General features: G+C 39.7%; 2 protein-coding genes across 5 annotated transcripts; one reads left to right on the forward strand and one right to left on the reverse strand.

Moving 5' to 3' along the window:
- Positions 1-20886: 20886 nt before the first annotated feature.
- On the forward strand, positions 20887-43892 carry insyn2ab (inhibitory synaptic factor 2Ab). Of its 3 annotated transcripts, XR_005691534.1 has the most exons (6): positions 20916-21017; positions 21222-21384; positions 28007-29153; positions 32119-32190; positions 41970-42419; positions 42577-43892. XR_005691534.1 is itself a non-coding variant. In XM_040001729.1 (4 exons), the coding sequence occupies exons 2-4, from the start codon at positions 28012-28014 to the stop codon at positions 42151-42153; spliced, it is 1398 nt and encodes a 465-aa protein (XP_039857663.1). In that variant the 5' UTR covers positions 20887-21384; positions 28007-28011; the 3' UTR covers positions 42154-43892. The 3 variants fall into 3 exon arrangements, 1 of the variants encoding a protein (XP_039857663.1); XR_005691533.1 differs by having other exon boundaries at positions 20887-21384; XM_040001729.1 differs by having other exon boundaries at positions 20887-21384; positions 41970-43892.
- Positions 43893-46381: 2489 nt separating this feature from the next.
- On the reverse strand, positions 46382-54490 carry LOC120715035 (indoleamine 2,3-dioxygenase 2-like). 2 transcript variants are annotated; one of them, XM_040001768.1, is made up of 10 exons: positions 54236-54468; positions 53396-53491; positions 53127-53246; positions 50025-50143; positions 49897-49911; positions 49711-49810; positions 49456-49573; positions 49290-49341; positions 48917-49065; positions 46382-48747 (listed from the first exon to the last, which is right to left on the reverse strand). In XM_040001768.1, exons 1-10 carry the CDS (start codon positions 54323-54325, stop codon positions 48392-48394), a joined length of 1215 nt encoding a protein of 404 aa, XP_039857702.1. In that variant the 5' UTR covers positions 54326-54468; the 3' UTR covers positions 46382-48391. The 2 variants fall into 2 exon arrangements, with proteins under 2 accessions (XP_039857702.1, XP_039857703.1); XM_040001769.1 differs by lacking the exon at positions 53396-53491 and having other exon boundaries at positions 54236-54490.
- Between the last annotated feature and the right edge of the window lie 17599 nt (positions 54491-72089).

Raw genomic sequence — 72089 nt, forward strand, 5'->3', positions numbered from 1 at the left:
AATAGGTTTAAATGTTAAACAAATTTCTTCCAGTCAGAGAATGTTGCATATAATTAAATTTTTGCTTGATGCATAAAGTTAAAAGATTAAAACTAATAAAACAAGTTTTAAAAAGAGACTTTTCCATTTGATTACATTTTGTATGATGGATTATGCAGAAAAAGTAGAATTGGGCTGAAAGATCTATTGCTTTATTACCTATTCAGGTTGTAAATCGTGTTTTTAAAAAGTAACTAAGTAATTAATTACTTTTGAAAATAAGTAATCAGTACTTTCTTTAGATGTTCTTCCAGGCCTTTAATGCTACCATCTTCAGTTGTTATTTGTTTGTAAGTCTGTGTTTGTTCAGGTTTGTCTTCAGTAACTGAAAAGCATGCTCTATTGCAGGGGTGTCCAACTCCAGGCCTCAAGGGCCGGTGTCCTGCAGGTTTGAGATATCACCCTGGGTCAACACATCTGAATCAAATGATTAGTTCATTACCAGGCTTGTGGAGAACTTCAAGACATGTTGAAGAGGTAATTTAACTATTTAAACCAGCTGTGTTGGATCAAGGACACATCTAAAACCTGCAGGACACTGGCCCTTGAGGCCTGGAGTTGGACACTTTTGCATTATTGGGTTAAGATCAGGTGACTTACTTGACCATTAAAGAGATACTCCTGGTCTGCAGAATGCTTTGGTGCATTATCCATTCAATTTTGTGAGGAGTTTCTTCCACCAAAGGAAATAATTCTGCGATCATTCACTTAAGTTGTCTTCTGTTGTCTTACAGGCCATTTAGTGTTGCCGAGCTGGGGAATCATAAAACCCCCCAAAACAAAACAACTAAAACAAAACAAAACAAAAGGTGATGAACAATAGATCAGAAATATTTTGAATTGTGAGCCATACAAAGCTAATTTAATAAAGTACAAGTGTTTAATAGGTCCTCTTCAGCGTTCACTATTTAGTTAGACTATATCAGGGGTGTCGAACTCCAGGCCTCGAGGGCCATGTCCTCCAGGTTTTAGATAATACCCTGGGTCAACACACCTGAATCAAATGATTAGTTCATTACCAGGCTTGTGGAGAACTTCAAGACATGTTGAGGAGGTAATTTAACTATTTAAATCAGCTGTGTTGGATCAAGGACACATCTAAAACCTGCAGGACACTGGCCCTTGAGGCCTGGAGTTGGACACTTTTGCATTATTGGGTTAAGATCAGGTGACTTACTTGACCATTAAAGAGATACTCCTGGTCTGCAGAATGCTTTGGTGCATTATCCATTCAATTTTGTGAGGAGTTTCTTCCACCAAAGGAAATAATTCTGCGATCATTCACTTAAGTTGTCTTCTGTTGTCTTACAGGCCATTTAGTGTTGCCGAGCTGGGGAATCATAAAACCCCCCAAAACAAAACAACTAAAACAAAACAAAACAAAAGGTGATGAACAATAGATCAGAAATATTTTGAATTGTGAGCCATACAAAGCTAATTTAATAAAGTACAAGTGTTTAATAGGTCCTCTTCAGCGTTCACTATTTAGTTAGACTATATCAGGGGTGTCGAACTCCAGGCCTCGAGGGCCATGTCCTGCAGGTTTTAGATAATACCCTGGGTCAACACACCTGAATCAAATGATTAGTTCATTACCAGGCTTGTGGAGAACTTCAAGACATGTTGAGGAGGTAATTTAACTATTTAAATCAGCTGTGTTGGATCAAGGACACATCTAAAACCTGCAGGACACTGGCATTCGAGGCCTGGAGTTCGACACCTGTGGACTATATAAATTAATATTTCTAAGATTACAAAATGCAGTATTTAGTTTTAGTTCATGGTGAGCCCCACAAACTACAGCACCAAAACACAGCAAAACATTAGTGCAACATCCAATACTTTCTTCACAATTGGCTCAAATGGGCTTGAAATGAAGTCATTTGGATCCCTAGCCTTTCAAACACACACCTGTCTGCAGGAGATGATTTGAAGGGATTTTTAAGTCCGCCTCCTATTTGGCATATAATGATAACAAGTACCTTCAATCTTGCTGCAACTGTACAAAAAAAAAAACGCTAGGAAAGCGGAACTGTAATGAGAAGACTGACGGATAGTGTAATCCAGGCCGGTTGTCCTAACAAAAAAGGTTAATAGCTTAAGTGTTTGAAGCTCTTAAGGGGAGAAAAACTGACCTGCCACAGACTGTCTGGGGCAGCCCACAGCCTAACTCAATTTCCTTGCAGGTGATCAGAATAGGATTGGATCAAGTTAACCTGATGCAGGTCAAGAGAAGGTCATGACATTAGAGCCAGCCTATATGGCAAACCAGAATTGTTTGGGTCTTCTTTTGAAATGCAATTACTGTTTTGAATCAAAATTACTGATCCCTGATATTCCAGCTCTTTGTTCACCATGAGTGAGTCTGCAGAAAGTGTCCAATAAAATGAAGGACTTTAGTGGTCAGAATGACTCTTCATATAGTGAGAGAGTGTGGTGATTAAGAAGAGAAATGATAAGGGGCTAATGTCCTGCTAGACATTAGCCCTCTTTAGAATTAGCACATATATATTGCAGCACACTGTAGAAGAGATATTTTGTTCTTAATGATTATTGGAGTCCCCCATTGTCTGCAGTTTTTAATGATATTTTATCTTTCTTGACAAATTCTGTCACAACTGAGGACATGATGACATTTCTAATTTACTGAAAGATATAAAACCTTTGATTGCTGAATAGTTCACTGCATATATCTAATACCAGACTGTGAGCCTGCGTGCCTTAAAGGTATGACACTGCACCACAGTATTTAACTTTTTTTCCCCAATGAATTCACAAGGACAGTCAAAAAGAAATAAAAGCAACTACATCTGCAAACCAAGTGAGCATTTGCAATCTGACTCTGGAAATTGCTGGAAATGTTTTTGCATGCTACCACTGTTGAAGAAAAACATAACACCCATCCCCAGTAAGCAATATTGCTCCCCTCAGTTTTGCAGCTAATTGGATTATGCAAGAAGAGGCTGCATGTGATGGAAAGGTGGGGAGACTTCCATGATTTACAAGCCTGACAGGGACAATTAAGAGGGCACGCTCACTGGGCTATTACTCAACATGCACAAAATGAAAACACTGCCTTTCATTTACATCAATGAAGCCATGAGGAGAGCAAGTGGAAGTGTAGCTGGAAAGAAATACTCTTTGTTTCAAACTAGGGAGCCCATTAAAAGCAAGAGAGCCTCTGCATTTATGTTTTGCATGATAAATTCAAGCATTTTTGTCACAGACATAGCACTTTTCCCTTGTGTAGTATCCTAATAATTGTCTCTTGACACGGAGTGAATGCTGCAACATGCTACAAGTATAGATGGCTGCATTTCTGTTGCTCTTTATTATCTGAATGTGTGTAACTGTCATGTGATAGAGTGGACTACAAGTGATAGAATGATACTTAACATGACAAAATACAGGATTGTATTGTTGTCTTTACACAGCACAGATCCTGAGATTGGGCATGGGTAAAGGCTTTCAATGTCAATACAAAATAAAGAGAATGATAATGTCAGTTTTACAGCAACAGACGAAAATAACACGAGGTGATCAGTATCCACACCGATTTGTTTAAGAGGAGCCTGTATCCACATCCATTATCATCTTTCCTATATAACTTATCCTGGCACTTCCATGTAAGAAATTGCAGGTAGATAAAAGTATACAAACAGGACAACACAGCAAGAGGCAATTAGAGCAGCTGCAGCATCTCTAGGATGGCCTGATGGGTCACGTGTGAGTGCAGCAACGAGGGACTTCAAGAATCTCCCATCCCCACATCTGCTGAATAAATGAAGAGATCTCTCCAAAAAGCACAATATTCGTTGACAACTGATCAGGGTGGTGAAGAGGCATGCATATATATGTCTTTGCTCGTGGAATAGATAGAAAGGTGGATAGTGTGCAGCTCACTATGACAGGCTGTGTTAACAGCATGCACACAGACTGAGGCATAAACATTAGGGTGATCAGAGCAAAATTAAAATTTTTATACACTATCTGGAGAAAATGGATGTCTCACCCATACTGTTTTTCTTTAATCCCACTCCCACAGCCCCTGCAGGATTTGGGGCTATTACCACCCGCTCTTGCAAAAACACCATCCGTTCCCCTTGATCCTGTCTAGATTTTCACCACTGCTATTTTTGATAGTTTTGTATAAAAGCAATCCAACAAGAAATACCGTTTATATGTAGCCTTTATGAATTTCTTTAATCTGAGACAATCATGGTTCAGTTACTCAAATGTTTAGCAAGCCAGTTTTATAATATATAAGGAAAATGGATGTATTGCTTTGACAACCAGGCAAGTTGCATTTAAATGCATGTCTGTCCAGACTCATATAGTGAAGACCCTGCAGGGATTTAATAGGTGGGCATCAAAGATTAATGACACAGTCATGTGAAGTGCATTTACCATTTCCCCTTTTCTTTTCCTAGGTATTGTGGCAGAATAATGGAAAAGTATTGATGATATTCAAGAAAAGTTAACCCTCACTCAGTCAATTTATTGGTGGAATTTTCTTATGCTTGGCCTACTTATTTATATTTATTTCTTTTAAGTCAAGTCAGCTTTGTTTGTTTAGACATCAAGTGCCGGCCAAAGTGCTAAACAGAAGGCCAATGTAGTCACAATAAAAGAAAGAATTTTAATAAATGAGATCATACACATACATACATATGCACATATATACGTTATCTAATAAGATAAAAAAAAAATCAAAAGAAGTAAGACAGAATTGCCCCCAAAAAGTGGCCCAAAAGTAAATAAATAAACATTTATTTATTTATTTTGTGTAATTGCTTTCAGGTTCATGTAAACGTGGTAGCGGGTCATGAAACATTCTGTGTAGTCTTGTTGCCGTGCATGTGTGTTGTTATCATTCTGCTCAAGTTACAAATTGTTTCCCATGTAATACTTAGAAAATCAATAATATGTTATTTTCACATTTTTGTACAGTCAGCCATGCTAACGCCTCCTTTTATGAATAGCACTTTTGGTTTGTGGGCTGGGATTGGGGTTAATTGAGTTGCATGTACACTGTACTATAGAAGGATGAAAAGCACCTGGAGAGGTGGAATTATGCTTGGAGCGAACAGGGATGAAAGTAGGTAGAGAATATATGTGCCGGAAAATACAGGACAACTGAATTTTGCCAACAGGCGAAGCCATCTACAGCAAATGGGGGTGTGAGAAAGAGAGAAAAGACATGGTGGCACGGATGGAGACTAACTGATGAATTAAAACAGAAGGGCTCCAGCAAGAGTGAAAAGGGAGGTTTATAAGACGATAGTGAGATCAGCTATGTATACAAGTACTGCTGATGAAAAGGCATGAGCCACAGCTACAGGCAGGGCAGTGAAAGATGCTCAGATTTGTGTTGGGAATGACAAAGATGGACAGAAACAGGAATCAGTATTGCACACCTTGGACTGCTAAGGGAAGAAGTAAGAGAGGTGAGCTTGATTTGGGTTCTGGGCATACTTTTAAAAGGATGTTGAAGGCCAGGCTACCAGTAAATAGAAGAATGGGAATGTCAAAGAGGAGGGAAGACATTTAAATTTTTTGATTCACAGAGGAAGATGCAGAGGACAAGATAGAAATAGAAGTGGATAATCCTCTGTGGTCACCCCCTAAAGATGTTTAACAGCTCTGAACATCCATGCTACTGTGACCTGACATGACCAGCAAACCTAACAAATACAGGATCACACAGCCTGTGATAGACTCTCTTACTTTACAGCACTTGCAAGCTTTTCCTCTACCCCTGCGTCTGATTGGACCAACATACTCTTGTTGATCTTTAAATAGATTTGAAGCTTGATTCCTTCCCCAGCCTTATTTCCTCAGAAATAAGTGAAACACGTACAACCTCCAAACACCCCATTACACGGCAGTAGCTGAGGTCATGTAACCACCTGAAAAGGTCAGAGTTTCTGCATCTACTTAATTTCACAACCACAAGAGATGCCTCACTGCCCAAACCCTGACCTTTTCCCAAATCTAACCAATTTTATTTTCAGTGCCTGAAGCGCCAAACAACAACTGAGAACGAAAGTATTAAAATGAGCTGAATACTGAAGTCAGCCATATTAAAAACTATGATCCAACACAGTGCATGTCCTAGAGTCCTAGAGTTTGATCCACTTTGTCGCTACATCCTCTTCTGTTGTTGCTGCACATTAAGCAGGGAATTTGCGTACCCATCACAACAAAGTTCCATGACAATGTCAATGAAAAATTCACTTTTTATTGGCATTATTTACCTGGTGCGAACATCTAATTTTAACACATTACTTTCCACTTTTCACCTCTTCACACAGCATTATATTGTGATGGTTTGTTAAAAGTGTCATTTCATGTATTTCTTTGAGATCAGTTGAGCTTTCCAATGCTGGACTGTTTCCAACCATTTCTGCAACATTTTCTTTAACCAGGAATCTGACATTTATACCTCCATCATGCAGTGATGGGTCTTCAGTTGTCAGGAGCCACAGTTTGAACCCCTCTCTCTTTGTCTGTCTTTTATTATTTGTTACACAGCTATTTCTGTTCCTTGTGCTGAGGAAAACAGACTCTCTGAACGTGTGCACCATTATCCCTGGATTTAAATTATATCTCTCCCTACCTCTAATGACCAGCTTTTTACATTGCCTTTGAGTTCTGCCATTATCTGCATTATTTCCAAATCCATGCAAGCATTGTTAATGGGAGCAGTTAGTAGGAATCACTGGCATTTGCTGTGCTGTACCTGCCACAAATATAAGCCACAAGCTGAGCCTAGCCATTATCTGTTTGGTAGCTTTCTCTCCTCAGAGGCCTTTCACATACTCTTACATTTTAACAGTATGCAATCAAATTATCTCCATGCTGCCCAGTTTTTTTCACTGGGGCATATTAATAATCACTTATTTTGATTTGAATTTCCAGCATTTATTTTCTCAAAGCAAGATTTTCCCATCTAAATAAACAGATTTGATCAATCAGACCACTACATTTGGCAACAAGTGTGCTCATAGTTCAAAATGTGCATTAGTACTGAATATAGTCTTAGAATCAAGCTGGCGTGTCTTTGTTTGATTCTCAGTGTTTGTGCTACTTCCTGTTTTATTTTGGTAGTCCTTGTCACATGTGCATTTTGTTCAGTTTTGCTTCCCCTGACTTTTCTATGTCTAATTTGTTCCTGTTGTGTTCCCATGTGGTTCCACTTCTCTAATCTCCCCTCAGTGTATACAGTGGGGCAAAAAAGTATTTAGTCAGCCACCGATTGTGCAAGTTCCCCCACTTAAAATGATGACAGAGGTCAGTAATTTGCACCAGAGGTACACTTCAACTGTGAGAGACAGAATGTGAAAAAAAAAATCCATGAATTCACATGGTAGGATTTGTAAAGAATTTATTCGTAAATCAGGGTGGAAAATAAGTATTTGGTCAATAACAAAAATACAACTCAATACTTTGTAACATAACCTTTGTTGGCAATAACAGAGGTCAAACGTTTACTATAGGTCTTTACCAGGTTTGCACACACAGTAGCTGGTATTTTGGCCCATTCCTCCATGCAGATCTTCTCGAGAGCAGTGATGTTTTGGGGCTGTCGCCGAGCAACACGGACTTTCAACTCCCGCCACAGATTTTCTATGGGGTTGAGGTCTGGAGACTGGCTAGGCCACTCCAGGACTTTCAAATGCTTCTTACGGAGCCACTCCTTTGTTGCCCGGGCGGTGTGTTTTGGATCATTGTCATGTTGGAAGACCCAGCCTCGTTTCATCTTCAAAGTTCTCACTGATGGAAGGAGGTTTTGGCTCAAAATCTCACGATACATGGCCCCATTCATTCTGTCCTTAACACGGATCAGTCGTCCTGTCCCCTTGGCAGAAAAACAGCCCCATAGCATGATGTTTCCACCCCCATGCTTCACAGTAGGTATGGTGTTCTTGGGATGCAACTCAGTATTCTTCTTCCTCCAAACACGACGAGTTGAGTTTATACCAAAAAGTTCTACTTTGGTTTCATCTGACCACATGACATTCTCCCAATCCTCTGCTGTATCATCCATGTGCTCTCTGGCAAACTTCAGACGGGCCTGGACATGCACTGGCTCCAGCAGCGGAACACGTCTGGCACTGCGGGATTTGATTCCCTGCCGTTGTAGTGTGTTACTGATGGTGACCTTTGTTACTTTGGTCCCAGCTCTCTGCAGGTCATTCACCAGGTCCCCCCGTGTGGTTCTGGGATCTTTGCTCACCGTTCTCATGATCATTTTGACCCCACGGGATGAGATCTTGCGTGGAGCCCCAGATTGAGGGAGATTATCAGTGGTCTTGTATGTCTTCCATTTTCTGATGATTGCTCCCACAGTTGATTTTTTCACACCAAGCTGCTTGCCTATTGTAGATTCACTCGTCCCAGTCTGGTGCAGGTCTACAATACTTTTCCTGGTGTCCGTCGAAAGCTCTTTGGTCTTGGCCATGGCGGAGTTTGGAGTCTGACTGTTTGAGGCTGTGGACAGGTGTCTTTTATACAGATGATGAGTTCAAACAGGTGCCATTCATACAGGTAACGAGTGGGGGACAGAAAAGCTTCTTACAGAAGACGTTACAGGTCTGTGAGAGCCAGAGATTTTCCTTGTTTGAGGTGACCAAATACTTATTTTCCACCCTAATTTACGAATAAATTCTTTACAAATCCTACCATGTGAATTCATGGATTTTTTTTTCACATTCTGTCTCTCACAGTTGAAGTGTACCTCTGGTGCAAATTACTGACCTCTGTCATCATTTTAAGTGGGGGAACTTGCACAATCGGTGGCTGACTAAATACTTTTTTGCCCCACTGTATACTGTCTCTGTTTTCCTCTGCCCTTTGCCAAAATGTTTGTTTATCTATGCTTGTGTTTTCTTCAGGTTTCATGGGCTCTGTTACTAGCTTTTCTCAGTTTAGGTTCTCTATTATGTTTTCTTTTTTAATTTTTCAATTATTTGACAATCAGCCTTATTAAATGGCTCACCTTCAGTTAAATCCTTGCTGCCTCCCAGCTTCACTGAGTCTGCACACCTTGTAGATTATGACACATCATTGCATGATGCCTGATTTTGACTTCATTTTTTTCGCAGTGCGTTTTTTGAGGAATTTTCTGCAAAAACAGTTTGGAATGTCATGCTGCTTTTATGGAACAAGGTACCTACTCATAGTGTTCATACATACGTAGTGCAGTATCAAAGACTAAAAAGCCTTTATACTTAAATATCTGTGTGGCCTCACTGTCACTGACTAAAAGTGAGACAAAAAGAATGTAGTTCTCAATCATCAGTGCTCAGTGATCATCAGGTAAAGATGTTTTGAACATAAACAGTGTAAAAGATGAGTGTAGCTACTGTGACATCATACATTGTTTTCTGAAGTCCTGTTTTGAAACTTTGAGATGAGTGTTTCCTCCATTGCAATCTTGATTGCTAAAAAATCCCCACTGTCACAAGGAGGAACGGGTATGACTGTGAAACCACATGCTTTTTGGCTAATGACTTGTGATTGACAACATGTTAGCCAATATGCATGTGGTTCAAAATGACTCACAGAGCCTAAATACAGAATAGAAAATCATCTGTCTGATAAAAACGATACTGAGGTGCATTATTGACAATATCATGAACTTTTCTGTTGGTAAGTGCAGCTGTTTTTGCAGCTGCCTGTATTAATGGTAAAAACGCATATATAGTTTGACAGAATTATTTGTCATCTTTAAATGAAAAGTAACTACTTATAAGGCATACTATGTATGTTGTTACGACCCTCTCACACTCATGAAAGCCATGGCCTGTTTTTTGGTTGGCCTGAGAGGATCGTCAGCTAATGTCTTGCAGGCTATCAAAGCTGGTCCAGGTGATCTGCTCAGTCTCTCTTCCACTCCATCTGAAATCAACCTATTGGTAAACTCTGTGTCTTGGTTAGGTTACATTTAAATTACTTTATATTTGAGTAAACATGTTTTGTGAACACCTTTCTTATCACCTGCTCTGAGCCAGTTTTGTGACAATGCAGCTGGTCTCTAACCATATACATAAAACATGATTAGGCTTAATGACAATGGTTACCGCGGGCAGGGTATTTAAGATGGATGGGTTCCACAAACTGGCGCCCGCTCCTGTGTTGTTGTTTTTTTAATGGATTAATTCTAAGTAACCAAGTTCTAATCGACAGATTAAAAGCAATACAAGACACCATTCAATCATCAAACTAGCAATCAACCAACAAGTTTTTAAAAAGCCAAATATTAAAATAAAAAAAACAGTAGTTCCTCCAATTTATAAAAAAATAAGGGTTTCTCATTAGTACACATCAGCTTAAAGTACTGCTATCATCACTGCAGTGAACATTGACAAAGTTTTTTTTCATCATATGCTTTGTGTAAATACATGTTTCCTAAGTCCACATGTTGCACAAGCTCACCTGTTTGACTCCAAAGTGACATTTTGATGTGTTACCAGGTACAACCCACAATCTTCCTGCTCTCCGATTATAGAACTTTGTGATAAAATCCTTTCATTGCTGAAATAGAACTCTTTACAGCTGACTTTCAAGAAGTTTGAAGCTTGTGTCACCCATGTTGTCTGTTATGTTACATTGTGAAGCTTAGCTGAAATACCTTTTAGCAGCACTTTAGTGCTTTTTCAAATTGATTTCTCAGCATTCACAAAAATCCTAAACACCTGAAAAGTGTTTACTGTTCTCCTGTTTGATGTGCAGCGAGTGTCTAATGTTTTATATGTAACTCATAATTGCAAATACAGCATTGTATACATGTGGGGGCAGAGGAAAGACGTAAAGGCTGGGGAATACGTTGCTGTTATGGTTATATAATTGGAAACCTCCTGCTGCTTGTGCAAAAAAGCCAATTTACTTGTGACCCGTGTCACACAGCCACAATTACCTCCATCCAATTAGAGACAGATCTTTAGCTCAGCCTACAGCAAGTACTTTCAATTTTCTTTGCCAGGAATACTCCATTTTGGTTTCAGATCTCTTTTCATAAGGATTGTGCCTTCCATAAAAATCATGGTTCCTGCCCCTAAAAATTAAATTGTTGAGGATTTTGCTGTGTCACAGCAGCAGGAAGGAAAATGTGGACGTGTGTGTGTGTGTGTGTGTACTGACTGTCTGGAAATGACTGACGATGAATGATATTTTTTCCCTGATTTGTTCTTTTTTTTGATCTGTTTTTTTTTTTTTTTTATTGCTTCTTCTTTTTTTTTTTGCTTTTTTTTGCTTTGTAATTGCCAGATAGTGCAAGCAGAATTTCTCAATGTGTAATATTGTTTAAAGCGAAGGCTATTGAGCCACCAGTCAATGGGCATTTCGATACAACATCGAAACATTCAATATATGTCCAGTCTGCAGAGAGATCAGAAGTGGGTTTTGAAGAGCACAGTGTGTAAACCCAGTGATGAGTAAGCACTTCCACTATTGCTCCTGACACATCTGACAGCTTCTCTCCACTAATACCGAGCTGCAGCTTCATCTCAAGGGTGTATGAATTGAGACAGATTATTTGGGGAGTGATTCAGAACTGTCATTATTAAGTCCTCAATGCAATATGGTGCGATTCTATGGGGCCGCTTTGAACAAGACAAACCACTCATTCTAACGCCTCTCGTCCAAGCGGCATTTCCAGAAGGGATGTAAAGACCATGACCACAGAAACCAAAGAATGCAGAAAGATAAGGTTTGAAAAAAATGATGAAATTGCAAGAGAGTTAGAAAAATCATAGGGAAAGTAGTTTCAACCCAGGAAGAGCTGATATATTCATGAATCACTGTGATTAGAATTTCTATTCTGCTACTGCAGCCATTACAGCAATTTCTCTTTTCCACATAATTTGTGTTTGTAGATATTTGTATTCATCGTGGCTCCATGGACTCTACACTTCACATAACAAAAGCCACCTGGTTTGAACCGGGAGGAGACACAAACCCAGCCTAGACTGGCTAGCATATTCCTTTTGCCAGTCTCAAAAAAGGATAAATGCATCAGCATAAAATCTGCACCAAATCTGCATCTTCTGCATCTTGGAAATAGGACAGCAGCCAAAATCCTAATGTGTATTCAGTGACTGCAAATAATATTATTAGCAGTTACTAGTATTTAATATCTTATTGCATATAATAATATATACACAGTTTGTGTGTTATGTGTTTGATTAGAGTTAGGGTTAGCCAAGTAGTGTATATTGTTAGAGTTGAGAAAAATTAATAAATAAACCATTGTAAAGTCCTCGGAAGTGATGGGAACATCACTGCAGTGTGCTGTGCTCGATGCTCATTAGCTGACTATAAGTAATCACACAGCATATCAGATTTCTAGTAGAAACAGATGGCCACGCGGTGATCTGAATATTATTATCGTTGTGTTACTGTGGATGTATCAGAAGAGTTTTTTTTCATTTTATACACAAAATTAGAGAAAAAACTGTTTCAAGCAACACAGATGTTTAGCTTATTATCCATTACACTACCTTCAGTCTGATTGGTGCCAGATTCCTTCTGCAGCATGACAACAAGCCGAAATATACATACAATATTAAGTCGTAAAGAACTGTCCTAGGCTACAAGAAGAAAAGGAACAGATGGTATTGTTCCCTTGATCTTACATCATTGCATCAGTCTGGGATTACATTAAGATACAGAAGCAACTGTGACAGGAGAAATAGTAAGAAGAGAAGAAACAGTACATTCTTAGCAAGTTCTCATAGATGCGTGTAATACTTAGCAGAACTTCTGCCACATTTTAATTTAATATAGGATCTATTTCTGCAGTTTCTGTGTAATAAGCAGAAACAGAGCTGGAAATTGCAAAACTGCCTGTTTCTATTTAATAACATAACCTATTAAAGCAAACTTAAAAATTGTGTGATTATTACCTGGAAACACTTGTGGTAGTTTCTGTGTAATAAGCAGGAAACAGAGCTGCAAAATGCAAAGCTACCTGCTTCCATTTAATAAAGTCCTGAGCAAGTTTTCAAGGATCCAGACTTTCATGTAACTTTTAAAGGATCTTGAGTGAACTGTAGTTCTCTGGGATTTCTGAGCATCTTTCAAAGATTTTCCCTGGACATTGATGGCTTTTCACTGATTTTCAGTATCTGACCATTTTTTGTTGTTGTTTTTTTTCTTGGCCTATCTCAGTGTCTGTGAAGAAAATAGAGACGTGGAGGACAAAAGTGCCAGGCGTAAAAACAAAAAAGTGCATATTTACAACAGATGAACAATATCTGAAAGTCATTAAGTAGCAAAATAACAACAACAACAACAACATCCAGCAAGACATGACACAGGACCTCAAAGCTGCATGAGGTCCCTTCAGCTGATCCATCTACTGTTTGCTGAAGTCTCATTAGAAATGTTAGATATGGTTGCAGTGGAAGGCTGGCTATCAAGTAAGGCTGGCAGAAACTCACTGGCAATAGGTGTCATGGAGTGATGAATCCAAATTTAAAAGCTTAGGTTGAAATCATGGTCAGGATGTACTGAGGAGGTCAGGAGTGTTGGGACATTTGTAAAACATTGTCATGGTTCGGGGCTGCATTTCAGTCAGTGGTACTGGAGGTCTAATTAAAACGGATGGAATAATGAACGCAGACAAGTACAGTCTGATTTTGACCCATCACACAATACCATTGTGAAACTATTTGCTTGGCTATCATTTTTAAGCATGACAATGACCCCAAACATGTTGCCAATGGAGTGAAATATGTGGAAAAGATTACAGAATGGAGTCTGTCTTGGGGTGAGAGGCAGTGTCCACCCTGGACAAGTCACCAGTCTGTCACAGGGCTAACACATAGACAGACAACAATTCGCACTCACATCTATGAGCAATTTAGTGTTTCCAATTAACCTATCCCCCCCTAACTGCATGTCTTTGGATTGGGGAGGAAGCTGGATTCCACAGCGAGAGCCCACGCAAACACGGGGAGAACATGCAAACACTCAGAAAGATGGTGGAATTGAACTCAGGACCTTTATGCTGTGAGGCAACAGTGCTAACCACCGTGTCACCGTGTTGCCAGTATATATGTGATATGTATTTTGTTAATGTAAAATGCCCAAAAGCCAGAACGGTATTTCTAATTTGAATACTTTGCCACTGAAGTCTGACCAATATTCCATCAACATAGTCTTTATGCTTGGTGCACTAAATGACCAGTAGTGTTAGTTACCACTGAGATAGGATATGAGCTCAAACGGAAAAACTGATGAGTAACAGTGATTTAATTTGAATGGGCACAGATGACATCTTCATGCATGAGGGAACTTCAAAGCCATATTTGGTGAGTCACAAATGATGGCAGGAATGATGAAGTGTGGTTTCCTGGAGATCTTATATTAGCAAGATAAATCAAAGCTGTAGCTTCATGTGTGATTAATATTTTTTTCATCTACCCTATTAAATATTGTTCGAAGCACCACACAGAGCATATCTTTTTAGACTAATTCCACATAATATGTTCTGTTCATCTGTGCTATTCTGAGAAGCTTTTTTTTTTTTTTGATGAGATAAAACCACTGCAAAACGAATGCATATCTGAAAATATCTGATTAGTCGCAACAATATGGGCTACCATGGAAACAAAAAAATCTTCCAGTCTAAAGTAGCGCAGAGTGGAAAGACATGAACCCAAGCACATCCAGCATCACTGGAGCTCAGAGATCATTTCTCACTTTGAAGTGCGCTGTCGACCAGTGCCTGCAGTTGCTGTTGACACAGACTGGAAGCAAACAAAATCTGGGCCATTATGTATTTAATGATGGAAGAGGACATACCCAAGAGACCACAACTGTTACTCTCTAGGCTCTGTGGACAGCAGGCTGTTAGAACTACTGCACAGACTAAAAATAATAATTTGACAATTTCAAGATCTTAACGTGCAGATACTGAAGTGGCTGATATAAATAAAAGTGTACCTAGAAATGAGCGTGATTAAGCTGCAGCACTCTAGATTTTTTTCACACAAAATTCTGATGAATTTTCTTTACAGAAATTTTCTTTACAGGAAATGTAAAGACTAAGAAGTTTATTCTTAGTAGTAAATCTAAGAAGGAATATACATTTATATATTGTAGGGCAGATGGATCAGATAGTAGAAGTATGACTCTAGGCAGTTAGTCAGTCAATCAAGATCACTTATTTGTAACAGGAAATCAAGGACCGTGTTGGGGATCATTAATCATGAATTGCAATTCTCTAACTTTTCCTCATTACCAGTAGGTCAAATGCTTAAATAAAAGGTCTTGCAAAATTTGATGCACGTATTAAGGTGTCCCAAAGGAAACATAATGACTTTAGTGAGAAATGCTATCACAGCAAGCTTTTTTGTTTTTGATGTAGGGCGCCAACAGTGAATCAAAACCCGACTATACATCCCTGTAAATATTTCTTGTAAAAACTCCCCCAAAACGTCATAGAATAAAAATGTACAATGTACCATACAATACTGAAACCATCTTATAAAGCTGTGCAAACTTCTTTGCTTCTGACAATGGGAGTAATTACAAAAGCACTGTGGTTAGGATGCATGCATCCAGTAAGGAGAAGCCACACTGTTTGTCCTTACTGTCGATCACATCCAGCCTGTAAATTACTGCCATCTCGTGGCTGCAGTTGGCTATTGACTCTGGAAGCAGGATTAACTCTGCCTCCGAATTCACTGAAATCTGCAGTCTTGACTTCATGGACAGGATAAAAATTACTAAATCTCTCTCTAACTCTCTCTAACAAAGAGTTATCTCTAACAAACAACCTGTCTAACAGTACATCTTAAATAGCTATTTTTCTAGGTATTTTCAAAGTATTTTACTTCTACTTCTACTTTAAATGAATGGTTATAAAAACACTCGTTATTGACAACTAATGGAAAACATTTAGATGACAACTGAATACTTACCGTTGTCTTGTTGATGGTGGTGGTAGTAGTGGTGGTGGGGGGTCTGTGAAAGTCACCACACATCACTGCTATGTTGCTAATCTTGCTCCTTTTGTCAACTCTGGCAAAACAGTCTTTTCTGGTTGATACATTTCTACCAATCTGCCAGCAGTAATGTAAAATGCAGAGCAATAGAAACATTTTCCCAGCAATTGTAGCGTTATTCAGCATTGGGTAAATTTGTTTTGCAAAGGCTTGAAAGTAATGGCTATTACTGTATACATATAAGTCACTTATTCCAGCACTGACTGCATCATTGAGGATATCAGCTGCAAATTGCTAATTGTCCTAAAACTAAAAGGGACATTGTAAAATACCAAAAGAAAGATGCTGAAGAGAGCTGTCTGTGTCTTCCAATTGTTGATCCAACAAAAGCATGCTGGTCTAAGTCTCCAGTGACAGATTATGTGTGTTTGAATACGGTCTCAGGAGACCTGGGCACACAGTGAATATGCAAATAAATCTACAGACAACCAATTACGCTGAAAACTTTTCAAACAACTCTTCAAACCACAAGGAAGAGACATGTTGCAACTTGAAAAACACAAAGAGAGTAAGAAGTGAGAGAGTGAGAGTCACAGTATGAAGATATTTTGACAATGTATGAGTTTACATTCAACACTAGATTATAATGGCAACACTTTAAAACACAATGACCTGCCAGTGCGTTTATAGACCATATAAAATAGGTACCCAGTAATCATCTATCCAATGGAAAAATGATGGGTTATGTAACATTTCTATATTACATTGATTAGTTGTGTGTTTACATGCCTGTGTTGGATAATGGAAATGAGTTAAGCAGAATTAGCGTTGGCTTCTCTGTGGGAGTTTTTTACAGATAGTAAAGCCAATTTTCCAGTGACATTAATAGTGATTAATAGTGCTGTGTTGTCAACGCTGTTTGATCGGACACAAGTGGAGAGGCAGTTTGGTGGGAAGATTCCTAAAAAAGAGCCAGAGTCAACACAAAGACATGCTATTTGTTTAACAAGAGCTATAGAAGGAGACTGACCAGCAGCTGGATGAGTAGAAAAGAAAATGAACAGAAAGTAGAATAGAAATATCCTTTGATGTCCCTCATTGGGGAAATTCAGGTGCGTAGAGCATGCAGATTCACACAAAAATAAAAATAAAAAGGAAAAAATGTACAGTTATTAAAAATAGCATACTCGGATCCAAAGAAATGTGCAACTGAGTAAGAATCTTTTTTAAATGTGCAAAAAGTGGTGTATATTTGTGCTTTATAAACAATGACAGACTATTTACAGAAAATGGAAAAACTGTGCAAATGACAGCAGGGATGCAAACAACTTTTTGTGTTTGTTGGGAGCAGTGATGGTTATAAAGTCTAACAGCTGCTGGGAGGAAAGACCTGCGATAACACTCCTTTGTACACCTAGAATACAGCAGTCTGTCACGGAAGATGCACTCCACTTCTGCAACAGCTTTATGCATGGGTTGGGGACATTGTTCAAGAGTGATGTGATTTTTGCCAAAGTTCCTCTACCATCTCCTATAACCTGCACTGGGTTGAGGGGGAATCCTAGCACAGAGCTGGGCTTCCTGATGAGCTTATCCATCTGCTTCCTCTCAGGAGTAGATAAGCTGCTATGCATTAATTAGGGGAGTCTGCATAAACTTTCATGGTAAATTAAAAAATTAAAATTAAAATTAAAATGGACTCCAGAAGACCAAAAAGGTGGCTTGCGATATCAGGAAGCACAACTCTATCAGCATGTCCTATAAGTCCTGATGAGCCCCAGCTGACATGCTGTTAGGGAGATGCTCTGACACAGTAGTCTAGCAATTACACTCTTGTTTAACTGTATAGGTGCTTGACACTTGTCCATTTCCAGTGCTTCCAACATTAAGTTCTAGTGCTCATCCAATGCAGTTTCATGAATGTAATAAATGTTGTTCACCTCACCTGTCAGTTTTTTTTTATGTTGTAGATGATCGGTATAATCACCATGCTCAATATTTTTATATCTGAAGCAAAAATGCTGTTCTCTTCAGCTTCCCAACAGTGCCAAAAACTGTTTTCCTCAGGTGCTGAGAAGATGTGAGAAAGTCCTTGTTTATTCATGTTTCCAGCTATCTCTAGTGATCTTACTTGTTCGGATCCCCATGAGTTTTCTGCATACAGTAGGAAAATCCTTATGAATAATTTAGATAAAAGATAAAAATGTATGTTTACTGCTTTGGCTGTTTCATATGCTAATCCAAACATTTCTATTTCACCTAGGGATCTTCTATGGATCTGAGAGAAGCGTTTGACAGTGCATACTCCCCTCACCTTTGAGATGTTGGAGAGCTCGACAGAGACCAGGAAATCGAATGGAAGAAACAGAGCAATGTTTGTGTCTCAGCCTCAACATTGCACCTCAATCTTTTATGTAAAATCTGCTGTTTTCCATTTCATACGCTTTTCCTTTCCAAGCCTTGATTTAAATTGGGCATGGCCACTTTAAAATCTTTGCATTTACTGTACAGTGGCCCAGAGGTTCAAGCTGTCCTCTGGGATCCAAACCTAATGAATGGTTAAGCTGACAGTCATCAGCAAGTAGCGAGCACTTTTTTGCATAAATCTGGGCACTCCCCTCACAGCCTTTGGCATGTCAATAAACGGAGTAGTAGAGGAGGAAGGATTGTGGCAAGCGGTGGAGGGGGGGATTTTTTTGTACTTGTCAACTCTGTCTTGTTCCACTCATTAAGTACAGTGAGATTAAGCTGGTGTTGAGACTGAGGGGGAGCTGTGGTTCATGGCAGGTTGAATTGGCATGCATGCAGTGGGCTCAGTCAGAAGCTCATCATAGGTCTATGAACAGGCAGGGCTGGGAGGAAAACAGACAATTAAATCAATAATTCGGCAGTCAGCAGATCACTGCACTGGCTGCTGCTCCCTGTCAGCCTTTACGAAGAAAAAATAATATGAAGAAGCCTTTCTTCTCTTCATATTCAAGTTGCTTATATAAGCTAAGAATGATGAAACCTTTGTCCTGTGTCAGGAACCTCCTGTGACATCTCTTTCCCAACTTCAACCTTTAACTCTGAAATAATCAAAGCATATGTAACAAGCTGTGCTTTAAAGGACGAAATTCACTTTAATACACATCATAGTTTGAAAACTCCTCCTTCATCACTAAATAAAAATCATAGAACTTACTCTAAAATTTGCAGTTAAAGTGGAGTGCACACTGACAAAAATTTAGTCTATGACAAAACTGACTCTCAGTTGGGGTTTTATCATTTTATGTTAACCAGCAAATCAACAGTATTAGAAGCTGGAGCCCCTCGAGATTCTTTTTTTCAGCTTCTTTTTCACAGCCCAAAGTTGCCCAATCATATTGAAATATGGGGGAATTTGAGGTGAAGGCGACATCTTAAAGTCTTTGTTACGTTGTTCCAGCCGTTATATGTAACAGCATGCAGTTGTGACACCACTGGATTCTTACCAAGTATCTGTCTGTGCCCTGTTGGGAATGAGAATAGACTGTTGTCGTTTCTCTGAGGCCAACTTTTGATGCTTTGGAGCCAGCGGGTGGGTGCTTTTGATCATGGACATTGCCTTTGTTGCCCTTATGCTTCTAGTCACTGAAGTCTAGTCTATGCTTTGTGTTTTGTCGTGGACTGCAGAATGAAACTGGGACAATCCAGCACCTCTGTGAATCTGTTGTTGACAGATAAGAATTGATTATGCAGAAAATAAGCCTAAAAGTTTTTGCACAGTACTGTTGGCATCCAGTAAACGTAGACATAGAAATAACTGTCCTGGCACAAGCTTGGCTAATAGAGGCCACTTCAGGTTTTCTCTCAATGGAATTTTTGTTTCATTGCTTTTTAAATGTTTGATATTCTTTACCAGAAAAAGCGTTATAGATCTTTTACAATTTTATCTGTATCCTGCAGCATTTCACCACTTAACTTTGGCAAAACTTCTATTTACAACATTTTTTTGGAATACCAGTCAACAACTAAATAGAAGAAGAAGAAGAAGAAGAAGAAGAAGAAAACTGGTACAGTGTCTGCAGGTTTCAGCGACTGTTAAAAGAGACTTTACTTAAGCATGAAGCAAGAATCAGGAAGAGGTAAAAACAAAACTAAAACATGTATATAAATCATAACAAGATGATAATAACAGGATCATATATACATGAAGAGTATTTTTTGTGTTTTGGCTTTGATCAGTTTGGACAGCTTTGATGTAACTTCCTCCCCCTTTAAAGCAGAAACCCTTTTTCTCCAGAAACAACATTTAATCTGTTTTCATATTTATGTGTTTTCTCTGTTAGAAAACAGGATACAATATATTATTAATCCTCTTAACTTAAAAAAAAAAGTAGAATAATGTGAGAAACTTAAGAAGTCTGGAAAATCAATATTTCTCTTTCTCCAGTGTGGTATTTTTCTATCTGTGCCTCTCTATTACTCCCTCCCGTCATTTCATTTTCTGTGTTGTCTCGGATTCTCATTAACACCGCTGCCCTGTTGGCTCTTCGCCTCCCCGATCGCCCCTTTGTGAAGCTACATAGCCACTTCTTTGCTTGATTCAGCCCATCTCACCACCTTTCATAAACAATGTGTCAGATGTATGAAAGTAATGGGGGGGTAGGAGACATCCAATTAAAAGCACAATGCATTATTATTTCACAGCTCCCCGTCTCTGCCATCTGCAAAAACCCTTCATATTATATAACAGCTCCGTGTCAAGAGAGCCAGCCTGTGGAGGACAAGTTGAGGGGGTCTTCACCGATGATGCAGCTCGCCAACTCTGGACTTTCCTCAGCAGCTTGCGTACTACCCCTCACTCCGCCCCCTTCTTCCCTTTGCCATATCCACCCACCCATCCACCCACCAGCCCACCCTCTCCCTGCCTTTCTTACGCACACATACACACATACACTCAATCACGAATGCACAGGGATTGCAGCAGCAGCAGCAGCAGCAGCAGCAGCAGCACTGCGAGATGGAGATCTCCGCTGCGTGTGTGAGTGCCTGTTCCCGGTGAGTGCAGGGACAAGAGCAAACGAGTGTCAGTGATGCTTGAATGAGGTGTATGAGGGAGAAGAGGGGGAGAGATCGGTGTAAAAGCCAGGAGGGGGGTGTCATTGAGGACCCGATCAGGTTTTGAGGCAATGTCTGTCTGCTTCTTTCCCTCTTCTATCCCTATAACCTGAATCTTTGCCGGATGTGCCACAACTACTCCAGCTGTCACTGCACCGGCTGCCTCTCTCTCAGCACTCCCGCAGCCTGTGAGAGCTGCTCCAGTGGCTGGACAGTACCCTGGCACCCACTGAGTACATGGATGAGCAGTGGATCTACAGGGGATCTGTGCTATCTTGTCCTTTGCACCTTTGATCTGTTTCTCAAGGTAAGAGTTACTTCTTCTTTTTTTCTTTCTTTTTTTTTTGAGTTGCACACACATTCACAGGTATTGTGATAAAAGTGGGTGATTCATTTAGTCTGCCTTTTAAAAATGTTACTAAATCAAAATGTCAAAGGCATGCACGTATTCTGATAGAAATTGGTTAAAGTCCTTGTGTTGCATGCATGTGTATATCCCTGCATGCATTAGATATGGATAAATTAGGGAGGGGGCATTTCTGCATCCAAGCATTTCAAGGTTTTATGACTAATCAGGAGAACACGTCAAAGGTTTTTCTCCACATCTGAAAATGAAGATGAATAGTGATGTAATTCGACTTTGATTAATGTACTTATCATTATGCATATCTTTGCAGCCTCTGACAGACATGCAGTATTTATCCAGTGAGGCATAGGCTGATTATCGAGATTGCTGTACTTGGGAATTGTCTGGGCTTGATAGTGAGGAATATTGATGAGCGCTCACTAATAGACTAGTGTAAAGACTATTGCATATTGTCCTGTCAGAATGATGATCATTTACGAGAAAGCACCTATTGTAAGTAATGCGAACTATGTAAGAAATTCATATGCGGCGACTGATGTCCTCCTCAAGGCTGAATTTGATGAAAGGTGGATTCAGCCTTATCATGACTAAGGACATGTGTGATCTCGGAGTCTCTTGGGGTACTGCATCACATCCAGAGCTGCACTTGTATTTGGTGTCAGCCGTAGCCGCCCCCCCCTCTCTCTCTATCCCTCTATTTTCTACACGTCAGTCCTTGACTACCAGAATTCACAGGAAACGTAGATATGGCACGGCTTTAAGGCGCCCCGCACAGAAGCAGCTTGTCTATTTAACCATCTTTTTCACTTGTTGTCTTGTACATGACACCTGAGTTAATCATCAGGTTTACCTGAGTAAACACGTATGCCCAAATCCCAGCCAGTTATTAATGAGTGAACTCATTAGGGAAATGTACTATAGATTTAACTGTCAAAGGGAAAGATGGACTTTGCCATTCCTTCATACAAGAAGAAGCCCACCCTGGCAGTAGAGCATGTGATTGCCAAAAAAAAAGACCTTCTTCATGTCACCCTCTTCAAACTTCCTCTTCCCAAGGATCCATTTCACAGCCCGTGCTCTCAGAGATAGAGGGATGGGAGCTTTTTAAAAAAAAACGCTATTCGTCTATAACAGAAAGTGCTTCACAGTGATAAATTTTTGAAGCCAATAAAGTCATAAAGCAAACTTTTACAGGTGTAGCCTGCAGCCAGTATAGATACAGATAGCTGGACGACAGCAGGAATGAGATGGTGTGCGTGTGTGTGTAGCCGGATGACTGTGATGCTCTCAAAACGGGCTGGGATGTCTTTCAAAAACTGAGGACGAGACTATATATTCCACCAAAGCGGCCTACAATGTTGCTGGAAGAAGAGGACTATTGAGAAAGCATTACTCGAGCATGGACCAACTAAAGGCAAAACCTGTACACAGCCTCAAGGACTATCAAAGGGAAAGACTGCGAGGTGACATCTCGCCCTTTACATTGTGCTTATTAAGGCAAAGCTGGTGCAATGTCATTCTCTTTAATTTATGCTAATAGTGAGTAAAAATTCCTCATTTAAAGTGGATGCATTGCACAGTAACGACGCACACAGTATAATACACAGTGAATGATGAGCACAGCAAAATCCCATCTTATAACAAAAACAGGGGATTTACTTTGCAGTACTCCAGTGTTTTAGAAGTCATTACTAAAATCACAAGCCATGGCATCAAAGAGCATTCACTGTTTATGTAGCGTTCAGTAAATTCATGTTTGAAGAGTAGGAGGCTACGATAGTTACTCAACCATTAATGAGAGTGGCCAGACAGTGTTCTCATATGTAAATATCCCACAGATGCACTTCAGTAATTATTGTGTTGATGCAGGCTGACAAGGATGTAAGGCGATCCGAGCAAAGCCGTCTCTTTCTCTCTGCTTTGCGTTGGGGCATAAATCATGAGTCAGCAGTGTTGCAGGCCTACTATTGCACTGAAAAATGGATCCAAACACCTATCAACATTCTTCATTAACAGTCACGTTTCTACCGCATTGTGATCACGATAATCAATCATGTTAGTGTAGCTAAAGGTGAGTTTTGTTTTGTTTTTTTTCTCATACATGCAGTATTTTAGGTTGAAGAACTGAAGGGCAATTGGAACAGACAACATGGTCTGCCAGGGTACATAAGGAGATTTCAGAGGATTACTTTTGCAATTTTAGAGTCAATGCATTATTCATAATCCTTTGGATAGCTGAGGCCAAATCAGGGAAGGACCTCAGGTCATTAGCAGAGATAGCTTGCTTTGAGGAGGACGAGAAAGAAGATGACGAGGAAAAGGAGATTCTCTTTCAGCTGTTTGAATATATCCATGTGTGACAACAGTCTCTCTCTCAGCAGGGCTTTCGTCTCGCTCTCACTCTGCGTATCTGACTTCCAACAATAATAAGTCACTGAAGAGCTTTTCTAGAGTCCCTTTATGTGAATTACCATTTAACTCCTTAGCATGCCTTACATGACTGCATAAGAAATTGTATGCACTTATAAGAGACTTCCTGCAGATGTGATTACCTTTTCAGCTGTGTGAGATTGGTATTTCTGAGTGTGAAATAGCATGAGCCCATGTGAAACAGCTGTGAACAAATGCTTTTTTTTTTCCCCGTAGAAATGCCTCTGACAAACATCTCGCGCTCGAATCAAAGTGCATACTAAGCTATGTTTCAGAACAAATACCAGCGCCCAATAAAATTCATCTGCTCCATATTCCAAAACAACTGTGCGTAAATTCATGACACAGCAGACCATATTGTTTTTGTGCAATGAGACTGAGCTCGTTGCCTGCTCTTATTTTTTTCTTTGCCTTTCTTTTTCCTCGTTTGGCACCGAAAGCGTCGCACTGACTAAAGTGACGCTAAGAGCTGTTGGCATGTATTGTTTTCTAGCATTGACAGGAAGCAAGATGAAACATAGTGTCCTCTAAATATATTCCATTTCACCAACAGTTAGAGCTGAGGGTTAGGTTAAAGTGGACACTCAGCAAGGTGAAGCACATGGCACAAGTCCCAAGAAATAAGCCCTCATGCTTTGTGTTATCAGTCTCTCTCTGCTTTGGTGTTCATCTGTGTGTATGCGCCTCTTAGGATTCTGGCAAAGGCCTCTCTTTGAAAGGTGACAACAAGGCCAAAATACGCTAACACTCACACACACACTCTGTCTCTCGTTCTTTCACTCACAGACAAGTGAATGAAAGTGAAGCACACACATATAGATGTTTAAGTAGATCTATATTCTATATACAAATGCCCATGTACATGCAAATAAAATACAGGAGCGACTTACATGGAAAACTCTTTCCATCGTTAGAAAGTATGTGTGCTAGTCATATTACACTGAGTTATTCAATCTTTTGTAATTACTTTTTTGGTCATTATGTCACTGTAACTCCACATGAACTGTAGTTGTAGATCAGCTGCGAATGGGAAATGAACAATAATCCAATCTACCCATGCTTTTTGTTTTACAAATTTCTTGGGAGTAGTGAAACTGACAGTAAGGAAATGTCTCTTCAGTATAAATTTCCCCACCACAACAATCACATTGATAGATTTACAATGTCGCTAAATGATAAAACATGATTACTTTCCGAGAAGCTGCAACACCATGAATAGCTGGCTTTTGTGTGGTAATAAATGATTCATTGGAGTTTATTTATCGCGTGCTGTCTTGTCATATAAAAATGATTAACCAGCTCATTCTGATGTTTCCTTTCAGCCATATCAGACATTATTTCATTTCCTTGTGCTGCTTGATATATTTCATGTTCTAGATGTGAAATGTGTTTCATCACAGATGAGTCAGAAAATGTGTCATTTTTACTTGATCATATTGGTCTTATTTGGTCTTATTTGCACAGAGATTGGCATTAAGAGTAGTATTTATTTGGTTGTTTGTTTGTTTTTTAATTCAGTTTGAGCTCCTCTGTGTGATCAAAACAGTTTATGATGTATCGCAGCATGAAGTTACGCAATTGAAAGTTAAATATCGATCTGCCTAGAGTGCCGGTGCATCATTTGTGTGGTAGCAGGTAGATGAGATGTATCTTATGAATTAATGATTAATTACACTCTTTCAGTGTCACTTTACAGATACGAGACGTAAAAATTTATTTTGAGGAACTGCAAAAACAAAAAACAAAAAAAACCCTGAAACCACATAAAAATGCAGATCGAAAGCTGGAAACCAATCATTTCAGTTCAGGTTATTAAACTGTTGCATAAACCTATGTAATATTACCAATATGCTAACACAGCCAGTTAAGAAATATGCACTTTATAGCACTCTATAGTGTGCTATAGGATCACACTTAATATAGGTGTTTTTCGTTCAGAAATATGCTCAAGTAATATAATTGAATCTAAATTTGTGATAAACAGCAATCTGTAAACATTAAAATCTGAAGGTCAGTTCACACGGACGACTCACATGAAAGAGATTTCCGATACGATCGCAGAGCATCTCTAGGCTCTGACCTCGTCACTCCGCTTGGCACAGCAGCAACCAGGGAGTGACGATAATAAATTTCTCCCTACAGAGTTTAGGCTCAGAGCCTGCAGGTGGATACAGGTGGAGGAGCCTAATGCTAGCTATTATTGCAGAGTTTAATATGTGTGGGCCACAGCTGCTGTGTCACCATTGCTTCTGGTATCAACCTCAGACCACAAGAGGAATATATATAAGCCCTGGGCTAAGCACCAACCGCTCTGTGACCATTTCTTAACAAAACACCCCCAACTGTTGTGGGGAGAATGTTATCAGGCAACATAAAAGCAGCAGCTCACAATGACATGTTGTATTAAATGTTATATAGCGTGGATAGCGGGAGGAGTGTGTGCATGGATGTACGGTAAGCATAAGGCTGGCAACGAGTGCGGCTGAGTGCATCGGTGCAAAGCAGAGAACAGCCGTTTAGATGTAATTATGATATGAAGAACAGTAAAACAAGCTGTCACGCAAACCCATTTGTTTGTATTGGAATGCCTTCCCAATAGGAATAAAAATATGATAATTGTATTTGCAAACAAAAAAATAAAAAGATGAGCATCTCAATGTGAGTCTCATGTTTATATTTATTTCAAATACTTTTTCAAGGAACTAGCAGCAGATTTCACTTGAAACACCCCATATAAAAGTATTTCCATTTCACTGCTACATAAATCAGTGACATATAAAAGGGGTGTCATGCATTTGTAAAGCAAAAGGCAAAAGATAAAAAAATAAGAGCAGCAATTCAAAGTTATCATTCCCAAGTGAATCTATGGCGCAGCAGTAGCAGACAGCAGCCTCGGCAATCCTATAGGCTGATGCTGATATGAAGCAAACAAAACCTAAACACATTAATGATGCTTACTTAAAATGTATTTCATAGCCTTCACATTAGCCTAACTACCAGATATTTTGGTTACTGATCTAAGTCAGTGATCTGGCATCTAAACTGCGGTAAGACATCAAGTTAACAGAAAAACTGTGCTTTTAGCTTGAGGTGTATATTTAGGCTGACAACTGATATAATGAAGAGGCAATAAACAGAGTATTGAATGATGGCAGCAGCAACAAGGAGAGCAGTGTGAACACAATTATTATTCTAAAAAGGTCTCTTGAAGCAAATTATCAAACAGTTGGCAGGGGACCGTGCTTATGAAATGCTACTGTCATGGCTGCAAGTGTTAGCATGAGGTGTGATTAAGAAACATTAACACAACGGAACGAGAGTTTAATCGAGCTTCAGTCGTGATGGTGCAAAACTAAATGGCACGTGCAAAGTAAATGTTATTTTGTATCTTAAATGAGTTTGATTTTAGATTCTGGATCAGTTTTGGATGAGCACCGCTGGCCTGTTCGATTTTTCAACAGCACTGTTGTGTTTGGAAACATAATATTAAAAATGTTATTAAAAGAACAAAAAGTAAATGGGACCATTTTTGAGTCATCAGATACAGATGAAATATGATCATCTTTGTTCTTATTTTTACAGATTTCCTCCATGTTTAACACATTTATGTTGCAGATTGGTGCATCATCTGTACAGCATGGCAGCGGGTAGATGAGCTGCATCTTATGAATTAAGCACTTTGATTGTTGTTTATTATGCTGAGAAATACAGACACTACAAGTGCAAACTTTACAGAAAAATTGTCAGGAAATATGTACTTTTTAACACTGTATTATAGTTCTTCTCTATATATTTGGCTGGTTCTCATTGTATTTATTTAAAGATATCAAGCCGTTTGTACATGTATTGAATCATGCATGAATCACTGGAGTCTTTTTCAAGTTGTCCTTGTTAGTTACAGTTAAAATACGCTTATCTAATTTTTTCTATTATTAAAATAAATAAATAACAAAAAATAAATATTTTAATCTCAGTTTTGGGTTACTTTAATGGAGGTTTACAAGTTATATTCCAAAAAAGGAGAAAGGCATTAGGCCATCTGCCACAGTATCTTACCAAAGTCATCACATGTGAAAAATCATCTCCTCTAGATTAACACACACTCTCTCTTTTTCTGTTTTGGCTGTTTCAGGAAATATGGTGAGCAAAGAGGACACCAAATGCGTTGTTCTCTCAAATTCAGATGAATCGGATTCAGAAACAGTTCCCTCACACAGCATTGACGCACAGTCCGGCTCCGAATCTGGCAAACAGCAGGTGAAAAAAAGAAACAAGGCTTTACAAGTGCGTTTTAAGGATATCTGCGAAGCTCAGAAAGAGCATCGTGCCAGACGCTCCAGGTCCATTTCCTGTAAAGTTACCCACAGAAAGTACATGACAATGCCTGCCCGGCGATCTATTCCTAACGTGACCAAGAGTACTGGTGTCCAGACTTCACCAGATCTTACAAAACGGTACAAGACTTTCCCATTTGAAAGGAAAAAAGGACACACCTTTAAACATGCTGCTTTGGTGGAAGAGTACAGAGGACAAAACAATGGATTTTTGAGTGACATAAAAGCAGTAGGAGATGATGGACAACCTACTGGGGAGTCATCTAAGTACAAGGGTAAGATTGTGGGGCAGACAAAAGCACTGCTTCACCACACTGATGACAGCAGTGATACAGAGGATTTGCTTTCCAGTGCCAACTGTGTGGATGGACCCTCACATTTCTCAGAAGAGGGTCATCCTACCAGCTCTCCTTCCAAAAGTGAACCAGAATACAAGGTTTGTGGGACAAGGACCAAACACAAAGGATTACCCAAAGAAGACATGGATGCCGGCACTTCCTCAAAGCGCCAGCTAGCTGACTCAGAGTTTTCGCAGGACAAGCCAAAGGGCACAGGCCCTGTTGCGTGGAACTCTTTGACACAGGTGGAGTCTTTAGGAAGCCCCTCTGTGAGCTGTAAACGGAAAAAGGATACACAGCTAAATGAGCAGCAGTCTCAGACACTTCCCCATAGTGCCAAATGTTCTTTAAAGTCGCAAGGGCAGTGTCGGACAAGGCATGTGTCAGCCTCCTCTAAACTCCAGCGAACACATGGGGGTGACGAGGGCTTTCCTCCAGGAGCCACGGGCATCGGGAGCAGCCAGCAGATAATAACCTTATCTGGAGACAAGGATATCAAAGCACAGCTGCAGGCCATGGAAAGTCTCATCAGCTCAAGCCAGGAGACCATCAAGGTCCTTCTTGGAGTTATTCAGGAGCTGGAGAAAGGTGAAGCACAGAGAGAGGGGTGAGTAGAGTAATGTTTACAGTGAAAATGTTTGTGAAATGTTTGTGAAAGCTCCACATGAAACCTATATAGTATATCATCAAGTATATCATCCTTATACTGCCTTCTGTTTGGATGTCAGTCACTATCTGATATGTAGCCAAGTGCACAGCCATTGAGGTTACAGTGTTCCACACATAATTTTTTGACTATCAACAGTATGCCACCCAGGATCTTGGTGAATCATATTTTGCAATAGCTATCAGTGTGAATGCACATTTTCTTCAAAAATATGGATGTGACTAAGAGGTTTCTAGAACAATATATCTCTGAATATTTTAAAAGTAAAAAACGAGAGGAAAACAATATCTGGTGTGTTTTTAAGAAATGTGAATGGTGTTATTGGGAAGCATGAACTTGCACTACTCTTAGGTGTGGTAACACTTGACTTTTGGCATTAAACAGAAAGTTCAACTGTAGTTGATGGGAATGCCATTAGTCCTTCAGTCACTTTCACAGCAGCACAGTTGTAAAAACCTGTCCTCTATCACAACACAAAGCAAATTGTATTTAAGTTTCATCCACATCCAGTGGTGAACAAGGCACCCTGGTGTGACTCTGAGGAGCTTGGTTTTAAAGGCCCAATTAGTACAGCCTCATAACACGTTGCCTTTCATCTTCACAAAACTGTGCCTGCTGTAGTGATTTCACTGTGCTGTGCTCCAGCATTGTGCTCGGGTGTTATTAGAGAAGTGCAGTTACAGGACACAAAACTATTATCCTTATTTTGTGTTGTTTGTGTCAGTTATGCTTCCTTGAACCAAAAAGCAACTTAAAGTTTCCCCCTTTTTTAACCAGCATATATAATGTCCAACACAATGTCCACTCTTTATTAAACCTGTACTGTATGTCATTTGTGGTTTTAGCAAGGTGTTAGAATAATCTACTCACTTTTTATTTACTTTTCAGCAAAAGTAAAGTGTTTTTGAGAAGCGACTTCACGGTTTACTCTGGAAATAACATTATGGCAAAAAAACTTTTTTTTTTTTGGAGGGGATTTTACTTTCTCTGCGTCATCTGTTCCATGAGACAATCCCAAACATAAACCAAAAATATGCAAACGTACAGTAGGAGCTTTGATTGATGCATTTGTGATCTGTTTCACATCTTCTTAATTTTCATGATATCACAGTTTATTTTGGATACTTTTCAATGACAGCCTATGAAGAGGAAGTCCCATCAATGCCACATGTTTCACTTCTCTTATGGTTTTCCAGACCTTAACCTCAGTGACATGTGATGCTTATTGTTAAACACTTATGAATGTGCTAAAAAAAAAAAAAAAAACATATTAACAGTCAGAATATATAGCTCAGTATTTTTCTCTTATATTAATCTAACTGTTATAATATTTGTCTACTGGCTTCATACAGTTCCGAAAGTCACTTCCCCAGCCTTGTTCAGGAAACGCTTTCATTTCTCCACACAAAGATGTGTGTAGAACACAGAATAACACTGTATATAAAAAGTGGCATTTGAAACATGGTGGCTTGACCTAGTGAAGCTTCTGTTCGCATGTTATGCATTTCTCAGGCAGGCAGAGCAGCAGGCACGTAGGCAGGGGGGTGTAGTGAAACTAGAATGATGAGGCCAGGACATATCCCAGGACAGCTGACGTGGGCAAACAACACAGCAGTGAATCTGTGCCAACAAGCAGTCGGCTTAAAGAAAGACTTTCAAAGGTGCCGGGGTTTTTTTGGTTTTTTTGGTTGTTGTTGTTTTTTCCATGAAAAATCTATGAAGATCTTTTCTGTGTCACTGTGGTTTAATACAGAATCACAACAGTGAAGCGTGAACATTAGACACCGAATACAAAAAAGGGTGTTGTGCTGAGCACATGCACTGATTGTAAATTTAGGTTAATACACTTTTATTATTAAAGCAACTCTTTTTAATGATATGGGAGTACATGAAAACCTAGGCAGCAGTGTAGCACTAGAGTAGATCTTTTTTCTGTGTAGTCAGTTACTGCCCTTGCTCACAGCTGTTCAAAGAGACTTTACTTGAGAACAGGGCAGGATGGATGAACTCAGTGACCTTGAGCTTCCATCAGCATTTTCGATCCATGAAGAAGCCTTTCTGTCTCCTCCGATGAGGTCACCTTTCATGTCACGGTGAACATTTGAGGTGCAGCTCTTCCACGTGTCATCCATCAGGTACAAAGGGCTAGCGTGACAGCAAGCAATTACATGTGTGGCTCGAAAACAAAATATCCTATCATTCCCATCCCACGCGGTCTAACAGTCTATTCAGCGACATATTGCCAATAACAAAAAGCCCACCTGCATGCTCATCTAAACTCAAATGATGAAACAGAAACTAATGAAAGTCAGAGAACGCCACACTAACAAAAGTCATTGGATATTTAGTGTGTCCTCTTTAGCATGTGCACATTTTGTATGAGCCTTATGTGCCACCTGGCTTGCAGCTGGTGTTTGCAGAGGGCTTCCAACATAAAAACAACAGACAACACAGCCTGGGGGCAATACACCTCAGCCACAAACGGAGCAGATACAGTGCTGTTTAGTGCATTTTGAAAAAGTATGTCTGTAACAAGTTGACCTTTATGGGAAAGATGTACTGTGTGCTGTAGCACATAATGTAAAGATATCGATTTTTTTTTATTACACAAGAGCTGCATTTAGTTATTTCCTCCTATTGCCTATAGACAATTCAAAGTATGTCATAGCAAAGCAAGGTAATCCTATTATGTTAAATCAGCAAGTCTACACGCTTGATTAGCCAAATCTGAGAGAACTGCAGGATCAAAATCCCCGCTGCATTTTCAACTGTTAGCAAAGAGCAACCCTGAGTGAAAACAAACCTGAGCAAATCTGTGTGATAGCCGATGCCCACAGGTGTTGGAATATGAAGGCGAAGCCTGTCACTGGAGCTCACGTATATCTTTCCATCTCTCCCTTCACAGGCTCTCCTACCGAACAGGACAAGACACAGCAAATTGTGACACTTGTCGAAACAGCGCCTGCATCATTTACAGGTGGGCTTCTTGCACTGTCTGTACAACGCATTGAATCAATTTGAAAGGGGTCCTTACGAGACTCATCTGGCGCAGTCATGCATTAGTGTCCAGAAAATGCAAAATCAAATATACTGTATGCACAACATTGCATCTAGAGTGGTTTGACTGAGGCAGAAAATCTGAAGAGTACTGAAAATGTTAAAGTCAAATCTTTTAGGTGTGACATTAAATGGAATTCAGAAGAGAGGAATCATAAAATACACATCAAGGTCACGGAAGAAGTACAGATGTAATACCGCTGACAGTGCTGTGTATTGGGTGTTGCTTTGTTTTACAATACAGTGGATGATGGCTCCAATATTATTTGCAGAGGTTTCTGGGAAATATACGAGTTGGTATGACAGAATGAGTAACAATACACAACAGTGGGAAGTGAGTTGTATATAAAGTAGGAAATACTGTGATCCCATCACAGAGTATGTGAGGAGCTCAAATAAAACATACTTGGAAACTCCAAATGCTTTCTTCCGAGTCTAAAGTGTATGTATTCTCATACGTTCTAAGTGCATGAGGAAAATCCACTCAAGCTGTATTCGTGTCATTTGTCACTAAAAGTGTCTACTGCTACAACTCGCTGTTACCTTGTTCTCCAAAATTGTGAAACATGAAAGTGTTTGGAAAATGCTCTTATCCCCAGAAAACACACTGACCTCTGAGACCTCCCAGTTTTTTTTCATATAGGCATGAGTCAAAGAAGCTTAAAAAACAAACAAACAAAAAAAACACCATCACATTTTTGGAGATTTCAAGTTTACCTTTTTTTTTTTAAAATATATATATATATAAAAGTTTGTTGCCATATGGAAATGTTCCTTCCCACTTCTGCTTCGTACTTCCCCTTTTGGACAATAGACTCCATACATAAGATAATGTTGGTAGCCCATTTATACTCCACTGATCTTCTGAATTATTTTGAATATGTTGCTGATATTTACAACACCAGGAATATTTGAAAGTGATTTGGACAAAGAATTAACACTGCCTTGGACAGGATTTTCTCTTCGTGTAACATTTCCTGCAAAATCATACCAACTCTGTCTGCTTATTTGAAGAGTGCATTGTGTCAAGTTGGCCCGGACTGTGGTGACAGGACCTAAAAACAGGAACTTAGTTACATGTAGGCTACTAGAGGAAGAAAAATAACAAACAACAAAAACAAAAAGGCCCTTTAAAAAAAAACACATTAGTTCTGGACTGCCATTCAACAGTGTCACATTCATATCACCAGTTTGCATATGCTTAACATTTGATAAAAACACAAGATATTGTTTGTGCAATTGTAGATTCATATTTCATTCAAATTATCATATCTAACATTTTGCAAAAGTCCAGAGTCACCCCTCATATCTATACAGTAGCATAGTCAGAGCTTCTTGTCATTTTTTAAAGTGGTCTTGAACAACACTTCTGCAGACTTTCTAAAGAGGTTTTGAAGTTTTTCTTTGCTTTTTCGTTCATTTTCAGTCTATTTCTTGTACTTAAGAAGAATATATTTTTTGCCTGACCTGTGAATCATTCAAACATAAAAAAGGCACCTAACTCTAGGGACATACCAGTGTTGTGTCTACACATAACAGACAACCCTATTTTACATTTTTATCTTTAGGCACTTTATTGGTAGCAGCCTGTCACAAAAACGTACAGCTTGCTCCCATATCTTAAGTTTAATGTATAAAAAATGTCAAAAGACACAGTTTGACAGGCATAAAAGGGAAACGGCGATAAAAGGCTGGGGAGCGCCAAATTACACAAGGTCTTACGACAGGTCTTACAGAAGTATAAAGATTATGAACACAAAAAAGTTCTGTCAGAAATTTCACCCCCCACGCAACAGCATCTGGAAAACACCTGATTGGCATCGATTTCAGTTTTCACCAAGACAAGGATCCTAAACACCCTGCCAATACAATTAAAGCATACCTGGGTAGAAAAACACATAGTGGTACAGTATCAGTCATGGACTGGCTTCAACTTTATTGAAGCAGTAAGAGATCATCTTGATAGAGAACAGAATAAAATGTCATTCAAATCGAAAAGAACTTCAAGAAGAAAATTGAGTTCAACCCCATTTCTCAGGAGATTATTAGACTTTAATTTCATTCGCACGTATGGTAAATTGATAGGTGTCAGCAGTTAGAATTTTAAGGCTATCTTTATTATATCTGACCTGAAGGGAGCCTTCAGTCTCATTTATTGATCCTGGAAGGGATTGTGCATGCCAGGCTAAGTTTTTGCAGTTTTTAAACAGATGGTCTTCAGGGAAGGACACACACTACTCATCCATGCATTTGTATAGCACCTAAAGAAATCAAATTAAACAAGACCCAACTGGCTGGTAAGGGAAGAACTGTTGTCTTCCCCCAAACACTTCACTGCCCTCTTCCTCTTTCCACTCAAATTCAGACCCCTCTCTTAGTCTAAAGCACTTCACTGAGCTAGAAAATGGAAGAGGAAAAAAGAACTGAGTCATCTTTCTTCAAAGAGAGAAGTAAACAACCTCAGGAAAAAAAATCAGTAAATATGAGAAATCCTGGAAAGCGTGGATCATTTTGTAATTTAAAAACAGTTTTATTAGGCTAATAAGTAAGAAGATTTTGTCTCATAGTGATCTAGTAGAAATACAGGCAGCTGATTGTCTTGTAAACCCCGCCAAGCCCTGGAGCTCTCTCTTGTTTCATGTTTTCTTTCTATGATTCTCCTTCTTTGGGAAGGATCTTCTTAGTTATTCTAGGAAATACTTTCTGGAAATCTGCAGAAAATCTAGGTGCCAAGGAAAACACAAGTGCTATCCTCCTATTGTTTCGGTTTTTAAATTAAGCTTGAATTTTGTGTGCTGCGGCTGACAGGATTACATAGAATGAATAAGGCCTGTATTACTCTATAGCCACTACACTATGCAGTCATTATTTAGTTCAAGTAAAATGAAAAACCAGTTTACTGTCAGATTAAATTAGTTAGTTATTGGTGATCTTTAATAACAATTTAAATTTCTGAAGTTTATATCTCCTTTTATCACTAAATGAATGCCAAAGTCACTATTTCCCTCAAACGATGTTTTTATTTGTTCTTTGTGTTTTAGCACTTTGCAATACTGGCATATTCACAATACTAGCAATAGTAACATTGCTGACAAAGTAACATATAATCAAATAATATAAGTAATATATACCTTCACCCTCCAGTTACAGTAGTGAGTTCCATAGTCTTTAAATTTTAGTGAGACAACTTATATTTAAAATTAAGTAGCGAAAACAGAGTTTGGCATCTAAGCTCATCTCTATCTCTCCCTCTATTCAGACACATTCAGACTAGGGAGTTATAAGCAAACATCCCCTGGAGCCTACAGATAGATATTTGGGTGGTGGAGGGGTTGAAATAGCAGATGGTGGGATAGGTTGAGGCATGTAAGTCTGTGCGAAGAGAAATGAAGCTGAAGTTGTCTAAGCTAGTCCATAGACTTCACTCCATAAATCCTACATGGAACGTACGGGAAAAACAATAAATGCTAAATAATTGAACATCCTCTGGTTTTAAGAGGTTTACAGAGAGTAGTATAGATCTGTCATTTCTATTATTCTATTAATAGATCATTACTACAAGTCTATAAATGTAAAGATGTATATGAATTTTGCAATATTATGATGAAGAACGCATCATGGACTCATTCAAGATGTGAACTGAGACAAAGACAGATTTGTAAACATATATCATCTTTTGTTCATCCTTCTAGGTACATACACTAACCAGACACTTTATTAGTTACACTTCTAGTAACAGGTTTGACCTGCTTTTGCTTTCAGAGCTCCCTTTATTCTTTTGGGATAGATTCAACAATTTGCTAAAAACACAGTCAGAGATTTTGGCCCATGTTGACATGAAAGCATCACACAGATGCTGCAGATATGTCAGCTGCACATGCATGAAGTGAATCTCCTGTTCAACCGCATCCCAAATGTGTTCTTTTGGACAAAGATGTGATGTCTGTGGAGGCCATCACAGTGAACTCATCGTCATGTTCAAGAAATCAGTTTCAGATGATATGAGCTTTTTGATAGGATGAGTTATCCTCCTGGAAGCAGCCATCAGAAGATGATATACTGTTGTCATAAAGGGATGGACATGGTCAGCGAGGCAGGCAGTGGCATTTAAACGATGCTTGCAGGTAATAAGTGGCCCAAAGTGTGCCAAGAAAATATCAAAAAAACAATTACACCAAAAGCGCAAGTCTAAAACATAGATATTAGGCAGGGTTGATCCCTGTTTTCATGTTGTTTATGCAAGACTCTGATCACATCATCCAAATGTCAGAGCAGAAATCAAGACTCATCAGACTAGGAAATGTTTTTTTATCCCTCTTGCCAAGTTTAGGTGATCTTGTGAAATTGTAGCCTCAGTTTCTTCTTTTACACTGACAGAAATGGCACCACTATGGTCTGCTGCTATTGTACCCTATCAAAGTTCAACGTGACAAATTCAGTGATGCATTCAGAGGTGTTTTGCTGAAAACTTGGAACAAGCTGTTATCTGAGTTACTGTTGCCTTCCTATCAGCTTAAAGTATTTGGGTTTCTCACTAGACAAACTAGTTTTTCTTTTTTAGCCCATTCTCTGTAAACATCGAAGATGAAAAGTCCCAGTAGATTAGCAGTTTCTCAAATACTCAGACCAGCCCATCAGGTACCAAGAACTGTGGCATGTTCAAAGTCACGTAAATCACCTGTCTTCCCGATTCTGATGCTCGGTTTGAATTTAAGCAGGCTGTCTTGATTGTGTCTACTTGCCTAATTGCATTGAGTTGCTGCCAAGTGAGGGCTTGTTATTATGATTATTATTCTGGCTTCACTTTTTATCATTAGCACCCAGCTGAACAGATGTGAGTGTATGTATGGTATTACAGGTGATCTCTTGTGGTAAAGCCTTTATACTGCAGTGTGTATGTCGATTTGTTTCTTTATCGACTAGACAGGCCTTTTCATTAATTTTAACTACAGACTAGTCTCCCAGGCTAGTCCAGGAATCTTCAAGCTGCGCAGTGAAGGGATCTCCTGTGACTGACACATAAAGACACATGGTCAGGCAGTGATTTAGGAAGAACTTGATTTGCTTTTGCATTGCATTTTAATTGGCAGAGCAGCAGCATTTTAAATATCGCTTGATCATGCTCATTTAATTGTGGGAAGCTAAAATCGTGATCAAGATTAAAATTTGGTCCATTATGCAGCCCTAGTATCTAAGTGTGAAGCAGGAAGGCCTCTGCATAGAAGAGCAATTTGAACTGTAGAGCACAATTTCTCTTTTTTAGTTCACTGATGGTATCCCGATAAGACAAAGTTGTGGCATTTCTATATGTCAGCGAAGCAACTTGGCTTAATTAACAAACTCTAAGAAAAATTAAATGGCAAAAACATTGTCTTCAGCCTATTGTCAGTAAACCAAAGCAAGCAGTATATGGTAATAAAGCTGCAATGATGATGCACTCTGCAGAGTGAAGGTAAAACGGAAGATTATCATTTCATCTGTGCACTATATCATTACATTTAGTTTGTTTGTTGTTGTTTTTTGGTTAATCTAACTTGGTTAGTTCTGGTGCAGAACTATAGTTTGAAGGCAGGTATTAGGGAACTATGTCATTCTGCAATAGTATTTATTGTTAACCAGGAAAGCTCAAATTTTCAAAGACAGTATTGTTTTCTTTATCCCTTTATTCTTTACCTTCAAGTGTATTTTGCCTTGTCTCCTCAAACTACCTCATTATTCAAACGGCTGAATGATCCCATCACAGCATCCCTGTTTTTTAATCTGCTGAGTTAATCTGCTGCTAAAACAACTGCAATCACGATGCTGGACAAACTACTCTATGTGACACTTTGATAAGAAAGGCTTGGATACAGTGAGGAAAATTAAAACCAGGCAAGAACAGCAAGTTGGGACCAATTACCCCTCAAATTTAGACAACTAGTAACTGTGTGCTGGAACTGAAACCTGGATTATCAGCCGCTGAAATGCTTGAGCTCAGAGTGCTCCAGCATATCCAACGCATCCAATAAATTCAACCACTCTAGTGGATGCTGAGATGAGGTAGTCAATCTGTGCATCTTATCTAGGCTTCAGCTCTCGCTCTCCCACTCTTTGTATAATGCTGCATCTTACTTATCACTGCAACAAAGATGGCATGTATATATATGGCAAGTAAAGAAACGCTAGAGAGGCTATGTCTATAGACAAAACAATTACAGGCTTGTCTCTTTATTAAAATCAAACTACCATAAAAGTAGGATGTAGTACATTTCTTTGTAAGTGAGCAAACCTACAAATTAGGGCAGGATATCAACTAATTATTTCTCTCTCTGTGTGTATATCTATACATGTGTGTGTTTGTCTGTTTTATAGCAATCGCACCGTTGGAAATTTGGAAAGCAGCATGTTTTGAACAGGTCCAAAATGGAGGACACTATCATAGCTTATTAGCTGTGTGGTATCGTAGCTTGGGCAGTACAGTGTTGCAGTGGTTAGCATGTTGCCTTATAGCAAGAAGGGCTTCAGTTTGAATCCACCAATCAGCTGGGGCCTGTGGACTTCCCTGTGTCTCTGTTCTCTTTGGGTACTCCGGCTTCCTCCCACAACTTTAGCTGTGAACGTGAGTGTGAATGGCTGTTAGCTCTGTACTACAGTAGCGACCTGTTTAGGGTGTACCCCGCCTTTCACTGGGATAGGTTCCAGCATTCCTGTGACCTTGAATTGGATAGAGGGAAGAAGATGAATGGATACCTAGCTACTAGCAGTTAGCAGGTTTGCTAGCTCAGATAGCCTTTTGCTGTCCTCTTTATTAACTCTTCAAGGAAATACCACAGAGAATCAAAAACATTAAGCCTTTACACAACAAAAATAACTCAACTCAGAGATGCAGACAGCTTCAGCGCTTTATATTTTCTTGCTATACTTACCTGCGTGTGTTCAAAGAGGATTTACAAGAGCATCAGTTGCAAATTATATGAGGCCTACCACTGAGTCAACCTAAATTACAGCAGGAAGCCCATATCAGAAAAAACATGCTCAGATCAAAGCATTAACAGCTTCTATTCCTGCCACCGCTGTGTTGACTAAGACCCAGCATTTGAAACAAAAGTATATAATGTAGTGTTTCCAATTTGGAACTAACAATGACTTTGAAGAACAGTTAAGTTCAGGAAAAAGCAACTGCAGTTCAATATGATGAGACGCAAGGAGCTAATTAGCACTTGTGTCCCATGCTGAGATAGCGGAGCTGTGGTTGTTTTGTTGAACAATTGTCAAGATTGCCTGTTCTATGCTCATTAATTAGATTGTTTTTTTATTTCTCCATGCATCTTTGAAGCAGAAAACAGTGTAGCACAACAGCAGAGGCTTTTATTTCCGATATACATGACAGGGAGAGACTTTCTACATGTCATTTACTGTAGTAAACCTGTGGGAAGTTTCTGCTTCAACTGTTGCCTGTCAGCAGAGGAAATGACTGTCATTCTCTGGTGATTTATCTATGATGCCCCATCATGCAGTTCTGAGGATGTTACACTGCTGGGCCTGAACCGCTCATTTTGTCAAGTGGAGAGTTTGAACTGTGAATGGCCGAAGGGGAAATCATAGGAGGGGAAATGACTTTACATTGAAAGGTGCCAGCAGCAGAAAGAACAGAGAATAGAAGCAAGCAGGTGTACACTGCTGAATGAATAGACTGTGCTATGCTAAAAAGACATCTCACGGCTGCAGTATCCCTCCCAGGAGCAACAATCATTGAATGGTGCTCAGCACACCACGACCGCAGACAAACAAACTGCTCGCCACTGATCAGAGCAACAGCTACTCACACTGCATAGCTAAAGAGATGATTAATCTGCTTTGGTGAATGCCCTAGAAAAGCTTCCCTGTCTCCAGCCGCTTCAATCTGTTGTGTAAAGAGATGATCTTAGATATAGGGCTTTTTGTTTGCTGAAGCACCTGCTCCCCAGTGCCACCCGCATCGTACGGCACTGCCTCTGGCTTCCCATAGAGGCATTTGTCCACAGCGTGCAGTAATTGTAGTGATCTGCCAAGTGATTAATTGTTTAATAATTTCTGAGGCGATTCTGTGTTTCGCTGTTCTGCTCTGCTTTCTGTCAAGTCAACATTATTTAAACAGCACTTGTAAAAGTTTTTAACATAAAACAAAAGATACAAATAGAGATAACGGAGAGGAAACGAAACAATGGATGATATAAATAAGAGATGCTCATCGCATACTGCTAGAAGCAGCAGTTTTAGAAAGATAGAGGATAGAGTCTTCTCTTTGTGAGGGACTCAGTATTTTGGAGACCTGCAATTGCTAGCTTTTGTTTCCAGTGGAAATAAGAAAAAGTGCAACTAAGACAGCACATGCTTAAAAATATATTTTTGGTATTAATAATGATGTTAGATTTTAGAAACTCCTTATTGCTTGCTTTTCATTAAGTTTAACATATTGATTCATTGGAAGTTCAGACCTGCCAAACTACTATCCAGACATCCATCCAGTTTCTCCCCTGAAGGCTTTAATAGAGCACTGTTCATAACTGACACTTATCTTAAGGGTAAGGACAGTTCCCAGGATTCATTATGTCAATATGAGTAGAGCATATCCTTTAGGCAACTAATTACACTGCCCATCAAAGCGCTTACCAAATTGGGCCAGGCTTTGCACCTTACCGTCAGTTTCTCTGCATGCAGACAAGGAATGGACCTCATGTTTGACCTTGACTTGTCGGATGGCATCTCCTTTGGCAGCTCTAGTTCTCTCACCCAATAATCCTCTTTACTTTGACATGAATGAGCTTTGTAAGTCGTAGTATTCCCTGAGTCTTTTAAAAGCAGCGTGTTGAGCAATTTTAGCGATAAAAGAAAATGAGGATGAATAAAAAAAGAAACTCCAAACCAAAAAGCAATTTAACATTCGATTACCAGGTAAGGGTTGCTGCAGAGTATCACTGTCGCAGGTACAGAGATTAATTATCTTTGATTTTAACTATGATGCCTTCAGAATTTATCGCATGCCCTAAGAATAAATACATGCACTCTACAAATCAATAGCAATGAAGTGAAAGGAGATGGCGTATAATGGTGCATTTATCTCCTGCTTGAATACATGCAGTTAATCAGGGTCTGCTTGGCCTCTCAGTGGTTTCATTTGGATGGGATTAATCCCCACATTCCTCTCAGGCCTGAGAGATTTAATCAGAGAGAGGGTTGAACTATGGTGTCGGAACGAAATCAGACGATGACCGGCCTGGGATTACACTTGCGGATGTGAAAGTCTGATGTCAGGAGCAACCCACATTCCGTCTCTTTTTTTTTATTATTCCAATATAATCTATTCATTCCAATATAATCTAAAAGCCCTTTGACTGTATGCATTAAAAAATGCAAAGATGAAGTAGAGGAACTCTATTACTCAGAGTCATCTCAGAAATATGGATATGTGCCGCAACTAATATGTGCTGCCAGGGTGTCTGTCAGTGCATATGAACCTCGGCCTCCCTCCCTGCCTCCATCTGGCCGTGGATTTTTATGGATTACTAACATAAAAAAATAAGTCAAAAGCTGAGTCATAAATATTATAGCCACACAACATACAGACCACTAACTTTTTAAATGGAACAGTTGATTTTTTTCTAGTATTACTTTAAGTGAAGAATTACAATAAATAAACTGAAATATTTCTTAATTCTACCTGATATGCTTGTGTTACAGTGTCGAGCTGGACTTTAAGCTGCAGGAGGACAAGCTACAGCCTCTGATGAAGAGACTTTGTCCCCTGGACAGCCAACAGTGCCCTGCTCTGCCTTACTCCAATGAAGTTTTCACATCTACTCCGAAACGCAAGTCGAAGACAGAATCCAAAAAGCATGCTCGATGGAAACTATGGTTCCTCTAAATAAAACCTGAAGCCTTTGGAAACGACCATTTTCTTGGGCACGTTAATACCCCTGTTATTCTCAAAATTGCTGAAGGAATATTCAGATGGGGTAATCAACACATGGGAATGGAAACCACGTGATTTAAGGTTCTGTGTTGAGATTCCACACCATGTCACCTGGGGACTTAAGACCAAAAAAATAAAAAATAAAAACATTTTAGATTCAGTCTTACCTTTTCTGGCATGTTTGCTGGACAGGATCGACACACATCTGCAAAAACTAGGTGAGCTTTGACATACATTTTTGCGCATATATTTTTTAAAATCTGTGTAAAAATGGCCGTTATTCACGTACTGGCTCAATGCACCTCTCACTTTATATTGAATTCTCTTTGTTTCACCTTCCAATGAATGCAATGCACTTTGGTCTTTTCCCCTTAGAGTATATTGCTTGGCAACAAGAGGAGGAGCCATGTGGAGGGTCTTTTAATGGGTGAAGCTCTAATCTTTAAACGGACATCAGCCCCCCCCCACCCCCACTTCCTGAAAGCACAAACATTTGACTTTTGAGAGAAGCATGTGTAAAAGACTGAAACGCTATATGACTTTATGTCAGCGCTGTTCTTATAACCCCTACTATCCCCTCCTGTTCCTCCTTATCTGTTAGCATACTGTGTAATTTGTTTGTCTGACAGAACATTTCCTTGCCTTTGCTAATAACTCCTCCTTGTCCTTCCTCTTATTGTAACACCTTTATCTCTTTCTCTCTTTTGTAGCTTTTTATTAAGCTTACTGTGCAACTGACCATCTTTGCTTTAGTCATTCTGTCATTTTCTGTTTTTGGAGTGACACGAAATATTCAGAGTGTATACTTTGGAATATCTGCATCTTTATAGCAAAGTACTGTGAAATGAATTTTTAAAAATATGTATGTTTGGGCCCCTCCTCTTGAAGCAGGTACAATAGATAAAAAATACAGTATTCTGGGTTAGATTTTTTTAAACAGCATATATAATGTTTTGACTACTTGTATGGCAGAGTATTTTCTATGATAACCCTGTTTGCTTTTTATTTTGAGTATTTCTTTATCGGCTTGTTTTGTTTAACAGTTCAGACAGAAAGTAAAAGCTATTTTGACATTTCTCTTGAGTCCAAGAGTTTGTCTTGGCTCTCAGTCACAGCAAAGATGTGAAATCTTGAAACTAATACATTTTAAGCCACTTGTCTCATGTCCAGTTAGCTACTTTAACAATCCAACTGTTGTTTTGTAACATTTATTTATCCTCATCAATTTAGTAAAATGGGGAAAAAAAACTTTTGAACGCCAAACACATGTCCACCAACCCACACAAACAACTGTGCACTGAACTTGCAGCAAGAGCAGAAGGGCTATATACAGTGCTAAAGAAGTAATGGTAGCAATCTTACAGCAGAAAAGACTTGTGTCCACCAGCTTTGGTCAACTAGGGGGAAAAAACAGAAATAAAACACCGATGATGTAGCAATGACACTAAACTTGCACGCTTTTATAAAGCAGGCATTTATTAAATTCCTTTAGTCACTTCATAACAGCAGCTGTCATGTAAATAATTGAATGGAATTGTACAAGAATTGTCAGGAAGACTCACACTGGCCTCCCATTGTTAGATTACACTGTAGATTACATTATTCAGGGCAACAATCTCCATGCAAAGATCTGTACCTTGGAAAAGTGCAATTTAGTGATTATGTGCAATATTATGCATTTTTCTACTGTTTCTACATCACAATTAAAACATTTTCAAATGAAGGTGATTCAGTGTTCTCTTACTGTATGTCTTTTAAATGTTAGATGGTTACCCTAGCCCTAACCGTTCTGTGGAGCAAACCTAGAGATATTAAGGCTTCACTCACGCAGGCCTAGAGACCAGTTGGCAACCCCCTGGCAACCTCCGGTCGCTAGGAAAAAATGTGTATTCCCCTAACCAGTTGGCAAGAGGCTGCCAGAGGTTTCTGAGCTAAAACCCTCATCGCCATTGCTTTGGTTCTTAGCAGATTGCCATGGTTGCCCACAGTTTGCTCCAAGAGGTCGACTTGTCTGTAAACACTTGCTGACTACCCACCAAATGGCAGTGAAACCTGAAAAACTGTGATGCAAACCAGATACAGAGGATTTTCACCCTCTAAGTACAAGTTGTGTTTTTCTGCTAAAACCAACATGTTTCAAAAGACTCAAACTTCACTTTGAAGGTAAAGGTCTCTTCTGGTTTGGCTTCACTGTTTCACTACTGCTTAGCAAGTAGCTTCCAAGTGTTTGCTGAAAGGTCAATGTCTTCCATGCAAATAACAGGCAAACAGTAATTTTTAGTAACCCAAGGAATTGCAGGTTTTCAATCATTTTCAGTGCTGCATGGAATATCTCATTGCAAACAATTTCACCAAGCCACTGCCAGCACCCTCCCGCAACTACAAACAAACCAGCTGACCAGTGGTTGAAGTGGGAGACAGGGGGGATTCTAGGATCAGAGCTTTGGGGGGGTGCTGAGCACCCAAAGAGCTGCCCAGCCAGGCAACATAAACTTTACTCGTCACGATGAGACGTCTTCCCCGTGTCTGTCAGTCCCTGCATCCTTAAATGTCTCCAGTTGTCCCGAGTTCCCTGTGACTATCTCCTTGGTGCATTTAAACCCCTGTTCCTCCCTGTCCTCATCGTCTGTTGTCTTCATCTCCATTATCAGTCATCATAATTTTACCATCTCTGAGTAAGTCTGCAAATTTCTTTATTAAATCATAAGATTCTTAAATTCACCAAGTCTTTCTGTGCCTGTGTCCTCGTCACAAAACATGACATCACTGTTTTGTACATTTTAACACAATTTAATCCCCATTTTTGAGAAAGAAAAGCAAAACACTATTTTTAAAGTCTGTAACAAAACCATCAAATCAGATAAAGGTTATTTAAATGCTGCAAACGAAGAATGGATTGGAATAAAAGAAAAATACATATCCTAACCTTAATTACTGGGGGGAAATGATGAATGATGATCATAGTGAGTAAGAAGTAAACCGAGTGCATTTTTTGGACAGAGATTAACTTTTAATGTGTATGTATAATACAATACAGATATATAAAAATACACTCCAAAAATAGAGTCCTTGAAATGTACAAATGTACAAAATATTGATAAATAAAATTATAAAAATGGAGGCAACTTTGCCTATGGTACAATGTATGAAAAGATCTTTACTGCAGATACTACTATGGCTCTGCAGATTTTTTATTTTATTTTAACCTATGTCGCCTCACCTTGAGGTTGGCAAATCTGTCTATCACTTTTTGGTGATCAACTCTATCAAGCAGTTTAACAGTTTCTGTTTTGCCTGTCACTATTCCTTGTCTGTTTTTTACCTGGTTCTTCCTGACCTTGTACTTTCTCCTCATGTTCCCCTCTTTCCTCTCTCCCTCTTTGGACTGACAATCATACACAAATAGATTGTATTCAATTAGATGAAAAAAATTACATTAATATGAAAAAACAAATACTATTAAGATCACTAATAAGAAAAAAGTCCTCTCTCAGTGTACTTTCAACCAAAAGGCAAATAACCAAACCACATGAACATCTAATAAAAGATATAAACATTGAAACACTGATCCAACATTATTCTTGATTGACGGATCATTTGATCTTACACTTTTACCTGAATGTTGCTCCAACTTCTCTCATTCCATTTCAAACAGGACAGTGGCAACAACAGTAGGCTACTGTTTACTTTATCTATACTTTTGTTGTTAAAATGTTATGTCTCAAACAAGTACTGAATGCTTTTTATATTTTTAGTAGTGTGTCACACAAACAGTAAATGTTGTCAAAAAAGTAAGAAATCTTTGGGGGTGCTTTGATTCATTTTGGGGGTGCTTCAGCACCCCCCAAAAATAGGCTAAAATGGGCTAAAATCGCCCTGGTGGGAGAAGTCATCAACCAGTCTCTATACTCTATAGAACTTTTTTTCTCCTGTGACCATATAAAGCAACACTGAGGGTTTCATTAATGAAAAAGGGAGTACAGAATGGAGGAAACACACTTATTCAACAACTACCCCCTCCACCTTGCAATTCTGTATAAGAGAGTTTGACCATCATAAGGCCTCAGCAACTATTCAGTTGAGCTAAAACAACAAGAAACAAACAAAACAATATTAGGGTTCAAATGCATACAAGCACAATTACACTTGAAAATAAAACAATCACCACACTTAGTGCCTCTCTGTTTCATGGTCTGTTTTACTTGATTATGTAAAGGATTATATAAACATAAAGTGTGCTTTGATTAGTAGGTTTAAAAGCTTTTAGTTGCCACAAACATGATGTAACAATGGTACCAGTCATTGGGAATAATTATTTCCACTAGTTTGCACTACTCTGTAAGCTTACAAGAGCATTGTGGTAAAAGTTCATATTTTTTTTTACTTTCACCACTTCACACTGTGACACCTGTGAAGCCAAAACAAGCTAGGTCTTCAGGCAGACACGGAAGGTCATTGGAGGAAAAATTGAAAATGTGTGCTGCTGGATTCCCTAACTATATGTCATTAGTTTGTTTTTGTCCTGTGACCTATGGAGAAACCCATTTCTTAGAAACAGGTTTACTTCCAAAACTGTGTGTTAATACTCAGGGAGCTTGTTGTGTGTATGTGATAGGTGTAAACATAGTTCAAGTTTGTCATGCAATTCTCCAAAAGAAAATGTATAAAAAAAATTGTTGATAGTAGTATTAAAGTAAAGAGGTACAGTTTTCAAACAGAATACTTTTTAATGTAGTGACGTATTCGTGCTAGAAATCATCCATGACACCATCAAAGAGTGAAAACCCAAAAATCATTTATCTAAAAAAGTAAAAGTTTACTCGAAGATTTACTAATGTCAGGGTAAGTGCTTGGAAAATTCAATACGGATGAAAATATCTGGCTGATTTGAATGATGGTGATATTTTTTGTGATTTAGAACTACATTTAGAGTGTTGCATATGAAAAAGTTTTGGTTATAATACATATTTTTACACTGCTCAAAAATCCTGGATATTTAAACCGATCTTCAAATCAGTTTTATTTATATAGTGCCAAATCACAACAACAGTTGCCTCAAGGCGCTGTATTATTGTAGTATCTTTACCTCTTTTGTACGGTAAAGAATGCTAACACTAAGCTAGCCAAGAACCCAAAGTGAAAGCTGAGCGAATGCCAACCACAGGCCAGCAGTGACCCTGAATTTCAACAGTTAACAAACTGATAAGAAGTCAGGCAGCAGCCTCCGTTTCTACCTGTTCAGGTTTCTACAGTAGAATCACTATGGCGATCGCTTTGAAGTGTCTTTGTGCTGATTTTCATTTTTGCTTTGTGTTTTTGGCTACTACCTGCATACTTTCACGCCCTGAGGGCAGGCATCGCCATGCACCAGGAGAGAGCCATAACCCACAGTGGAGGGTCTGCCAGTGGATCCAAGGATTTTATCCCAATACCTAATGGCAGTCATGATGCTGTTGCCTAGCCTGTGGAGGTCTGTGTGTGCAAGGATGTGACTCACCAGACCATAAATGACCCACCACTAAACTGGTCATGCTGAACAATGTTACAGGCAGTATTGCATCTCTAGGCCCTTTCACCTCTGTCACATGATCTTAGGGCTAACCTACTGAAAAGCACAGGGCAGCACCATTCCCACCAGTGGCCTACTGCAGGTCATTTGCTCTGGGAGTGCTCATCCTGTTCCTTGCACAAAGGACATATATCAGGCATATATATCACCTTCTACAACTCTGTCCAGGTCTCCTAGAGTAACTGTATGTCTCCTGGAATCTCCTCCATGCAATTGAGACTGTGCTGGGAGAGACAGCAAATCGTCTGGCAATGGCTCGCATTGATGTGCTGTCCTGGAAGTTTTGTACTAACAGTAACGTGGTGGCTCTTACCCTAGCCAAATGCAAAACTACAGAAAAAAACATTCAGAGAAGATGAGGAGGGGAAAATGTTAGTGTCCTGCACCTGTAAAACCATTACTGTTTTGGGGGTTGTCAAATTATTGCCCCTCTAAAGCACCTGTTAATTTCATTAACACAAAAGCAGCTGAAACTCATTAACAACCCCCTCTGGTACTTAACTGACCAGATCAATATCCCAGAAATTTAATTCACCTGATGCTATACTCTGAGTTAAAAATGTTTCTTAAATTTTTTTGGAGCAGTATATATGTGCCAGGAATTACACTGAAGTTTCTAGACTATGATAGTCTCTCTAAAATCAGTGCCTTTTGAGTGGTGTTACGAACACTCTTAAGGAAGACCATGAGGTTGGATCCACCGGTCCCAGTGGTGTTGAGTGCAGTACCCACACCTCTGAATGGACAGCCCACAGATTGCGCGTGGTTACCAGGAATAATGACGTACTTGGTCACAGTATTGAGGTGATAGTTTCGTAAATCCACCAGTGCGGAGACACAAGAGTTGTAGGCCTGACAGAGGTCAGAGTTGGAGCAGGACAAGATGAAGTCTCGCAGCGGTGGACAGACGGAGAGCGTTTCTATCAGCTGACGGTGGGCAGGAGGCATGTAATCTCTCATGCGTGTCAGGAACGCTCCTAGATTGAGTGAATCAGTGAAAGGGACAGAAAAGAGACCTTGAAAGAATGAAAATAATTGTCTATCCTGGAAACATTCTCATTCAAAGCAATCAGCTGGCTGCACAAATGTGATTTATTTACGAGAGCCATCTAAAGGGGTCAAAGGTTGAAGGCAATGCATGCTTACCTGTCTCTTCCTCATGCTGGATGCACAGCAAAGCATCAAAGCATTGAATAGCTGAACTCTGGGCAGCACTCCCACCTGATAACAAAATAGGCTCATCGCTCACACCTTCATACAGCACCCCCCTTGGAAGCATTGGGTTGTCTCTCCATCTAAAACAATTCAAACAAAAAACCTATGCTGCAAACCTCCTTTTAATAGATGTACATGAATTTAAATATGTATGATACGATTTCAGATGTTATCCTATAAAATATAAAGTGCACCAATAGAAACAGATAAAAAGATAACTTTTACTGAGATAAATCTGCATGAGAGAAATACTGAAACCTTGAAAACCTTAGTTTGGAGAACACTGTAGCAGTGCTAAACTCACCCTGAGACAAAAATTCTCAATTTTCCATGAAATGCAGCTGGCTCCACGTGATCTGGAAATAGCACAGATTCAGTTGTCTAATTACCTTGAATTTCTCTGTCTTCATAAAAGAGCACAGCATGTAAAGTGATTAAATTCATGTGAGCAAGCCTTAATTCAAACTTACTGTGCATAAATTTGAATTTTTCCTTCATCTTCTTTAAAGACTGAGTTACTTTGATGAGGCCATTTTTTATCCCAGTGAGGTCAGAGACTTTAATGGCACGCATCACTTCCAGCGCCCCCTGGTTAAAGACAAAGATTTAAACAGCATTACCAAGTTACAAGTGGCAAAAGCACACACAGTTTGTGGACCAGGGAATAGAGAAATTGAAAACACCAAGCTAATGTTCAGAAAGACTTCAAAAGAAGTAATACTAACCATTATGCCGGGTGAAGCCGCCATCTCAACCAGCAGTGACACAATAAAAAATCCCCTGCAAGTGTCACCACCAGGGAAGGAAAATATCAGGTCCATGTTCCTATTTTTAAAAATAATATTTAGCAAACAAATGAGTAAAAACCACATGACACATGAGATTACATAAAAGTCCAGAGTGATACTTACCCTATTCTCATATCCCTGAAATGAAAGTAAAAGAAAGAAGTAGCAATTATTAGAATTTCACTGTGAGGTTATTATTGCATTTAACGAGACTGCCTAATATTTTGGCATTAAATAAGAAAAAGGATTACCCTGTGGGATCCTTTAACTTCCAGTTGGCTAAAACTGAATCTGCATATGTCAGGATCGGTGGAAGGCCAAGTCTGCGTGATACCAGCCAAAAAGGCAGGGCCAGAGCCTTTGGGAGTATCTATCAAACAACCATAACAGTGAAGTTTCAATCCAGCAGGCTCACTAAGATTTCAGGGATTGTAGTGACTATCTTTTGGCTGCGCCAGCAGTTTTGACCAGGCTGATTTGTCTGATGATTTCCCTTTCTACTTTCTATTTAACATTAACTAGTGAAAAGTTTCACTTTTGCTGTGAAATATGTCACCTCCTGCTTAATATAAATTTGGTTTAGTCATGGTCAAATTAAGCCCTGCAGCACCATTAGTCAAAATGTAAATGTGCCTCTATCTACCACATTGACGACATTCCCATCAGTTTTAGTTTATGTTTTGTTAACAAATGCTTATTTTTTGTGTTATGAAATAGCAAGATAAAACTGTAACAATTTATAATAACGACACACTATTAAGCACAAGTAATGGATTCATTAATAGTTTATTCGTCATTTATGAACCATTAATCCACCTGCGTATGCCATTTATAAACATAGATATAAACGTTCAATCTTTAGTAATTCATGGTTAATTCAAGCAGTTAATAGTTGTTAATTAAGTATTGTGTGTTATTTCATCTAAAATGAGGACAATCTCTACCTTGCAAAGCATTTATAAAATAATCTCATGGTCACCAGGACCTTAAGAATCAAACACATCTCATCTGTCTTCACAACAGAAAAGGATACAAACAAAGAGCAAAATGATACAACATGCTAATATTTAATGGAAGGTGCAAATATTGCTCACTAAATATTTGCAGAAAACTGAAATGTGAGCAGCACCAGAGTTTGTAGGAGGGTTTAAGACAGCAACAGAGTACTTTAACTTATATTGAAACTTCTGCATATAAAATAAAACATAAATAAAGTTAAGACAAAGCAATGGAGGATATTTTACAGAGTGTCATAAAAAAGTTGCGAACAAAGTATCATTAAAGTGATAAAAGCTACTTTAGGCTACTGAGATGTTATGAGTTATGAGTCATTTTTTTAGTTTGTTCCTCGAGTTTATCTTCGCTTTAGTTTGTAGTCAGCTGTAGTCAGCTAGCTAGCTTTAGCCAGATAAGCTAATGCATTAAAAAAAATTAAAAGGAGTTGGATGTTTTCAGCAGTGGCATGGGGTGGTATGTCCCACTCCAAGTGTCACCCTAGTTTTGCATGTAACAGTGTTGTTTATTTTAATAATAAACCTACTGCAGGCTGGCTGTGTTTGTTGTTGTCAGTAGCAACCGATGTCTATAATTATGCAAGAGCACATTTTGTTCCAACACCAAACAAAGGCATTTCAGATTTCAACATTGGTGGTTGATACACTATGGCAACGGAACAAAGGTAAGCGTCATTAACCCTCTGGGTTTAACAGATGTGCTCCACCTGTAAATGACCTGACCGAATAAATCTGACATAGCAAAAAGCTGCACCCACACTGAGTCATTGCAAAAAAAAAATATATATATATATATAGGTTTATCATGAAAAATGTGTCTATGACCATGCAGATTTCTGGCATTTTGTGTAAATTTAAGCATGGAACTATTTTCTTATTTCCAATGAGTAAAGAGTGTGAAACATAAGTTAGACGTGTTTGTAAATGAACCACCCCATTTTGTGTAGCTTTCTGGATTTTATACTTGTTTGGTTACATACGGTGTCTGAAAAGGGCTGGGAAAATCATCAAAGACCCCAGTCACCCATCACATGGACTCTTCACCCTCCTGCCCTCTGGGAGGCGCTACAGGAGCCTCCGGACTAAGACCACCAGGTACCGGAACAGCTTCTTCCCCACAGCTGTCAGACTCCTGAACTCTGCCTCCTGACATCTGACCCACGTTAAACTCATGGACTGAACATACACACACCCACAATGGACAACTGTACCCTCAAACACACAATAATAACATGGACTGAACCACCACTCACAACCACTAGCACTTTATATAGCCTCTGTAGAAACTATCTACACCCTCACTTATCTTAACTGCACTACTGTATAGCTCTGTGTAAATAATCATTCTGTACATTCGATAATTTTTAATCCTACAACTGTTTACAACTTGCATAGTTCCCATTTCTGTATAGCTGTATATCTCAGATTCTGTAAAGTTATTTATTTCATATTCTGTATAGTTTTTCATATTTATATCCTGTTCATATCCTGTACATAGCTTGTACTCACTACAGCCTGTACATACTTATAGTTATAGAATATTCACAACATACTTCATACCGTGTACATTATAACATTCCATAATAGACCCATTTCTGTATTATACTCACATATCTATATTATTGCTAATATATATTGTAATATATCTATATCACTAAAGCACTTCTGGATGGATGCAAACTGCATTTCGTTGCCCTGTACCTGTGCATGTGCAATGACAATAAAGTTGAATTCTATTCTATTCTATTCTATTCTATTCTACTTATTTAGTATATAGGCTGTATAGTACATAAAATCAAAACTCACATTTTTTACGTAATTGAAATGTTTAATTGTGTGGGCTAAAGGAAATGTGAAACATGTGTATACTTACTGCATTTGATATATTTTAACCATATATAATTCATATTACAGAATGTAACATCTGCGTATGTGTAAAAAAAATGGCTTTGATTGTCCCACCCCATTTGGTTTCCATGCCACCCTCATGCCACGCCAAGAAAATTTCTCTAAATCCACCTCTGAATGTTTTATAAAGAATGAATTATGTATCAACTAATACCTTACTGATGCTTAATAGTGTTTGGTTATAAAGTGTTACAAAGTCTTGTTTTTCCTTGTCCATATATAAATGCATAAGCTGAATTTCTGAAAGTTCACTCTTAAAGGAGTTTTTAAAAAAATCTCCATTTTCAGTGACCTAAAAATGCAGTTGACAAGTGGACAAAAAGTAAAAAATACTTCTATGTGTGCATGGGGCACTATACTTGTAGGTCAAACAGCTAGAGCACTATTGATTGAAATGTAAACATTTTACTGTCTTTCATTTGTGTGTCTTACCTCAGCAGGTGCATGTTGTCCTTCCTGCCATACATATCCCATGCTGATGAATCCTAGTGCTAGGTGAGCGAGCCTAAGCTCCCGATGGTCACTCAAAAGATCTGGACTCAAGACCGGCATCTGAATTGTGATTAGATTTTCTGTTTAAATCTATTTATTTTTATTGGGAATGGTGATCATCATCGAGTCTCTCAAAAAATACACCTGTACACATTTACATGTATGGCCTGTCAGTATTTTTGTACTTGGAAGGCTTTGCTCATTCTGACCTTATCAACCAGATCCCGTAGTTTACGTGATTCTATCAGATGTGTGAGATTATTTGCGAGGTCCAGCCACACCTGATAATGGTCTGGGAGGTGAGTCTAGAAAATAATAGGAATAAAATGACTTGCTCATTGGGTTTTGATTGTTTTTTGCGTGGTGGATTTTCATGTAGAGTGTAATCAGTAACATCATCAGCTCATGTTTTCCATGGTGCCTGACCTGCATGTCAACAAATGACTGGAGTCATCAATCAGCAACAGCAAGCAATTTAAAAGAGGAGGCCATAATAAACAAGGCAACACCCTACCAAGCAGAAAACAGGGTCCGAAAGGGCGGGGAGATGGAAACTATAGGCTATACCATAAACAGAAACAATATTAGACTAATATTTTTTTATGAGCGTCAGAGATTAATGCTGTTACATTTTGCTACATTTAGAAATCAAACCCAAAGAACTACAACTATCCAATTTGAGAAATATGTATCAATAGTTTCTATCAGTTGACTTATACAACTTAGATTCAATTAATTCTATTAAATGCTGTGGCAGTCCAGTACAGACTTAAAGAGACAGGCTCACAACAGATAAGTAGTCCTTCGTTATATTTCTAGAAAACAAGCATAATTAGGCCAGAGAGACTGTTATCTAGCTGGACAAATGTTTAAATTAAGGCTGCTGCTAAGGTATGTGTGTGAGGATAAACAACATATACAGCATAGTCAATGTTATATTATCCTTCAGTTCCAAACCTCCTTGATTTATCCAGTATATGGCAAAACAAAATGTGTCTCAGATGAGAACATTGCATCATTAGAAGAGAAAAGATAAGGGTGAAACCTACCAGTGGCTCTTCAAGTAGAAATCCAAACTCTTCAGAAATATCAAATACATCAAAGTCTGCTTGTAGTGTTTCTTTACTATTAGTCTCCATGTCTGCTGGCCTGTGTAGCACTACAGTAGGCTGAGAGACATCAGCTGTTAAAACTTGCACTGAGCCTTTTTTCACTCCCTTTGTCACTTCCCTTTTTATTGCACTGAAGAGCAAATAGCCAATCACATTTCCCTGTCCTTTATGTCAAGAGCTGACAGACTGAATGGTTAATCGGCTAATCTTCCTCTTTTGGTCAGTTAATTTTAAAAATTGAAAACAACACAACTGAAACAGAAACTGTTTAGAGTGTTCTTGAACACACACCAAAATGTTTTTAACACACATACGCCATGTGTAAATTCAACACATGGTTTGTCTGTATTTTGCTTGTCTTTTTGTTTTAACTTCTTATTTTACTTTGGTATCTGCTCTTGATTATGCCTCACCTGTGCCTCAACTTCCTGTCTTTGTCTTCACTAATTATTCTGTGATATGTAGCTCGGTTAGTATACACTTAGTTACTTGTGTTCTTTTTGCTCTGCTTAGATTTTCTATTTTAATTTGTATGATTCTGGATTTTGTTAACAGTCATTAAAGGTTTGTGGGGGGTTTTACTGCCTGACTTTTCGGCCTACATGTAGGTACTTTTTACAGTTTTTATACAAAGAATGGCACATCTCTTCTACTGATAAAACTGGCTTTAAACATGGTGACACTGACATTTGTATTTTTCCCTTAGAGGAAATATGAGATATAAACAATAAAAACAAACCACATTGTTGATTATTTGGTAAAGTTTCTAGGTATGAATCCTGGTTTTCTGGTATACCCCAGAAACAACGCTAATAAATAGGGGTAATTCTATATCTGGCCCTGTTCCTGGTGCTCTGTGTAATAGACTTCTGCAGGTTGGTATCTTGTCAGTTTTTATTGTCATATTTATTTATATGATTTCTAGTTCAGTTAAATTAATGTGGTGTACACAGTGTTCCCAAGTGCTTGGCAATGATAGCAATTCAGCCACAAAATGTCAAGGTCACTGTTAAGTCTAATTGTTGAATGTTGCCATTGTGTTTCTTAAATTTGTACAGTCTTAGTTCAAGCAGTAGGATCAAAGCCATTCCTTTGATCCTGACCACCTCTCCAACCACTCTGTGCTGGGGGAGGTTTTATTGTAGATACATCCTATCGGAAAGATCTGTTTCTTTTGATGTAAGCTTCCTGGGTTTACGACCCTTTGGTCAGCAGGAGGTCACTCACACACACACACACACACACACACACACACACACTCTTACAGAAGTTCACACATATACATAAAATGCTTTGTCTTAGAACCAAGGGGGCGTGGCTTTGTTCTGACGTGTTTTGTGTGAACTGCCTCTCAATAAAAGGTAGCAGGAGGAGGTCAGATCTGGGGGTCATTTTTCGTGGTGGACACAGATGAGGCCTCCCTTGCGCAAATTATCGATCGATCGACTGTCTTGTTTTCTTCATGATGAATAAGTCTCTAGAATTAGCGGGGTTTGTGGAAACACAGACCCAACAGTCACCTTAACCCACAAAAACTTCAAGAACTGACTTGTTGCATCCTGTTATAGCGCCATGCCAGGTTTTCAGAATGCCTGCAAAGGCAGTGTGCATGTGTATGCATATACATAAACAGTTTCTGTAAATTTCTTCCCCCACAATTTACTGCAAGTGGTGTTATTATAGAGTTAAGCATTATGAACCACAGCAGCTCAATCACAAAGTGGCAGAGCACGTGAACATCAAAAAGTGGGGAGCTCTGCTGTACCAACACTCGAAATGTCTTCTGGCATTATCATTAGTATAAAATCTGTGCACCAGGAGCTTAATGGCATGGGCAAAATTTTTATGGCTTTATTTAGTTTTCCCCTCTGGACAGTGAGTCTGGACAAACCAACATGTGTTCCTGTTTGCAATGCAGGGCAATGCAGTTGTGCTGTGGTAAGAGCTGATGCCTTACAGCAAATCATTCTTGTCTTAAACCAAGCATGGACACAAGCATAGGACATAGTAATTCAAAGTTAAGTCAGTTTATTGCAGACACATATTGCAATATGTCAAAACTAAATTCGCCACAATTCCAAGAAGAGGTTTTCCTCCAAACTGATTTCTCTTCCACACAGAGATTCCTTGATTCCATTAATCTTTCTTCACAGGATTTCCTGAGGCTGCTGGCATCAGCACCGAGGAGAGAAGGGTAAGTCCAGTCACAAAAATTGGTCACAGAAGAGGTGAACATTAGTCATACATATTGCAACACACCGCAACTTACCTGTGTAACAATGGGCATTGATTCAGAACTTTCTAGAACACACAAGTAGGGTTAGTACAGAGATAGGTTGAATCTGCAGGTTGTCTAATGGGTTTGTAGAGCGTTCAGGGAGGACAAATGTGCTTTTCATTTTCAAACAAATTCAAATGGGATGTCTTTTTCTAAACTCATTTTCAAAAAGTACACTTGTAGTCAAGACCACTTAAACCAAGACCAAGACAGAACAAGACAAAGTCAAGACGAGACCGAGACAAAAAAGTCTTTCAACTGCAGCCAGATGCTGCTTCATTTACGGGTGTCAGGCATAGGGATGGGTATCGAAACCCGGTTCTTGTTGAGAACCGGTTCCCACTGTTTCAATTCCTTGGAATTGTTTGGCATTTTTGCAAACGATTCCCTTATTGATTCCAGTCGCCCGGAATGACGTCACCACGTTGCGGAGCGTCATTTACCTGGCAGGAAACACGGCGCCTAAGCGGCTCAAACGCTCAAAAGTTTGGTTATACTTTACCAGAACGGATGACAACAGGGCAACTTGCAATACTTGAAAAGTAGATATTTCATTTAAGGGAGGAAACACTACCAGTATGCAAAAGCATTTGCTCACAAAACACGCGATAACCTTAAATGAATGTCGTGTTTTTAATTCCGCTCCGGACTCGTGAATCTCAACCCAGCAGCAGCGGTAACGTCTGCACGTCCTCTCCCGTTAATGCGGCAGGTAAATATTGAACTAACAGTGCATATTATGTTAGCGCGGTCTGCCTTATTACAAAACCTGCCATTACTGCGCATTTAGGTGACCATGATGAGAGAGACAGAGTCTGGCTCAGATGCTGGCAGCTCTCGCTGCAGTCTACCGGTAGCATCTCCTTTCAGGCCAGGATAGACGAATGTCACCGAGCAGTGACTAAGTTTGTGGTAAAAGCCTTGCACCCATTTGCCACAGCAGATGCCCCCGATTTTCAGTAAGTGAATGTGTTTAATTGTAGGCAGGGACATTACTGAATATTCTTGTGTAATTGCTACAGAATAATTTATGTTATACTTTGTTATTGCTACAGAAGAATATTTATTTTATTATTTTACATTTACAATTTTTGTTTCCTGGGGACCCTGTGACACCCCATCGAAGAGCCGTAGGCTGTGGATCTCTTAAGATCTCACTGTTGGGTTTGTAAGGCCATGTTACTCCTAAATGTCTGTCTTGTTCAAAGAGAAGATATAAAACAAAGTTCTAAGCTAATCAACCTTAGTGTTCTCCTTTTTTAAAAATAAGAATCGATAAGAGAATCGATAAAGAATCGAATCGTTAAACAGAATCGAAAATGGAATCGGAATCGTGAGAATCTTATCAATACCCATCCCTAGTCAGGCATATTTATATGTTTTTGCGATGCACTCGCACAGCCCTCCTCATCGCTGTGCACTGTCTCACTCACTTACTGAGAGGACAGACGCATGCTCCACTTAACTGTCGCATCTCTCACCCTCTCTGTTTTTCACATAATGATATTATCCTATATCCTTGCATGTGATTGGCCACAATATGGAGGAATTGGAGCATAGCTGAGCCACTATGTGAGAGCTGAGCAGCAGCTGATTCACTACAAAGCACTCTCTAAGCACGGCTCTTAGAGCTTTTGCTTTTGCTCATGACACATTATCGAACGTTACGTTGTGTGCCATGGATATTGTTGACTTCAAATCTCCCAACCACTATGTCGATCGGAGACAGCAAGACCGAGACAGCGAAACCAAGACAAGACCAAGACCAAAGTCCGTCGAGACCAAGATAAGACCAAGACTAGAGATGGACCGATCCGATATTACGTATCGGTATCGGTCCGATACTGACCTAAATTACTGGATCGGATATCGGAGAAAAATAAAAAATGTAATCCGATCCATTAAATATCACGAAAGCACCTCACAAAACTTGCAACACGCCGTAACTCACCTCAGAACGTTAGCACGTCGGAGCAGTATGCATCACGTGATAGAGCGGCTGTGGCATGCGGGACCTGTCAGTGGTCTGGATAGCATTTGGAGCTTCGCTAGCAACCCGGCATTTCATCTCCGACAAAGTTATCCCCGAGAAGTAAAGCAAGTGTGTAAGTCCATCTCTGAATGTTTGTAAAGCATTCCTGCGTTAAGCTTAACAAGCGACTGCCTCTCGCTCTCCGGCTGCTACTTCAATCGTGAAACTGCTTAATGATCAGCTGATCGACTTTTCTGTCGGGAATCCGTCTGTCTTGTTTGTTTATCGCCCACTTTGCACCAGAAAGAGGAAACCAGCGGCTGAACAACAGCAGCACGTTTAAGCTTGATAAGCTGTTGTTAGAATTTATTTAATATTACTTTCTACTCGAGGATCTTTTTCTACGTAGCTGACGCTGGTAACTGTGCAGGGGCGGATCTAGCAAAGTTTAGCCAGGGGGGCCGATAGGGCATGAACAGGGAAAAGGGGGCACAAAGACATACTTTTCTTTCTTATTCTCATTTAAAATGTCGAGCTTTTAATAAATAATTATCTGACACCCAAAGTTTTAATTTGATGTAAAATGAATAGAAGTCAATTACTGTATATAGTGACTATTAAGTCTAATATATATACCCTAGTAAGCTATAGTACTTTTTCCTTTGGGAAGGTACCATCTGTGCAGTCTGCAATTTTGTTGAAGAAAGATGTTGAATCTATTTAATATTTCTTGAAAAATAATTGATTTCTGTGCATTTTTTTCACACTTCATCAAATTAAGGTTGATTACGTCGATTAAGCATCATGAGGTGGAGCGTGAGGGGTGGTTCCCTATTTTTTATTTATTTATTTTTGTTGTTGCTGGGAGTTGGAACCCTATTAGTTAGGTTGCTTAATATTTACGCTAAGTACTCTTTAAAATACCAGAATAGTGAGGATGATGTAGGTTTAAGTTTATTAGATTGATCAGTATTGCTGAACTATGAAATATTTTTTTTGTATACAGGTATAACAGAATAGCTTTAGTGTAGTTGTTGTTTTAAACTTGAGTATGAACTTGCAGACTTGCAAAATGCAGCAAGACATTTTAAAAAAACAGTTTTGTTGATTAAAAAACACTATATCGGATTCATATCGGTATCGGCAGATATCCAAATTTATGATATCGGTATCGGTATCGGACATAAAAAAGTGGTATCGTGCCATCTCTAACCAAGACCACGTAAAAGTGGTCTCGAGACCGGAGACATCCAACTCTACTAACCAGGAAGACAAATTCTGACTGCAAAAATTCAAATAAAGATGGGTGTGATGATTGATCTGTGGTTTCGAAATTAATTTTTCACAGTGTGATGTGGATTTTGAAATCACTGGTGTGAAGAGTGCATACTGGTATCATTTCATTTTTAGACCAGCATATAGCAGTCATCTTTCATGTGATAAGGATAACAAATGGTGCTGCATGGTAGGCTATGCAAAAGGAAATATGCTAGGTCATAAATGTAAAAAGTGCATAGTGAATACCTCTCCCTTTAAGGCTTTAAATACCTGCATACTGCCCACCTGTAGCACTGCAACAAAAAATGATGCTTTTAGTGATTGTGGCTGCTGCTGCTGAAACCCCTAGAAGATGCAGCACAGATCAGATGTTTGATCATCTGAATTGAAATAAAATTTTGGTGGAAAAATGTTTATTTTCACGCCATCATTCTTCTATGACTAGGTAATAGCATTTATAATGTAAAAAGTAAAAATACGAGATACACACAAATTTAATTCATATACATTCACAATTACAGAGAATGAGAGCCAGTTGAAGGACCAGAATGACACTAAATTTTGTCCGCCTAACTCAAATACCTCAGAAAAGTCAAAACCATTCTTCCAGCTCATTGACTGAGGATAAAGTGTATCCTAAAATCGATGTCAATTCATACAGTTGTTTTACTGAGTGTTTCTATAACAATTAACAGCTGACATGACAGACGATCTTTAAAGAGCTTTAAAAAGCTGTCTCACAGAAGGTCTCCAAAACTGCAATACATAAAGAAAATAAATAATGCAAATAGAGCGTCTCAACAATTAAAGTCGAACAGTTAAACCGGTTGGTTTTCCACATAATAAGATGATTTTGATAATTTTGATAATCAGCTGTGCTGAGATCAGACAGATCTCAGCACAGCTGCTATTTTTACTTCACTGCTTATTTGTCCCCTTTAACTGTGCGCTGTGAGCAGAGACCAAACAGTGACTTCTGCTTCACACTACTGCAGATTCCTGTGACATCATGTAGCATCTGAAGGAGATGCTTCAGAAAGAAATAACGTTACCATTTATTACATCATAAAGTAATGTGAAAAGGAAAGTTTTTAACAGCCTCTTTCTACACTTTCTGGAAGTCTTCACCTCTTGCCACTCCTTCCTGGCTGAAGAACTATAAATTTCTTAGTTATCTAACTATTCACTAACAGGTGACAATGACGAGTGGTAGAGATGAATTTTATAGAACTATTGCTTTAGCAAAAGAATCAGTAACATATCACCTCACTACACATAAAACTATATTATGGGCAAATTTGACATAAAGTATCAAAAATAAAAGTATTTAAAGAAACGTGTTCCTCATCTGTGCTGGATCATTATTACTGCTCCAGATGATTGAGACTGTGCTCATTTTATATTATTTATAATTTAATCTGCAGTAATTAATCATATTCTATAAAATCATATGTTTATAGTAGCTGTCCTGTGACGACTATGGCAGCTTTTAATCAGCTAAGAGACACACTGTGTTTTAAATATATTTATGAATAAAAAAAATTACAATTAAATTAACAGACTTGAGTACTGTGCAACATGGTTATCTGTATACATCTACAGGGAGATTAAAAATGAATGAAAAGTGAAGCTGGTGTCTTATTGAAATAGCTGGTTTCACTTTCCACATTTAGTTAACCACATTTTTCTCACAGATGCTAATCTGAAAGTCACGGTGGAGTTGTTTCATTAAACTGGACAAGGCTGGAGTTCCCCTCTCCAGCATTAAAGCTTTCATTTCTAACATGCTAAACGAGGACATTGGCCCAGAGGTCTTGTGGTTTGTTCAGATGCAACTTGCAAGTTGTGCAACCATGTTCTTGTTCTTCTTCTTTTTTTAGAGAGAGAAGGGGCTTTCTCCTTGGAACACTTCCAAACAAGCCACGGTTGTTCGTTCATTTTATAATTATACCTTCATGAACCTAAACAGCTAACTGAGGCCTGAGTCTGAAGTTCTTTATTTCATTTTCTCCAAGCACTGCATGGTCTGACCTTGAGTTAAATTTGCTGGGCCGTCCACTCCTGGTAAGATTGCGGCACTGTGTTAACACACACCTGAACGTCCAAAACAGCAAACTGCTGAAATGTCTGCTTTTATAGAGGTGCTCAAACTTGCTGATGGTCATTTAATTAAGTGTATTTGATTAGCAGCACCTGACTGCCATTTATCCTCCTAATTCCTAATGAACCAGCAAGGGTCGACTTTCCCTGTGAAACAGTCCTGTTTTCATGGTCCTGGATCATTTGACCAAGCACTTTGAGTTTGAAAATATTTTGATGGTTTATGATTTATGTTTAAGTTCATTTAGTTATCTTAAGCTCATTCTGTTTTCCCTAGGTTGCCCTGTTACAGTCCATTGTTTATTAGATTCCCCTTGTGTCTTCACTCCCTGTGTTTAAGTCTCCCTCGCCCTTCATGTGTTTCTGTAATGTTTTTGTCTCCCGTCTCCTCCTCTTGTTTACCCCTTGTGACCCATTTCTTCTGTCATGTGTCCCACCCCCAGCCATCATGCTCTGTTTTTGCTTAGTTATGTCCATGTCTCATCTCCAGTCCCCTTTTCCCTCTGTTAAGTCCACATCTTAGTCTGTCATGTATTTCATGTCTGCGTGTTCTATGTCATGAGGCTCACGTTGCCATGTCTGCATCCCATTATGTTTTGTGTTTTGTTTTTGAAGAGGTCTGGTGTCCCATGGTCATTGTGTTTAGTTTCACTTCCCCTGTGGTATCATTATGTTCATTCCACTCAGCTGTGTTCCCCGTGCATTTCCTTTTCCCCCGTCACCCTTGTGTGTAGTTATGTGGTCTGCTATCATGCATTCATGGTCAGATAGTCTGTTGTTTCACGCCATGTTTCCAGGTTTCATGTATTCATGTCCATGTCAGGGTTTTTATTTTAGTTCTATTTTAGCTACTGAGTTATGGTTGATGTTTGCATCGGTCGATATATTGTGTTTTCTACATTTGAAATGCCTGTAATAAATGGACAAACACATCTGCGGTGTCTCTAATGTGAAGACCCAGTGGGATTAAACTTGTAATGTTGACCAAGCCTGTGTACCAAATGTGAGCCTTTGAGAATGTTTTGATGTATTAGTGTGAACTGAAATTTCCAAAAGGCATAATTAATTTATTTTAATTTATTATGTGTAATTCTTATAAAAATGCAAAGCTGGATTCTCAGCTGTGCTTATCATTGTGTGCATCTGACCATATGTAAGGACGTACTTAATGTTAAGATAAGCAGTTCTAAATTATGCATGAGCTGGAACAATTTTTAGTCATCAACATGAAATAATACTGGAATGTACGCTAGTCTCATACATGTGACTGCTTACCAGAAGTTTCTTTGCCCTCTGTCAGCAGGTAATTTCTCAAGCTTTTTGTTCATGGCTCCTGTTTAGAACCATATGTAAGCAGCTTTATCAAATGATTGCATCACTGTAGTATTTACAGAGCAAAGAACCCCCCCCCAGCCCACCTATCATACCAGCCCTTGGTTTCTGCCTCCCGTTGTCAGCATACTTCTCTGCTCCTGCCAGAAATCTCTCAAACTATTTAACCCTCCAAAACGGCAGGAGAAACCAGCAGGAAGGAGCAAGAAGCTGGAGGGATGAAAGCTGTGGAGCTCAAATTAATTTCAAGACCACTTACCAAGTCATCAGACACAGGGGGCACAAAGGGGCAGTAAATTTGCTCAAGCAAGGGGAGAAGTAGATAAATTGGTAAAAGGGACTTGAAATCAAGACAGCATCTGTGGAATATTATACTTCTAAGTGAGAAAAGGGAGGCTTCAAGAGCAGCAGAGGCCCATCTTTTTGTGATTTGTGCAATCTCTCAGTCGCAAACCCCTCAGTTCTTCTCATTTCTTGCTCACCGTCTGAGACTCCCCAACTCGTTTTCTTTTCTCTCCCACATGCACATTGTCTGGAGGCAAAAGAACGGTATCCAACTGGCACATGAACTGATGGAAGAGAATCGCTCAGAGAAATGCTTTCCTTCATCTGCTCCTTTGAGTGTTGTGTTTCACTGTGTATAAAAATGAGAACACTATGTAGTGAAAAGTATTTATTGTTAATCGTTTTAGAACAAATCACAGAAAGTGTATTAATACTAATCTAGCTCTTTGTCAAATACAGATAGTATTCGGACAACAATGACTTTTTGTAATTCTGCACACAACCAGAGTTGATTTCAAATCAAAGAATCGAGATGTGATTGAAGTGCAGGCATCCAGTTTATTTCATGGGGTAAAATAAAACTATTGCATTAACCAGTTGGGAATTATAGCAATTGATGTACCTGTGTGCCTTTTTTAGAATAACAGAATGGGCTAAACACTTTGTTATCTCATGTGTAGGGTTTTGCAAATTGCCTTATTTGTAATTCAATCAAAAATAATTCCCCATATACATTCCCCCTGGCTTCAGGCTAACTAAGCAACAAGACTACAATTAAGGACTTGTCTAAATATTCACCTAGAAATGTGTCAAATAAGGCACCATCCAAGCGTCAAACATAAGCCTATTTAAGTCTGACAATCCCATTCTCAGGGGCACATTTTAACATGTTTACCCAATTCCCGTTTTAGCTTACCACCCATACCCCATATGACAATAATAAAAAGCCAGTTTCACAGTGAATCACTACACACCACTTTACTTGGCTTTTACCATGATAGGTGAAAGTGGTTAGTGCCTAAGTGAGTCCAGCAGCATAGTTATTGCATTGTACTCATTAAGTAAATCCTGGCTGACGCTTTTCAAATGTGCAAAAGTTTTCTAGTAGCCCATCAAGCTCCACAAGCTTGCTGCTGCTGTAATAATTGGCAAAGTTTTCAGCATCTTTGTGTTCTGGGAAAGCCTATGAGAACAATTACACCCCGAGATTTACAGCTCACCCTGTTCAGCATGCAGAGAAGCACTTAATTGGGGTTAAACTAGGTCAAATAAGGGTATTGTTCATATGAAACTCTGTGGTTAAAGTGTCATAAAAAATTTTACTCTATGACACTTTAATAACTGTAACTAGCCAAGTCAATCTCATGACTTTGCATATTTATAATTGACTAATGATATCACTTTAAATAGGTGCATTTAAGAATTTTGTAAAAAAAAAAAAAAATAAAATAAAAAACAAAAATCATAGAGAGCACAGTTTAGTTTCATGATCACATTCTCACATATTGACTTTTATGTACATGTGCATTAGAAACAAGACTAACTGGCATATGAAATGTATGGCTAAATGAAGTGCACAATGACTACTCAGAGAGTGTGGTCCCCATGGAATAGAAATTTAAAAAAAAAAAACTGTATCTCATTATAAATGTTCATTCTCTTGGTTTGCTCTCCTTTGCGAAAGTGGAGGGAGCACCAACAGATTTCCAGCCACTAAGAGCAGGAAGCATCATCAGTGGCATTTGTGGTGCTAATGCTAACTATCTGATAACCAGTGGTGTGAACAAACCAACATTAAAAGTGTCCTGGCCTTGTTTGCTATGTGTTACTATTAAATATTTTTTACTGCGGTACACACTATTCAAACTCTCATGTTTACTACTACTACTACAAAAGACAATATAAAAGGAAGAAGGAAGAGACAAAAATCGCTTATTTCAAGCATAGTATAAAACATTGGCACAGCTTCTGAGTTGGAAAAATGCAGTCATTGTGAAAGTGCTTTAAACTGGTATTTTATCCATAGGCCACCAGATGGCCATAGCTGTTGTTGCCAAAAGCTTTCCAGTCCAATGGGAAAACAGCCTTCTGTCTTGATCACTTTAGGTTCCTGTGCTCAGGTATGGGCTCAGTTTCTCATTGGTTCATGTTTAATAGACATTTTTTTCTGTAAATCTTAAATGTTACCATGTTTAAAAATGCAAATTTGAAATTTTTAACAAAAATCTACTGGCTAACACTTTGTCAGTCAGTCAGACCTGCCATTCCTCCAACCAGCCAAGATGGCAACAGAAGAAACGTTGATGTCAAAGTTTCAGAAACCAATGGGTGATGTCATGATAGCTAGCTACAGCTTTTATACTTTCAAAGATTTTAGAATGCAGATGAGTCTGCAGCAATGCCCACTGTTGCATAAATATGAATTATTTTGAACTGTGAAACATGATAAACTACTGCAGGGTTGAACTGTTGAATCACAGGTGTTGATCCCCTTTTGTCAGGTCAGAGGTAATGAGCGGACCCAAACGTAGAATAAAGAACCGGGAGCGGAACTTCTCAGGTGAAGCTCGTCCGTACCAGCTTCACCTGAGAAACATGAAACACATTGTGAACCTTCATGTTGCGAGAAAGACTCAGTTGAACAGTTACTGGGTTGATTATAGATTGTATTTCAAATAGGCCAATGAATCGAGGTGCTAGTTTTTTGAATATCCATCCACAGTGGAATGTACCTGGAGGAAAGTCAAAATTTCTGGCCGACTTGGTAGGCTGGGGCCAGAACATGACATCAATCAGCAAGACGCTTGTTTTGTTCCACTAACCTGAGGTAAGCAGCCCATGTGGTCTGCCACACGCAATGGCAGCAACGCATATGGTGCTGCACGGAGGGTATGGCCAGTTCTCCCTCCCTGATGGACAGAAGAGGAGGTTGGTAACTCAGGGATTCCTCAAAAGGAGAGATTCCAGTGGCAGCCGACGTATTAGAGTTCTGAGCATACTCCACCCACGCCAATTGAGCATTCCATGTGGAATTTGAGAAGGCTACACAATGGAGGACGGCTTCCAGCTCCTGATTAGCCCTCTCCACCTGGTTGTTGGTCTGAGGGTGGAAACCAGAGGACAAACTGACTTGGGCCCCCTGTTCCAAACTAAACTCCTTGCACACCCGAGAAGTGAACCCTGGTCCCAAACAATATCCTATGGGATACCATGCAAATGGAACATATGATTGATGAGTAATTTAGCCATTTCCAAGGCCGCGGGTAGGCAAAGCAACAAAGTAAGCCGCCTTGGAAAACCGATTAGTTATGGTGAGGATGGTGGTGTTACCTGAAGAAGGTGGCAGGCCTGTGACGAAGTCCAGAGCAATGTGTGACCACGGCCTCTTGGGGGTAGGCAGTGGTCAGATCAGGCCCACCGGCAGGGTGTTCGGCACCTTGTTCTGAGCACAAACCGAGCGGGCCGCTACATATTCTTGAGCATCTTTAACCAGTGACAGCCACCAAAACAGATGTTGGAAGAATTGGGTTGTGCTGTTCTTACCTGGGTGAAAGACCTTACCCCAGACTGCTGTGGGAACGTACAACCGGTCGGTGGGACTAGACCCCGGGTCAAGTTCATGCTGCTGTGCCTCCCGGGTCAGCCTCTCTATCTCCCAGGTCAGGGAATCCACAATGGATGTAAAGGCAGAATGGGCTTTTCCTTCTCCAGTGACTCCTGATGTGGGCGAAAAACAATGCCCACCTGGCTTGCCGGGCACTTAGCCGCCTTCAGATACGGCCAGGTTCTTCTGATCCGTCCAGATCAAGACCAGGTGCTCACTGCCCTCCACCAATGCCACCATTCCTCCAGGGGCAGCTTTATGGCCAATAGCTCGCAATCCCCCACGTCATAATTCTGCTCAGCCTGTGTGAAACAATGGGAGAAAAAGCCAAAGGGATGTAATTTACTTCCTACTTATTGAGACAGGATGGCTGCCACGCCTTAGTTGGAGGCATCCACCTTCACCACAAAGGGTCAATTGAGGTCTGCTTGGACCAGAATAGGTGCAGAGGTGTTACGGCCCCTGGCCTCATGTGGCCCCGCTTTCCTCTATGGAAATCCAAGCGTTCCAGGACTCGCAGGTGATTGGCTGGCCAGGGACCTATGCCCGCCCAATTTCATGCAGATCGGAGTGTGGCAGTCCACACACACCATTGGCTGCTGCAGGATCCTTGAACACGGCGGACCAATGACGTGGCTGCCTGCGTTTACCTGGGAGGATAAAAGGCTGAGGATCCTTCATTCGTGGGGGACTTGTTGATTTGAATAGACTGTGCAGACTGTCCCTCCTGCCTTTGCCTTTGCATTTTCCTTTGCATTGCTGCCTTTTGAACCTTTGTTTTGAGTAGCTGCCTGTGAGATGTTTAGATGATTAGTGTTCCACTAGTGTTATTAGTGTTATTTGAATATATGAGGGTTTTTTTTGTTTGTTTAAATCACCCCATTGCCTTGTGAGTTGTTTCACTAACGGTTTTCAGTTGTGGTAATAAACCTTCTGTTTTTCTTTTTATCTAACCCTCCTGCCTCTGGGCTCATTTATGTTACATCCTCTGTCGCCTAGCAGAGCCGGGTCGTAACGGGAGGAGAACAGCTGCTTGAGACGGTCGAAGGCCCGTTGAGCCGAGGAAGACCAGTGAAACAACACTTTAGGAGAAGTAAGCTGACTGAAAAGATTACCACTTTACAGTAGTCTCTTATGAATCGCAGGTAGAAATTCGCAAATCCCAGGAACCTCTGTAGTTCCTTCCAGGTCTTGGGCTCGGGCCACTCCACCATGGCCAAGACCTTGGCCGGATCTGCCCGCATCCGCCCCTGTTCCACAATAAACCCCAGAAGGACACTGTCTGCACTTGGAATTTCTGTTTTTCTCCTTTCACGAACAGACGACTCTCAAGCAGTCATTGCAGGACGAGCCGGACCTGTTTCACATGATCTGCTTGATTCTTGGAGAAAATGAGAATGTCGTCCAGGTAGACAAACACAAAGTGGTCAATGAAATCTCGTTCACCATGGCCTGAAAAACAGCGGGAGCATTGGTGAGACCGAAAAGCATTACAAGATACTCAAACTGACCCAGATGAGTGTTGAATGCCATTTTGTCAGTTGCGTCCATCAGTATCCCTACCGCTACTGACAGGCAGCCTCTTTTAGCTGGGAAGGACTGGCATCTGCAAAATATCCCTTTTTCCCACAGGCAAAACCTGCGACATGCCTTCTTCTCTGATCAGAGAGGGTGAGCTTGGCATAGCCCAGGTGCATGGGCTGTTCCTCATCGTCAGGTTGCTCGTGTTCCACCATATGCCATTCTGTAAACTGAAACCCCGTCCAAGAGCTCGATTCTCTGTCAGCCCACCGAGGGTCACTGGTTCGTTTTCCATAATCATGCATAAGGTCATCCAACTTAACACAAATATAAATAAGAGCATCTAAAGTCTTTGGCAGTTCTTTTGTGGCCAACTCACATTTTATTTGCTCATTCAGGATGTTCAACAATTCTCCACAGAGCGCTTTTTCCTCCCAGCCGGTCTCCTCGGTTAAAATCAAGAAATCCACCGAGAAATCTGCCACGGTTCTCCTCCCTTGCTTGAGGGTGAATATCCGATGCGCGGTCATGTCAGGGCAGGAACCTTTGTCGAAAACACAGTGAAACTAAGACAGAAAAACGTGATAGGAAAGTACAGGAAATTCATGATTTCAGCGCTTGTCCCGTCAGCAGCTCAACCATAAAGGAAATCTTTGCACAATCTGTGGCAAAAGCTCAATTCTGCTGCCTGAAGACCAGAGCGCACTAGAAAACCTTCGCTCTTATGCAATTCCCCTGAGAATTTCTCCGACACCGGTAGTGGGTGCTCCTGAGGTTGAGGTGGAGGAGAGGGAGGGAGAGGGCAGGCAGCAGCAACACTTAGCGAAGGCAGAGAAGATGAAACACTTTCTGCTCCACCGCAGTGAGGTTGAAACATACCTTTAGGGTCAGTGACCACCTGGAGCTGCGCGCTCTGTTCCTTAGTGATGTGCTGCAACATCTTCTCGTGGCGTTCTAACAAATCCACCTGTAGCAATAACTCTGAACAGGGCTCAAGTCCTCTGGGTCCATCACTGGGTGGATCCTTCTGTCAGGTCAGAGGTAAACACAGAACAGTGAATTTATTTACGGTGTAAGACAGTATAAAATACAAGTCCCGGCACTATGGCTGCCATGGCAATTTCTCCCAAATCCCACAGTGCTCATGTCCGTGGTGTGAATCGTGAAACAGCAACTCCAATTCCTAACAGTGGCTCCGCTCCCGTGAAAACAACTCCGCTCCTGATTCCTAGTGAAGAAAAACACACAAGTGATGACTAAGCAATCCTCTAATAAACAATGTTTTCTCAAAGTAATCCATGGCCGTACCAACGAATTCAACTCAATGATCCAGCGTCGACTGAAGCTTAACCACACGGTTAAGTAGGGATGCTGCCGATGATTGTAATCAGCTCCATCTATGAGTGGCAGCCAAGCCGCTGGTGTGGCTGACTCCAGCGAGTGAAGACTTCCAGGTCGAACAATACACGCCGCCAAAACGTCCGGGGATATGAACGTCCCACACAAAACACCCACAACAGCGAGAGAGAGATGGGAGGGGAGTAGAAACAAACACAAAACACCGCACTCAATTTTTTCAACTCAAATTTTGTTATAAGACCTTTAAAATTGTATTTTTATGCATTGAGAATCTTTGTAATTTGTAAAAACTCTGAACTTTGTTGAAGAATGAGTCACGACAAATTATGACAGACAATTTATCAGTCTCAGTCTCCCCCTTAATCCACTCTAATATATTTCCAGAAAGTGTCACATAAGGCAAGTACAGAACCCATTCTGTTCCTGGTCATTCCTCTAACATATAGCACATGTCAAAAGAGACAGAACGCCATGGCTAGATATAGTTCTTACCATATGGTGAAAGAATGTCAAGACACACATGTAAACAGGCATGCACACACACACACACACACAATCCCCAGTGAACCTTTCTCATCCATATGCTGCAGCCGTCTGAATGGCCACAGGAAAGGGTAGGTCATTAGTCAAAGCTAGAGGATGAGCTTACTGTGTGTGTGGTTTCCATTCTGCAATATAGTAGGATTACCTTCTTCCTCTGACTGAATTAGTATTGAACTGATGTTGGGATAGACAATGAATGCCTTCTCTTTATGTTTCTCTTTAACTGCATCCATATTTCAGCACAGCTGTCAAAGAGCTCAAAGCTGAGGGCACTACTGGAAGCAGCTACTAAGGTTGGGACTGCTGCTTCTGTTTCTTTAAAAAGGAAGTGTAAAGACATGATTTCAATACACTAAAACCTAGAGATATTTTGAGAGTTTGAAGTTACCACTAAATTAATAATTACGAAAGTTGTAACTAAATAATCTGCCTCAGATACGTTTCAGAGAGGTTAATGGCTGTATTGAAGTTTCTTACAGTATGTGGCATTGTGTGCACATTGCTTGAGAGTTAGCAACCATATTGGATGTCACCTTCACCCAGCTGTTCCCCCTCCTGCGGTAGGCGCGGACCCCCACACGCCTCATCCACCACCTCCGGTGCCCCACACAGCTCCTCCACTGCTTTCCCACCGTCAGGATACCCTGGTGGGGGTGGCGGCGACAAGGTCACCCAGGAATGGAGCAGCTCCGCCATCCTCCCTAGGTGGCATTCGCACCTCCGCCGCCTGCTCCCACTGGGTGGCCCCCATTTCGACCACTATCTGGGCCAGCTCCTCCCTTCCCTGGCTCCGGTAAGGACTTGCCGTGCCACCTCCTGGGTTTCGGCACCAGTGTGGTGTGAATTAGACACGGCGGGTCCAGGGATCAGTGTTTTGAGCCATTTTATTACACCCGGCTGCAGCTCTCAAGCTGCTAGCCGCAAATACACCACACCACAATAACCCACCAACCCCTAAGTCCCCGTGTTTTAACAGGCGGGCATGATTGCAGATGCCGTGCAGGTACGTCCGTACAGCACCGCAGACCACGCCCGCCACACTGGTCATGGACCAGTATCTTGGCCTGTGTGACTAGTGTCTTATCATTTGATCCTACATTGTCAACATGACTGTAACATGTCCAGAATGTAAGACTTTTAATGTCACATGAGGGGGGGAGGGGGGCTATAGGTCAGAAGGCTGTTCGATTCCTTGCTGCTCCAGTCTCCAGTCTGCATGCCTATGTATCCCAAAAGGTACAGAATCCCACGTTGCCCTTTGATATGTTCATTGGAATATAAATGTGTGAGAATGTTAGATAGAAAGTACTTTGGTGTAGAAAAACTACTTCTGTTAATGGGTGAATGAGGCACGTTGAATAAACCACTCAAGTAGAGTAGAAAATCACTCTGTAAGAACCAGTCCATTTACTATTTACATTTACCGTTTACCATGATTAGTTGTCACCTGTCTGCAAAACCATTTTTTCCAGTGTCCAGTTTTTAAATATTACCCACATTAACCGTCGCTACAAGCAAA

Source organism: Simochromis diagramma, unplaced genomic scaffold (genome assembly GCF_900408965.1).
Source record: "Simochromis diagramma unplaced genomic scaffold, fSimDia1.1 OVJJ01000421.1, whole genome shotgun sequence".
In the NCBI taxonomy this organism is placed as follows: domain Eukaryota; kingdom Metazoa; phylum Chordata; class Actinopteri; order Cichliformes; family Cichlidae; genus Simochromis; species Simochromis diagramma.

Coding starts and splice junctions, on each gene's coding strand:
- insyn2ab (XM_040001729.1), top strand. CDS start 28,012: ATGGTGAGCAAAGAGGACACCAAATGCGTTGTTCTCTCAAATTCAGAT. Junction 29,154..32,118: donor GGTGAAGCACAGAGAGAGGG/GTGAGTAGAGTA, acceptor CTCCCTTCACAG/GCTCTCCTACCGAACAGGAC. Junction 32,191..41,969: donor AGCGCCTGCATCATTTACAG/GTGGGCTTCTTG, acceptor CTTGTGTTACAG/TGTCGAGCTGGACTTTAAGC.
- LOC120715035 (XM_040001768.1), bottom strand. CDS start 54,325: ATGGAGACTAATAGTAAAGAAACACTACAAGCAGACTTTGATGTATTT. Junction 50,144..53,126: donor GACAACATGCACCTGCTGAG/GTAAGACACACA, acceptor GTTGTTTGATAG/ATACTCCCAAAGGCTCTGGC. Junction 49,342..49,455: donor AAAATTCAAATTTATGCACA/GTAAGTTTGAAT, acceptor TGCTATTTCCAG/ATCACGTGGAGCCAGCTGCA.